General features: G+C 38.3%; 3 protein-coding genes and 1 long non-coding RNA gene across 7 annotated transcripts in view; 3 read left to right on the forward strand and 1 right to left on the reverse strand.

Annotated features, from left to right (window-relative positions):
* Positions 1–616: 616 nt before the first annotated feature.
* Positions 617–1,855, reverse strand: LOC104432296 (transcription repressor OFP1). Its single transcript, XM_010044768.3, has one exon. The coding sequence runs from the start codon at positions 1,756–1,758 to the stop codon at positions 685–687; it is 1,074 nt and encodes a 357-aa protein (XP_010043070.2). The 5' UTR covers positions 1,759–1,855; the 3' UTR covers positions 617–684.
* Positions 1,856–10,187: 8,332 nt separating this feature from the next.
* LOC104432284 lies at positions 10,188–14,782 on the forward strand. 4 transcript variants are annotated; one of them, XR_723159.3, is made up of 5 exons: positions 10,188–10,383; positions 10,483–10,619; positions 11,175–11,541; positions 11,632–11,842; positions 14,651–14,782. It is a non-coding gene; the product is annotated as an uncharacterized LOC104432284 (long non-coding RNA). The 4 variants fall into 4 exon arrangements; XR_005549736.1 differs by having other exon boundaries at positions 11,183–11,541; XR_005549734.1 differs by having other exon boundaries at positions 10,483–11,541.
* A 33,999-nt stretch (positions 14,783–48,781) lies between these two features.
* On the forward strand, positions 48,782–50,816 carry LOC104432277 (CBL-interacting serine/threonine-protein kinase 14). Its single transcript, XM_010044743.3, has one exon. It carries the CDS (start codon positions 49,194–49,196, stop codon positions 50,535–50,537), a length of 1,344 nt encoding a protein of 447 aa, XP_010043045.1. The 5' UTR covers positions 48,782–49,193; the 3' UTR covers positions 50,538–50,816.
* Positions 50,817–71,771: 20,955 nt separating this feature from the next.
* LOC120295721 overlaps positions 71,772–72,089 on the forward strand; it is a 1,328-nt gene continuing 1,010 nt past the window's right edge. The window contains exon 1 of the mRNA XM_039317175.1: positions 71,772–71,851. Coding sequence (XP_039173109.1) covers positions 71,772–71,851 — 80 coding nt within the window. The remainder of the gene's footprint in view (positions 71,852–72,089) is intronic.

A 72,089-nucleotide genomic window follows, 5' to 3' on the forward strand; every position in this document is an offset into this window, starting at 1 on the left:
AATTCTTGTCTGAGTAAATTAATAAATGATGGGAAATTATTTCTTGTACGGGGAGTTTTTTTTTTTTTTGCCAACTTGTACGGGGAGTTTAGAAAAAGTATACTCACACAATCGGCTGAAAAATTCCATATCCCTTAACCGTGGGCATTACAAGTCCGTCACAAGTTGAGAAGGACTTTTTGATATAATATTGGAGTGGAGTTCTGCCTTAATTTATTTTCCAATCGTATTTGCCCCATTAATTAAATTTCACACGCCGTTCTTAATTTAGCTTGTACATGAGGAGATATTAAAATATCCCATATCGCTCGACTATGAGTTCATATCTCTTTACGTACGTGCTTCGCTTAAATTGGACTTTCAAACGCCAAATAACCCGCGCTTTTTCTTCTGCTTGCATCTAGTATAGTCACATTTGAGTCATATTATGGTCTTACTAAAGCTGGTTTATGAAGTAATTAGTCGCTTCATAAAGTGAATTTCACAGAGATTGCCAGGCATTTGAACGAGTCTGCCACGTTTAGCATCCATCAGATGTACACCCAATTGAGCTCGTCGCGGTAGAAATCGATTGCGAGAATCGGTTTTCAGAATGCAAATTTGCTAGATTTGGTACTTAAAGAATCTAGTAATAATCTTGTAATAGGCCATATATCAAAAGTCAAATGTTTGATCCAACCAAATTTAATAATTTATCAGTTCCTTCGAACAGGATATATCACTCAGATCGAACCAAATTTGCTTGAACACATCGACAATGACCTGATGATACTCATCTGAATTCAGCGAGAGATAGCAAGTGAGAAGCTCTTCCAAGTCCTTGGAAGCCTTGATGTTGTTCTCCACAATCATCTCCACCATCGACTCTCTGAAATCTCTCGCCGGGTCCGATGACGACTTCACCACAGCAAAGCTGTTTCCGATCCGTGTTGGATTGAGTGATACTGCTGGCGAGCTCTTCCGTGCGTGGCCCTCGAGCTTTATCTTTGCTAGTAGTCTCGGGGACTTGGTCTTCAGCTTCACTCCCGGAGAACGAGAATAATTTGCGAAAGATCGTCTTCTTGAACCAATCTTGTGCTGTTCTTTCGCTGAGATGTTCCTCTCTTCTTGCTTCGTTGTACTGTTTCTGTGCTTGAACTTGAGTTTGGTCACGATGGTAGGAAGCCGCCGCTGAAAAAACGAGTCCTGCGTTGAGTGCGGCCCCTTGGTTTCCTTGTCGAAAGAATGTTGATCCACTAGGATTATGGGTTCACCGCCGGAGATAGAGTTGACTCCATAGCTGCAGGTGGAGGAAGAAGAGGAGGAACACGAAGTCGTCTTGTCAAGTGGTGGTGACTCGGCGACGAGAAGGCGGTCCCGACGGAATTCTTGGGTAGGGAGAGGCTTAGGCTGAACCGTCACCGTGGAGACATCAGGAACTGAGTTGGCATGAGCAATGGAACAATGGACTGGTTTTGGGTCTTGTTTGGATGGTATATTCCTTGGTGGGTCATGAGGAAAGTGAGAATGGGGCTGTGAGTGGTCTTGGAAGTTCTGATTTGCGTGGAGATCTCTTGTGAAGTGGTAAGACTTTCGTGGAAGAGAGTGGTGGTGGTGGTGGTGGTGGTGTTTGGTGGTGGTGGTGGGTGGTTGCTTCTTCTTGGGTTTGGAGGGAGTGTTCTTATGGTGGTGGTGGTTTCTTGCTCTCTCCATGTCTCTCAGCTTGTAAAACCAGGCATTGGGCATCATATCTGATAGCCTGAACTTGTAGTTGCCCATCTCTCTCTCTCTCTCTCTCTCTCGGGGAAGCAATTCTCTAGAGAGAGTTTGGGGACTAGAGGGGGTGGCCTAGCAGATATATTGACCATTGGGAGAGAAGTTGTATGTCTATGTAGAGTGCAGAGGAAGAATCCTTGCAAAGACTTTAAGGTACCAAATCACCCATCATTTTTTTGAAGAGTAATGCCAGAAATTTAAAGAGTGTTAAAATTGGTGTATTTTAGTGAATAAATAAATGGGTGTAAATTGGACGCACCATATGGAATTGTTTCCACACACAATAAAAGTTCAAGTCACCCACCAACATTGTACCATATTCGATTTATAAATTGGTGAGAATTTCATGTGTTGTGGACTAGTTTATTGCAAAATGATTCATGAGCGATATACACCTTCAAATGGTAACCATCTTGAATGTGGATTTAGCTCTTTTTAAAGATTTGATCCATGTAAAATGCACTTGACTCATATGTACCACTCTAGCTCATTATGATTGGAGCACGATGCTCTCTAGTAAACGCAGGACATGAAGGTGGATTATGCCCAAGTCAATTTGACGAGAGTGCGAAGTGATGTCAGGCAAAATGGTTTTTCATGAGGTGTGGCTTGGCCGGCTTTATGAATGAGAAGGGGCACGAATTATTGAATCAAACATCAAATTGGGGAGCATTGCGTGGGCGATATGAGGCCTAATATGATGAGGACATCAACGTTTTAAGTAGAGATTATGATACTCCAAGAACCATATAAAATGAGAGGGACTTTACAAAGTGATTCATAAGCAAAACCCTTCTCAAATGGTCACTATCTAAGTAGCTGCCAAAATATTCTTTTCAGAGGCTTGACATTTGAAATAGGCAGGGTTGTTATAATTTGCCTTTAAACGGCCGGCATAATTTGCCTTTGGTCAATTGATGCAACAGAAATAACACGAATATAGAAAAATATTAAATTGGCAAACACTAGTCGCAATTGGCAAACATGCAAACTTCCCAATACCAGATTAAATTCTCTAATTTCATTAAACCGTTCAGCCAAAAGGATGTAAGCTAAGTTACTGTGAAAACATAGCCAATCTATAGACTGCAAATCCTAACAAATCTAAGGAAAATTAAAATTCAACAAGGAAACTGAATTAAGAAAAATAACCTCTACTGTACTAAATTCACTTGCTACTTATATTAAGTAGGAGCACCTAATTTATCAAAATGAAATTCTGAGCTCTAAAAAAAAAAACCCTAAAGATGAGGGAAATAATCAAATTACAATCTAGAAAATTCACGTCCTGCGTTATTCCCTCCTAGTAGGAAAAACTCAACTCCAGCAAGTTGTGTCTACTTTATCCTCATTTTCCAGCTTGCAAGACTTGATTGATGTGGTGGGGCGAGAGAGAAAAAGGAGTTACGTTTGCGTCCGGGTTTTCCTTTTCTGGGTAAACTTCTTAAAATACAGGGGCAATTTGGTCTTTTCAAATAACTGCACTGGTGCCTGGGTGTAATTGGGCTTTCCTAGTCAACGACCTAACCTAACAAAAAATCTTTCGTGCTTCATACACTTCAGATTTTCTTTTTGGAGTTTGGTGTTACACCCACCATTATTACTTCCATCAAGAGGCCCAACTCCCAGCAGTTGGCCGCTGTTACCATTAGATAAACTCCAAATCGAATGATGGACATTGCAAAGATTCATCTTTCTAAACCAACCAAATCAATCGCATTGGGAAAGATTTCTGCTGCCATAGTTGTAAGGCAACTCTCTACCAAACACCATTTGTGAGAATGACAACTACTTTCTCAGGTAAGATAATTTCGCATTGATGGCATCCTGCATTTTGCCATCACCGAAGCAATCACTTTCCTTTTTTTTTTTTTTTGTCAACGTACCTGATTTCGAATTCTGAAATCCGAAGTAGACACGATTGATTCTCTGATAGTATGCAGTATGACACATGATATTATCGACACGAGTTTCGTATGCAAAACAGTATCTGGGTTCCTACATAAACAAGACAAAGTTCATCAAGGGGGACCAAGTGAGCAAAACGACATAAACCAGAAGGAGAATTTTACAAGCAAAAGCTATAGCCCTTTCAGGCACAGAATCTTATGAATCAACCGGCTGATATCGGCTCTCCATCTACTCTGCCAAATTGATCATACAAGTATATCTATACATGTTTTCATATAGTTTAAACATTTTAGAATATGCAAGTTGAGGACGCATTCATTCACATGAACGAAACAGAAACTGGTTGGCTTCATTATGTGTGCTAAGGCACATGTTGATTGGTCACGTAAGAACAAAATCTGAATTTCAGAGCTTCATTATGGGCATCGCAGCAGGACGACGCTGACGTTGTGGGCATCGAATAATTTCTCTAGGCATTTCATACGCGACTGCTGTGGCCCCCGTGTTCATTAATTCACTGTGAAAAGAACGACAGAACTGGTCCAACCAACGTAGGATAACCTATGACACACAGAAACTGGCGTCATTAAGCATTGCGACAGAATGCGATCTACCCACGAAGAGGTTTTGGATTTGCTCGACACTTCCCAACAAGTTTAATGTGAGAAATTCGAGCGCGTTTCCTCTCTCTCTCTCTCTCTCTCTAATTCGAGAGTTTCATCACCAAACAAGCTTAGAGACAGCGAAAGATTGCTCAAAGCACATCTGCAGCATTGATGCACGCCTCGAGTCTATCATCACCTTCGATCAAAATAGGTATCAACACCACATCAGCAACTTGTTCAGTATATTTCTCAACACCACACGTTGAATCTGAATGTAGTATGTATCATGAGTGCTACCGATTTGCAAAGAAATTCACTTAAGAACTCATTTGGAACTTATGGTGGTTTACGATATTATTAAAAAGAACATGTAACTCAGATGTGTATACGGAGGAAGTTGGACCTAATCCTTCAGATAAATTCAAGACTCCACGAAATCTCAACTGGGGTAGAGATCTAGAAATCCTTTGACAGTATATATATCTGATTCTTGTTTCAGCCTCCGATGCGAATCCTGCTACATTTCCAACTTACTTTTTTCGTTTTCGTTTTGTTATAAAGCAAGAAGAATGCCAATCGATCTGACTATGGACGCTTTGCGCAAGAGTGGATTCAATAGATGTTCCCGTGAACAGTTCAGATGGAACGGACAATTGGAACGATACTTCAGACACGTTACATTCACGAGTAAGGTGATTTCAAGAGCAGGTATAAGTTGAAGAACAGTCAACTACACTCGTCGCGCATTTTACCCCTATTCCGATAGTGAGGTAGCTTTCATGCCAATGGACACCACCCCCAGAAACGTAAAAAAACACTCGATTTTCGGGCATGCGGAAGCCGAAATCAAAATCAAAATGGTCCCGTCGAAAGAGCCATTGAGTCCTGACAATCTTCTTGTGGGTGTGCATCCACGTGAACGAAAGGCGGAGCAAGTACGAACGTGTCCAATCCCTGAGGAAGCTGCAGAGGACTGGGGACCAAATGAATTTTTTCTGTGTTGCCCGACCGGTCTTTGCGCTCTATCCTACGATGATGTAAAGACATGTCGATCCCTTCTCGTTCTAGGCATTTGGGGCGATGTCCTTTAAAACCGTGGAAGGGGACTCGTGTCCGATTTACCCTAGATTGAAATAGGCATGTGAATCCAAGACTTCACGGAAAAATTACCAAAAAAATGTTAAATCTATTACAATTATGCCGATTCAATTTTGAACTCATTTTTTTAGCCAATTAAATCCTAAATATTTTGTAATTATATCAGTTCAATCCATCCAGCCAAATTTGATTGACCAGTATTGACATAGCTGCTGGCTGGCGTCAACGACTATTTTTTTTAATAATATTTTATTTTTACGAATTATTTCATTACTTTTTATCTTTTCTTTCTTTTTTCTCTCTTTTTTCCCCTCCTCCCTCCTTCTTCCTTTGGCTCCGATGACCGACCAAATGGGAGGGTTGACTGGTGGTCGAATTGAGGCAGTTGGGCAAGCTTGCGTTGTAGTCGCTAGGCAAGGGCAAGCACACCCAATCATTGGCAAGGCAAGCCCTCGCTAGACCCAACAACAACGAAGCCCCCTCACCGGATCTGGCGAGTGCTGGCCTTATTAGTGGCTAGGCAAGCTCGCCCTCACCTAGTGACCGTGAGGCAAGCTCACTTACTAGTAAGGTGAGCCCTCGCTAGACCCAACAACGACGAGGTGAGCTCACTTGGTTGCCTTAGTCTGGTGATCGACTAGTCCTCTCCTCTAACGGTCATCAGAGCCAAAAAGAAGAAGGAGAAAAGAGGAGAAAGGAGGCAAAAAAAAAAAAAAAAAAAAAAGGAAAAAAGATAAAAATTAATAAAATAATTTGAAAAAAAATATTATTAAAAAAATTGTCACCAGCGGGCCATATCATTCTTGACTGGCTAAATTTGGTTGGATGTATTGAATTGACACAATTGCAAAAAGTTTATGACTCAATTTGCAAAAAAAATAAATTTATAACTAAATCAGTACAACTGCAATATGTTTAGAACTTTTTTGAAAATTTTCCCAAGACTTTACCAACCTAACACATGTGCAACCATATGTTTTTTGGATTTTACTAAATGTACCCAATTGGAGTGATGGGAGAACTTTTACCAACACATGTGCAATCATATGATTCTTGAACATGTGCAAGCTTGACAAACTGCCTTCAATGTTATGGGCACATAGTTGATTCTTGATTCGACATATTTCAATTTTCAAAACATAATGTGAGAACATGTCTGAATAGCTTGCAAGCAAGAAATTCAAGCCGAAACGCTAATGTGTTTGAAATTTCAGTCCAAGCTTTGACTTGCGTGTATCCCATCCGCTAGTTATCTAACTAGCATCTGAATATCCTTCTAGTACTATTGGCTGTCTTTATAGAATATACAATAATTTAGAGTTTTCTTTAAGTAAAGCACCTTCAAACGCACAGTATTAGGATTACTAGTAAATCTGGACAATTTACACTTTATAAAGGATATATTTAGTCTAGGGCAATGCATAACATACATCAAACTTCCCATTACACTAACATGTTTTAATTGTGCTAAAGGTTGTCCAATATTTTCATATAAATTTAATTGATACATCATATGGTACATTTGACTCTTTGATTAACAAATATTGATATATAATGATTTTCTCACTATAGTGATCTTGACATAAAGCATAACCCCCACTATATTTTATCACTTTGATACCTAAAATCATATCTCCCAAATCTTTTATTTTGAGCTAAGAAGACAGATACTTTTAGTTTCATTTATAACATAAATATTTGTACCAACAATTAGCATCTATCTACATATGAGCATATTTTAATACCACGCTCTTTGGTAAATTTTTAATCAAAGCACTTATCAACGTTGTTATGCTTAAATCTGTATAACAATACCACCAAATCAAATTTCTTATGCCATTGTTACAATGCTTAATTCAAACCATATAATGATTTGTTTACTTCTTATTTTCTTTGTTTCTGCTTATGCTGTCATTCTCAACAAATTGCACCTTATTTGCAATTTCTTTCATATAATTAGCCTCACCATCCTGTGATGCTTCCTCAGTTAGAACGTGTTTTTATCAAATTATCCATAATTAGGTTCTCAATTATGTGGAGAAATTTTTTTCAATAATCATTCCAAGTTGAAGGTATTTTTGAAATAATTGCAATAATTTGAAGGGGTTTAGAACTTCAAAAATAAGATCTTCAAGTTTGGTAACATATGTTTGAAGTTTGTCCACTTGTTTAGAGACAGATTTTCCATTAATTATAATAAATTCAAAATACTTCAAAGGAGTAGATCTATCCTTATCTTATTTGTCAGTAATATATCGGTCTCCAAGACATTTCAAATGTATTTGGGAATTGGTGTAAGATTGAACAAATTTCATAAAGACGATTTGATAGAGCATTGAGAATCCTTCCTCGGCACCTCCTTTCATCATCATTTTCTTATTAAGATTATCTGATGATATCATACCACTTTTATTCATAAATTTCAAAGTATTATAGCCAATATATGATAATCTATCACCATAAGGAAGACCACTCGAGCATATAAACAAAAAAAAAAGTTTCATTAGTACTCATCTGTCAATATTGCGAGTATCTTATGCAATTACTATCTCTATTTTTATGAAAAAAAATAATGATACTGTATGATTGCTAAGGAAATTTGATTGTTGATAAAGATAGAGCAGTAATTTATAGTCCTTTTAATGCTTTGATGCATGATGGTAATCATTGTCCTTGAGGTATTATTTACCCACACTATTGTTCCTTTTAAGTAACAATTGCATCAAACAGTGTATGATTTGGTTATATAAATAGATAACCAATCAATACATCTCCTAGGCATAGGTACTTTATCTCTATCATCATTCATTTTCATGATGAACCATCAACACTTTTCATGCCAATAATTACTTCTTTTCATATCCAAGAGGCACCTCTTTTTATAATCAAGAGTCATCTTTTTTCATAACCAAGAGTCACATCTTTTCATTCTAACAAACTATTTCAACACATAATTCATCTACTACATGTTATAAAAGACGTGGCCTATGCGCTATTTGTGTTTGGAGCAAGTGGCTAACGGTGCACACATGGCGGACTAACCAAGAAAATCTCATGAGATTAGCGGATCATTTCGCTTTCTTGAAATGCACTCTCTTAAAAACCATGGTTTAGCGTCAAAACGAATAAATACAAGAACTTATACAGAGGGACTCGGATTGGGCAGAAGATGAGATTGGCCCAGCCTGCAGAAGGGTACGAGAAACATGAGGTCCAGACGAAAATGGAACAGCTAAAATGGAGCTGGCCTTTACCAATACGAGAAGTTGACTTGTCGTGATAAATGGTTGAGGAGGACTCGACATTCCTAATGTTTGTACCGAGGGTCTATGATCGATGACTTTTCAGTCCGGCCAATGAAATGAAGTTGCTATAATTGGATCAGCTTCAAAAAAAAAAAAAAAAAAAAAAAAAAAAATTGGTCCACTTCGTCTTCACTTCCTAAAATGAGCACCATAATGTTCGATGCGCTCTCTTCTTCTTCCTTCTCCAAATTACTCTTTGAAAGGAAAATACATTTTTGCCATCCTCAAGGAGTCTTGTCACTTTTCAAGTTGCCATCTGCAATTAATTGAAGACCTGTTGATTTTGATAGGAGTTGGTATGTGGTCATGTGCAGCATCATCCGCAAAAATTGGTGACATCACAATCGAATGAGAAGTAAACATTTCGACTTCCAATTTTTCGGTGAGTGTTCACTTCTCTTTTCTTGTTGCGATTTTTTTTTTTCACTTATTTATCATAGTGCTAAAGCATACATATATAAAAAGAGAGGCACCCTAACCCTAACCCTTGTCGGAGAAAACGGTGAGGGTCGTCGACCCTCACCAACACCCACAAGGGGTTTGAAAATTGTCATGGCCTGAGCATCAGGTTTCAAAATCCTTATGGCAGCAAGAATTAGAGAGGGAAGAGAGGCAAGGAGGTGGAGCCACCTCCACTTAGCCACCAGAAGACCTCTTCGATCCTCAATGGGGCTAGAGATAGAGAGAGTCGTCGACCTCCCTTTAACATCGAAAAAGGCTTGGATACCTTGATATAGAGGAAGATGCGATGTCATGACTTCATTGACAATGCTCACCTTGGGCTTATTTGGATCAAATGAAAAGTATATGGACAAAATAAATTTGGAAATCTTGCTAAAAACATATGTAGTGAAATTCTATCCATGAAAGCCAAAATCCACATCTAAACCAATCCAATGATGAAAAGAGATATTTTTAAGAATTGTTTTGAACAAAAGGAAATTGGATGATTTTAAATTTCAAGTAAAAGAGAGAGTGTCATTTTCATGTCGAATAGAAAAAGCATATGAAATAGTGTGATAAGTATTTTTTATGAGGAGGAGATCACATTCCTAATATATGTAATAAGATGGTTCATCATGGATGATGTTTTTTTAATTCAGCTAAAAAAGGAAATGCGTATTCTAAAGAAAATTACATTTTTAATCTCTCGAGGGTCTTCATCACTTCCCAAGTTGCCATTTACAATCAACTCATTTACCCAAAAAAAAAAAAAAATCAATATAATGAAGGATCAGATTTTTTTTTTTTTTTTTTGGGTCAAATTAAAGCTGCATTTCATTCAACCAGGAAAACCAAAAGGGCCCATTAAATGAGCTCCAGTACACAAAAGGTCCAAAAGAATTTGAGGAGGTTGAGAATTACGTACGTGGGCTTTAAAGGCCTAGTCCGCAATGAAATTGGTCTCCCTTCTATGGTGCTAGATTCGAATACGTGGAAAGCACACTAACAGAACAACACATTCGGAGAAAAGAGCTCTGACCTCCGAAGGCGTCTGACTGGAACTGTGCAAGGCATTGACCTGACCCCAACACTAGATTCTCCTTTTCTTTCTACCGCTAAAGGAGAAATTTTACGATTAATAGCAGGGCATGCGTTTCTAGTTGCAGGGAGGATGCCACACGGACAGAATGGGAAAATCCATCAAGAAGCGTTCCTTGGTGATCTCGGCACACGCAAGCTACTGCTTCTTCTTCCCTTCCCAATGTGTAAGCTCCATCTATATTCATTTTAAGATACCCAAACATCAGTGGATACCAGATCTGAGAGGAGCTGGTTGGGTTTTGATGGATTATCGTGTTGTGCAGGCCCCAAGAGCTAGTGATTCTCGAGCTTACAAGAGCTATCCACAGTAGATGTCAAATTTGGGCGTTGATTTCTAAATATGAAATGGTTTTGTGCCTTCCATACTTGCCAAGAACTGAGGCTACGACGTCCAGATCAGGTGAGTTATCTCGACTTTCTGTCAGATCTGCTAACCAAGCTTCTATTCTTGATAATCCTTGTGATGGAATATTTATTTTGAGCTGTGGGTGTGCCCAGACTCTGTTTATCCATGGGCATAATAGGAAAATGTGTTTGATTGTTTATGAGACTTCTTCATTGCGCAGTGCGTAAAACAAAACAAGTACGATCTTTCTTGATAGACATTTTCCTTGGTGGGTATTTGGCATAGGGATCACATAAAAATTCTTACTTCAGGAACAGTTTTCAAGTTCCAAATTCTTCTCCATAGGCTGCGGGGCACTTGATAGGAAGATAATGCTAAATCTTGACTTATGTTGTGTTCAAGTGCTCTTATGCTATTGTATCCATTCTTTGCAAAATACTTGCCTCACTAAGTCCCTGTCCATATAAATTGGTCGATTGCTATGTGGGGTCTAACTGGGATTGAAAGAATTTCATTAACTATTTGAGCATGAAAGCGTTCCTTTTTTCTTTTTTTGGTCAAAAGGAAACATTATATTCATATAATCGGAATATTACATTTTGCCGCAAGGGCATCAGCATACACAAGATCCATCAAAAGGTAGGGTGGGAAGATATTCCAATTTTGGGCCAAAGTTTCTACTCGATGGGCCTTAGCGGCCCAGTCGGCTACTGTATTGGCTTCTCTTCGACACAACTGCATTGTCAAATTAGGGAAAAGGGACATCGAATCGACAGCTTCCGTGAGCAAGGAAAGGAGTTCCCATGGCGGCGATCTCCCACCTGTGACGGCGTCGACAACGGTGCTACAGTCGGATTCAATCACGAGTCGTGCCTGATGCAGACCTTGTCATAGCAAATGTTGGATTGTGAAAGAGAAGGCCTGGAACTCCGCAACCAGAGCTTATGCGGCTGGAAATCTGCTGGTATAGATATCGGTGAGTCTTCCTTGATGACCTCTAGATATTGAAGACATCGCTCCTTCTGTATTCCCTAGTTGATAGGATGCATCAATATTACATTTTAAGGTGCCCAGATTGGGTGGTCGCCAGAGGTGGGTAGGGATCTGGTTTGCAATAGCTTGTCTCGAAGAGGAAGGAGAAGAGATCTGGTAAAGTCGAGTCTCTATCACAGTAGCCTCTACTGCAAGGGATGGATCCAGCTGTTGATTGCGGAATATGAAACCATTCCGCATTTTCCAGATCTGCCAACAAATGTTCACTATTACTTCCAAAGAAGGTGAGTTGTTTGTCGATACAATTTTTGTTGCTAACCATGCGTCTATTCGATGGATTTGGTGAGGTTGTATGTCGATGTTGATTTGTGGATGAGCCCATATTGGTCGAGTCCATGAACAAAGTAGGAACAGATGCTCCAAAGATTCTGGGGTTTGCTGGTGACATAGCTAACAGTAGGGATCGGTTATGATTTGTCAACGAAACAAATTTTCTTTGGAAGCTACTTCATTTTGACAGATCGACCAGAGAAAAGTCCTTATTTTGGGAGCCGTTCGCATTGACCGGATTTTTCTCCATAGTATTCTAGGGTTCTGATAAGAGGATGATGCCATGTGATTGTTGTTGTTGTTGGAGATTGCTGTTAAAATATGATAATTGCTCTTCACTATGTGTTAACCATCCTTTGTTGCTGGCCAGATTAATTTATCTTATGTATAGCGAGGTCTAATTGGGATGGTTAGAATCTCTTGAATAGTCTGCTCATCCTAAAAACGATGGAGCAGAGATGTGTTCCAATTGTTGTGGATTGGATCTGTTAGATCAGCCACCAGTTGTGGTTCCTCTCTAGTCGTGAGTCCACCAAGAATTTTTCTTGGTAACCATGGATACTCTTAGATTCTGATTTTACTCCCATTGCCAACGGATCATCTAAGATGTGGGAAAATAGCATCTCTACTCGTAAGAATGCTCTGCCAAACCTAGGACGGTCGAGTTCCTTTGTTCGCTGACTTAAATTCTGTAGAATGATAATACAAACCCTTGAGTAGCTGACTCCATAAAGCTTGAGGATGTTGTAGTAAACGCCACGCTTGCTTTCTAAGCATGGCTCTATTAAATTCAATAAGATCCCGAAATCCGAGCCCGCCTTTATCCTTACTGCCTTTGATGATATCCCATTTCTTCCAATGTATTCCTGCTCTATTCAAATCATTTTTCCACCAAAATCTTGCGATACTCTTTTCTATAGTTTTACAAAGAAACAAAGGTAGCTTAAAGACCGACATAGCATAATGTGGAATCACCTAAATCATAGACTTGATAAATATTTCCTTACCTCCCTTTGAAATGAACTTTTCTTTCCATCCTTCTAGTTTGGAATGAACTCGTGCTAGAATCCAAGAAAACATGTCTTTTTTGAAGTAAGGTATTCGTAACTCTGTAGACATATTTTCCTGTAGTCTGATAGGGCAATGCCTACTGAAAATAAGTTTGAATTTGTTGCAATTCAAAGCCCACCCCGTGGCCACACAATACTAATTTAAAATGTTAGCAAGGTTTTGGCATTCCCGAATGCTGCTGTCTAGGAAAAAGATTGCATCATCAATGAAAAACAGATGGGGAAGGGTAGGACACCATCTATTCAATCTTATACCTTTTATATGTCCCATATTGACTACTTGGCTTATCAAAGTTGACAGAACATTCGCTAAAAGAATAAATATATATGGAGATAGAGGGCCACCTTGTCTTAGGCCACGAGTTGGGTAGATAAAAGGAAGTTGCTCTCTATTAAACCTGATGCTATAAAAAGTGGTGGTAATGCATTGCATTACCCATTGTATCCACAATGGATGAAAGCCCATTTTTAGAAGATAGTCCCTAAGGAAATCCCATTCAACTCTGTCATATGCCTTTTGCATGTCGGTCTTGAGAATTGCATTGAATTTCCTGGTCCGCTTTTGGGTTTTAAATTGATGAAGAACTTCTTGAAAGATTAAGATATTGTCTTGGATTTGTCGTCCACTGACAAAGGCAGTTTGTTCCATAGAAATCAGCTTAAGTAACCAAGGTTTTAAGCGATTAGCAATTACCTTCGAAATGACTTTATATGCAAAGTTACAGAGACTGATTGGTCTGTATTGCTCCATTCTCTCTGGATGAGGAGTCTTGGGAATCAAAGCTATAATAGTGCGGTTCAGATTGGCCGACATCCGTCCCGTCTGAAAAAAAAAATTGAACTAAAAGAACAAGATCGTCTTTTATAACCTCCCAATGTGTTTGATAAAATATTCCATTGAAACCATCAGGGCCTGGTGCCTTAGTAGATCCCAACTAAAAGGTAACCCAGCGAATCTCCTCTAAAGTAACCAGCAATTGGTTGTTCTGGTCGCATTGTTGAATTATGGGACTATAATCTCGATGACCCACCATTGTATATAAACCTGAAAAGAAATTGCGTGCCATAACCTATAAAGTATGAGGATCTCGAATCCATTTTTGGCGATCATCTTGAAGCATGCTAATTCTATTTCTTTGTCGTCTTTGAAGAGTGGTCGCATGAAAGAATTTCGTGTTCTTATCGCCCCACCTTAACCATTATATTCTTGACCGCATAGCCCAGTATAGCTCTTCTTGCTGCCAAGTACGCCTTATTTCCTCTCTGATGTTAGTTACTTCCTCTCTATTATAGTGAGCATTGTTGACACCTAAATTTTGGCGACCTACTTAGTCATTTATTGCATTAAAAAATTAGGGGTTAATTTTATTTATGAAAAAATAGTTAATTGCATAGCATATAGTTTTAGGTGCATTTATTTACATTTACATTGGGCCAGTGACAAATAGGTTCAAATTGATGGTTCGGAATATTAATTTGGTGAATTGGACTAAGCCCACAAAGGGAGTAAATTGGCCCAAGCTCATATCCTCGGAAAGATTTTACGGATTGATTTATGCGAGATTTTAAATTTTAGAAGAATCCTCTTGCAATCCTAAATCGTATCAAAAGCAAATATTACGTTTGGAAAAAGAAATTTCCGTGGATATGTATTTGGAAAAATTAAAACCCTAACTCGCGGCCTATAAATAGATTAAATGCGTAGGGTTTGGGGAAGAGGCCACACAATAGAGAATACACGGCCACACGAGGAGAGCGATATACGTGAGGGGTAGCAGGGGGAGAAAGATGGCGAGAGCCCGAAAGATGGGGAGCCCTTCATAAGCGAAGACGGTGATGCGGTGACATTGGTGGCCGCTCTCGTGAGTGTGGTTTGCCGATCTAGTCGACACCCACTCACTTTGTCAAGTTCAACTAATTGAAGCTTTTCCGGCCACAATACGAAGGAAAAGCCAAAAGGAGGCTACGGATTCAAGTCAAGAGAAAGAAAGGCAATCGAGCCTTTCTTCGTGCCGGACCCGCGATCAAGTCCAGGGAATCCTCATCGGCATTCCGAGAGCTCATCACCATGGCCGCAACTTGGCGAGCTTCCCCGGTTCCTGGCCCCACTCTAGATCCGCCAGTTGAATCATCACGGAGCGGTCCATCTAACGACGACCAGTCCTTGACGCCTTATGGGTCGCTGAGCCTTGCGTCTATAACACTTTTGCCCAACCTGGCGCCCAAAGAGTGAAACTTTCTCGGTTCCCTTGCAATATCAATTTTGCTCTTGACGATTACAAGTTATCTCGCAAGTTTGATGTTTTCTTTGCGGCCAGCCCAACGAGCTTTCACGATAGTCGGTCATGTTTATACAATGTTTTACCATCTGCGTGCAGATTTTTGGTGAAAATACAGCAACTTCTCGGTAGCTCGCTTAGTCATCGTGAGGTCCAGTAATGCAAACAACTTACTGCACTGTTGCTCTCGGTTCCTTGTGGTGGTCCAGTCCTCGCTCGACGACGGTGACGCAGCGGCTTGCCGTGCCTCAACGTGTTCCACCGGTCGACTCGCAATTTAGATTTGGCAAGTTTTGTTTCTTTGTTTCCCTTGCAGGTTACGTAACTCTCACAATCGTAGTCCGCACATCCCCGGCTATCTACAAAACTGCAATTGAGATATCGTCGGCAACGCACGTTTTGGATGGCCAAGGGAGGATATGATGAGGTCTTCAAGAGATTGAGTGGAGCTTGAGACTTGGTCAAACAAAAGACACCAAATTGCGAGTGAAAGAATAGTGGGCGCACGATGTGAACTTGCAAAAGGTGAAGCTTGATAGCAAAGTGAAAAGAAGCTGAAGTTCTCAAACAGAATTCCAAATACTCGTCTTGTGGAACACGCCCGACGATTGCGAGCAACCGTGCATGCTACCGATCGCCGGCCTTCCTCACGGTGATTTCCGTGACCCATCATCCATCCGAATTTGGAGGTCACCCGCGTGACATCGTGAATTAGGTAAGACTCTCGATCAATTTGATTTTCATATATCTCGTTGCCTAATTCGTAATATCGCAATCTTTCTTTGAATGTTTGATCGATATTGCCATATCCGAAATATCTCTTGATCCCACATGAATTAGGAAATTTTCCTAATTTCGCAACGTGTGTATGATTGACGGTCGATTTCACGCTCGAAATACGACTCGCAATCGTACGGAAAAATCGTCAATCCGATCTCACGCTCGAGATACGATTCGCGATTTTATTTGAAATTGGTCAATCCGATCTCATGCGCGAGATACGATTCGTCAATTTGTTTCCAAAATGGACATGGATGATATCTTGCCTGGTTTTTTTGCCGTGCTGTTCTTGATGTCTTATTTTAATTGCTCTTGTAAAAAATGTAGGTTAGAATTAGGTTTATTTCCTGTTTTAGGGTTTGCATATTTAGAATAGGGATTTTATTTCGAATTAAAAAAACAAAAATCAAAAATCAAATCGACCAATTTAGGTTGTTAGATTTTTAACTTGGATTGCATGTTTAATTATTTGGCAATTTTAAATTTCGAAATTAACTAAAAAAACACACACACAAAATCATCATGCATATGTCATGTAGAGTTAGGGTATTTTTTGCACGTCATTGCATATTATGATAGATTGCATGCTTATTAGGAAAATAAAAACCATGTGCACGTCATATAGAATTAGGTTCATACAATGCACGTCATTTAGTGATTGTTGCTAGGTGCATTTAATTAGAAATTGGCCATCACTAAGATTATGTCATTTTAGTTAATTTAGATCGCATGTTTGATTATTGCATGTTCATTAAGAAAACACAAAAATTATTTTACTCATTCATATAGTTTAGGCTATACTTTGTCATGTTATAATATTTCATGTTAGATTAGTAGCATGCATTGCATATTGCACGATTTTAATTAATTAAGTAAAAACAAAAAGAAATTGCGTGTTAATTAGAAATCATATCTAGGATTGTTGATGTGAATTTTGATCTAACAACGCAGATGCTTTCGTTGCTATGAGGTAAGTCCTGTAATTTATTTACTGCTTTACTTGGGTGTTGAATTGGTGGTTTGCGCACCCGCATGATCGCTTCACATGTTAGGGAATTAGATTTAAAATTAATCCAAGCTGCCTGCAAAACATTTTTTTCAAAATAAAAGAATGGTACCGAAAGGGCATTAGAGAAATCTAGTGTAATCAAGTCCCCGTACCCAAATCTCTGGTTCGTAGGAGTAAAGTAAATCTCTCATTACTTTACTTGAGTTTCTAATCGACCCACCAAAAATAGATTAGTGGCGACTCCTAATTAAAAAAAAAAATTACATATTAAGAACTTGAACTGAAAGTCGCGAATTGGTATGGGCTTGGGAGAGCCCGAGTTAAGTCTAGACTTAACAATCCATTAGCCAAAACCCTAGGTGGTTCACACCCGAAAAAATTGGTCGCGACAAGCATGCTGCTGGTTTATGATTTTGTCGAAGGTGTTGCTGTAGAGAAGTTACTTTAAGATCACCTATGGAGAATTTTAATCGGCTCCACTTAGTTAGGGCTTCAGAAACATGCTTTAACTTTGAAATTAGTCCAGATCCTTGAACCCTCACTGAGTTCCATGCTGCGGATATAATTTCTCAGCATTCTTCATATTCATTCTAGAAAACTTCAAAATTAAAAGATTTCCTTTGTGCTTTATAGGTTGCTGAAAAGTTAATAATTAATGGGCTGTGGTCAGACTCAATAGTGGGCAGCGCAAAGACCTCAGCTGCAGGGAATAATAATCGCCAGTCCATCGTACACATCGCCCGATCCAGACGTTCCTTCACCAGCTCATCTCCTTCGCGGTTGTGCATCCAAGTAAACTTACAGCCCTTGCTTGGTAATTCCATAAGGGAACAATCATTGAGAACAGCTTGAAAGGATAACATTCGATAGGGATCTGCTTGTCTCTTTCCTATCTTTTCCAAGGGGTAGAGTATTTCATTGAAATCTCCCACACATAGCTAAGGTAATGTGTTAGCATAGCTGATCTCTCTAAGTTCATCCCACAGAATTTGTCTATTGTGGTACACAAAAGAAGCATGAATCCAAGTTAGATGCATAGTCCGATCATCTTGAAAATCTGTGTAGAGCATATCAAAATAATCCTGCGTTGAGTGAATCACATTTAAGCTTACCTGATTGTCCCAAAATACCGCCATACCTCCTGCCAGACCTGTAGGGTTGATTATATGAGAGTTATTGAAGTGAAGGCGGCGTTGAATACTTCGAACCTTCACCTCAGTATTCTTTGTTTTCATAAAAAAAAACTATAGTGGGCTTTTCCTTGGCCGTCATGGCCTTAAGAGCTTGAACTAGCAGGGAGTTGTCCAATCCTTGACAGTTCCAACATATCATTTTCATGTTGAGGGCCAGCCACCGAAGTCCAATTTCCAGCTTCACCTACTACAAACACAGGTGTCTCCGTGAGATTGGAGTCGTCCAGATTCTCCAGTATTAAGCCTGTAGTGTCATACGGAGTGTGTCTTTTCTATTTTTTGGTGACACCCACTTTTGATGTCAATCTGGAACATCTGAGCTTCTTATTTAGTTGAATATCTATAGATGGAGTTTGAATACCCTTCATTTTAGCTGCTGCAGGAATGAGCACAGTGTGGAGGGATGTCTCTTGCATAATTGCCTCCTTAGCATGTCGCTGATCAAGGACCATTACCTAGAGAGCTGTCATAGTGACTAGAGTGGTAAAAGTGTCTGTTGCCGTGTGTCTTGGGGGGGCAGAAAGGGATATTCTGAATTTGTGATGGAGGCATTTTAGGTATGCTTTCTTAGTCTACTCTGTTTTTTCTTGTGGTGAGTTAAAGGTGCACCAGTAAGGACTGTATTCTTTTACTTCAACCCTAAGCCATTGTCCATAGGTCTTTTTGTCCCATCCTTCTAATTTAGCATCATCATATGGAATATCCTTATAATACATACCATAATGTCCTAATTTGTCACAAGAGAAACAGAAATGGGATAGATACTCACAGCGGAAATCAAGCCATAGAATTTTTCCATCTAGACAGATCAATTTCTCTATTCTTAAAGGTGCTTGCACATTTAGCTCAACTTTAGCTCGACTTGCCCGTAATGTAGCCCCTTCTTTAGTGTCAATTCTAACTTCTACTACCCATCCCATGTCCTGCACAGCTTTTGTAATCATTTTTTCTATAGTCCATTCTAATGGCAGACCAAAAATATGTACCCAGAAAGCACATGTTGAAAAATCATAACAGTGTAAGGGGGTATTGGGCTGCCACGACTTAAGAATGACGAGGTGGCCTGAAAAAAGCCAAGGACCTCCTTCGAGGACCATCTGTTTGTTGGTATGTGAGGTAAATTTAGCCACATATATGCCTGTTTCTCTCTAGGATATATCGACATGTTCAATCTACCAAGCCCTCTTCAAAGTACTTTGGAAAGCTTGGAAGTTTATTGACGGGTTGGAAAGGATTTTGCCTACTAATGTTAGTCGACATTCTTCCAATTTTTCAAGGGAAGGATCGTCGTCCCAGACTTCAATGTGTTGCTTAGTATTAAGGTGACCCAGTCTGAAACAAAGAGTAGCCGGACAAGTAGATTCATCTGACTCACTAAAATCCCTTCTAATGCAAAAAGTAGTAGCACACAACAGAAAACGAGGAAAAACCAGAATCTAAACAGGAATAGTCCAATTGCACCATAGAATTGTCTAAAGATATAAGAACCTCACAGATCAACAGATACACAAGGGCAAGGAAACATACAAAGAGCGAACCAGTTGGAGAAGGTGTTCCGCTTGATTTTTGGTCTTGCAACCGAAATTCAAAGATGATGAAGATGGCCAATCAGAAAGGCTAACGGGGGTGAAAGGTAATTGACGACGACCAGGGTTGAGAGGGGGAATCGAGGAATGGAAGGAGGGTGTTGGTGGAATTGGGGATAAGGTTTCGATGAAATTTCGCTACCCAGAGGTAGATAAAAACTCTACATTGTCGAGAGAGAGGGAGGAAGCATAACATCAAAGTGTTCCTTAAGACACGAGTATTCCGTGTATTCTCCTCTAAGTTGATGAAATCAACCACTAAGAAAGGTTCATCTCTCGGTGCTGGCCCTCTAATTACCCCCCTTCTCAACCATTTGTCTTCTCTAATTTTTATTTTCTTTCCATCCCCCACTGACCATTGCAAATGATGAGCAATTAAGTCTCTTCCCATTAGTAAACTTTGCTATCCCCACAAAGGTCTTGCGCCTTTTTCCGCACAGCAAAAGCCCCTATGTGGAACGTAGGTTCCTTTTAGTATCTGGCCCCAAAAAGATGATGTATTCTGAAAAAGTCTCCAAGCCTATTTACTCAACATTGCTTTGTTCAAGGCAATTAAGTCTCTAAAGCCTACCTCTCCCATGTCTTTCCTAGTTGTGAGAATTTTCCATTTTTTCCAATGCATACCTGGTTTAGCTACAGAGTTCTTCCACCAAAAGGATACAATTCTCTACTCAATTGACTTACAAATCGACATTGAGACTTTAAAAATAGACATTGCATATTGTGAAAGAGCCTTGACCACTGTTTTAATAAGAATTTCTCTTCCCGCTTTAGATATTAATTTTTCTTTCCATCCTTCCAGCTTAGTATTCACTCTCCCCAAAATCCATGTGAACATTTCTTTTTTAGAATATCCCAAATCCAACATAATTTCTTAATATTTGCATGTTTTATCAATTACAGTGACTCTCGGCTCTCTAGCCAAATTTACTTTTAGGCTTTGAGGACAATATGTACAGAAAAATACTCCAGACTTGTTCAGATTAATCGCACATACATTTGCAAGCTTCTTGTGTCATCCATGAACTGATTTGTAATTGAATCTGTAAAGAAGATTTGATGTGACTTCACTTACAACGCTAGCCTTGACCATTGTAGAACCAAACGGAAAGTATATGGACCATATAAAATTCTAAACCCACTAACAATATAGTAATGACGGCCCATCTACGTCGGCAAAATCTGACATAGAGAACAATCAAATCTTTCCTTTCTATGATCTTTTCTTATGATGAAATGTTTTTGAAAGGAATGAAACTACATGGATAATTTTGAATTTCAATTAAAAGCAAAGAATGCCATTTTTAGGGAGAGCCCTATCGTTAAATGACAAGAACTCTTCTTCTCTTACCCTAGAGAGAGAGAGAGAGAGAGAGAGAGAGAGAGAGAGAGAGAGAGAGAGAGAGATTCTGCGGTTACAAACATGAAATCCTAACAATGCTAGTCTTCGATGGAAATGGAAAATTTAGGCCTTTCAAAGGCTTCTGAATGGCCCAAGATCAATTTATTAGCCAAGGTTCATATGTTCTATTCTATTAGATTGATTAGTTGGATTGTGTCTTGCTATGTGAAGTACCGATGGCCCATTATCTGACGTTTCACTTTGAGTCCAATTAGGTCATTTGATGGTTTGTGTTCCTGCTAAGAAGTTGAGAATTCGAAAGGAGAAAGAAAGAAGTAACTGAGGGCGAGTTTAATCGAACTGAAAAATAAGTATGAAAGAGTTTGATAGAACTGAAAATAAAAGATTTTCTGACAACAGATAAGAAAAGTAATTAAATCTATGAGTCTCTAACGAAACATCGAATAGCAAGCATTATTGAAAGATTTATAAATTATAATTAGTAAGATTTTGATTTCAATAGAATATTCGTAATCATTAAAAAAGTGTGTGATTTGAGGTTCTCTAGCATACTTAATGTGGTTATTAAATACACCCTAAGTTTCTAACGCAAACATGAGAGTCATGATACTAGGGGTGTGCATTGGTCCCTATCCAACTCGGAAATTGGATCAAAACATATCGAACCAGCTGGTTCTAGGTGGTTTCTATGCAAATTTAATTGATTCTTAGCTCCTTAGAAACTGGACCAACTAGATCAAATCGGTGGTACTAGCTAAAGTATATCATTTTTTGAGATACAGATACTAGAAGTCTTAAAATGTGTTAAGAGAGGGCAATTATATACTAAAATTTTCAAAAAACACAATTAAGTCCTAGAAGTTGTCAAATTAATTCAATCAAGTCATTTTTTTAACTCAGTCCAAATTAGCTAATAGAAATGCTAATGTGATTCTTTTTTCTCTCCTATATGGTGCTAATGTTGATTAAAACAATGATGTATTGGTTTAAATCCAATTTTTTTAAGTACAAATTTTATTTAAATTATATTAAAAATAAGCTAACTTAAAAAACACAAAAAAATGATAAAAGAGAGAGAGAGAGAGAAAGTAAAACTAGGCAATGGCTTGTAGCACTCGTCACTGTTGGTGCCACCACCCCACCATTGTCAAGAAGGGTCGGCGATGGTGGGGCAATGAACAGTAGGCCAAGCCCTAGCAAGTGGTTGGCGACTCTCACCAACTATAGGTAAGGGCTTACACACCCTCACAAGTAGCAACCATCGACTAAATCTGGGCAATGGCTAGTGACCCTTGTTCAATTTGGGGGAAGGCCATGATTCTCCCTACAATTGATGAGGGTTGACAACCATTGGTCTAGGGTTGGTGACCCGGCCAACCGTTTTCAACAATGATGGGCATAGTGTCGGTGAGGACCAGGGCCTTGCCTAGTTTCCTTCATTCCTCTTTTTTTAGTAAATATTTTAATCTAATTTAAATAATATTTAGGTATAAAATTCAAATTTGGATCAAAATGACGTTCATTTAGCCTTATTTATAATGTTTTAGTTATGCCAATGTCATGTAAAAAGGATAAAATAATAACAAAAAAGAGGCACGTTAGTATCTTTTGTGGGCCAAGTTGAGCAGAATTTATAGAAGAACTTAATTTTATTTTTTTAAAAAGTTTTAAGACTCAATTGCATATTTATGACAAGTTTTAAAACTTCATGTACACTTATTCCTTATTTTATCATCCAACAAGTTCAAAAAGTATAGATTATTAATCTCTTTTCTATGAGTAATTTTCCCGTGATTAGTAATCACATCTTACACTTGAGTAATTTTAAATATATTTAGGAATTTTTAAGAAAGAAAAAAAATTAATGAATAAATAAATAACACCTCTATTCTAAGATAGCCCGGAAACTAAATTGGGATTGGTTTGGTCTCGTTACAATGTAGATCGGAATGAATCCCGATTCCAATCCTATTTATTCCAATCATTGATTTTAGATTTCAGGATGGAAATCGATTACTCTTACAGGATACCACTTTTACATGTCTGCTTCACATGTCATAGTTACTTCTCTAAATAGAGAAAGAATGTAGGAGGACGATATCGAATAGGATTGGAAGGAATGATTAAAGCAGACGTTTGAATTTGATCACTAAGTCAGAGATGCGATCATAGATAGCTAAACGACTCTGGCGGTTAGGCGATTCCGGCTACTATGTCAAGTGCACATCATCCCCTTGCATGGAATCCCGATCGTTCATTTGACTAACAGAGATCAACATATATGCGTGATCGGTTATCAATCCATCATCCACGTCCCTGGGCGCTTACTAATGTTTTCCATTTTCACTTTTTTGGTGTACAAACCATTGTGCAGAAAAAGTACATGAAATTCTTGTCCAGAATTGATTCGATTGCCAGGTTTAGCACCAAAGTTGGGATTGTGATCAACAAGAGAGACGCTACTATTCTGGTTAAGGAAATTATTATAGAGAAATTCGAATTCAAAGTCAAGTAGGATGATTTACATGCGATAGACATGATTAAACGTGTAGGCACAAGCTTGCGTTGTATAATGTGCTTATTAACAAAGTGTAGGTCATTGCAAAGGGCATCCAATGCACGACCGGTATGCATATCTTCTACGAGGGAAACCATTGATTCCTTAGCTAACATAAAATGCAACTAATTATTAGAGGTGTGCAAAAAATTCGAGAACTGCCTGAACCATCCAAAACTGGACAGACTGACCTAGAACCGATGGTTGCTAATTTCAATAAAGTGGAATTGGTGGGAACCGGTACTATTACCAGTTTCTGTTATAGAACTATCTACATGAACCAATAGTATATAATATTTATTTTTTGAAGAATAAAAACCTTGAATCCCTAAGCTTGCTTGTCAGTTGTCTTGTCTCATCTCGATCTCTCTCATCTCAACTCTCTCAAAGCAACTCCCTTGGTCTCTCCATTTCTTAACTCTCAACTCTCATTGATTGACGACTCTGCCTTCTCTCTCGCTCTAGGTCGCCTCTATTTGTTGTAAGTTTGAAACCGTAATTGTTGCCGCAGGGGTTGTGGCCCTATTTGTTGCTATAGGGGTTGTGAACCCTTACTGTAGGCGATGGCCACAACCTTTTGCTAAAGTTTTGGTCCAAATTTGATTTTTCAATCTAGTTTTTATAGTTAATTAATATTTATATTAAAAATCAAATTTGGGGGCAAACTGATATTGTTTTGGGATAAAGATTACTGAGTATTCTGACAAGTCATGTAGATAGGTTTTATTAATAGAATAACGCCATATCAGATTTCCTACAAACCTCACCATAGTTAGTACTCAAGTGTCATTTTAAAAAAAAAAAAGTGGCACTTAAGTATACATTTTGAAAGTTTTGGCACTTATGTGTCTATCCATGTTAAGTTGACACTTGAGGTATTCTTCCCCCTCATTCGAATTCCCAAGTGGGTCCATGAAATAGTGGGCGGTTCCCAAATCCAATTTTTTGAAAGCAGTCCTCAATGGGTGTTTCCATTTAGGGTGGGAATTGCCTACTCAAGAACCGATCACCCTACTAATAATGATGAAAAACTCTCTATCTTTCAATTCTAATGTTAAAACATGTTAATAATTTGTCAATGTAGTCCTTTTGAACTAAAATTGACTCTCCATCCATGCATTGACATTGAAACAACCTCTTATTAGCTATCAATGACATTTCATTTGCAACTGTGGGCTTAGATTAGACATCATTGGATTCGAGGTTGTTATTGGAAAGACAAATATATTCAAAGAAAGGCAGCTGTGATCTGCTTTTATTTAGACCTATTTAGGCCGTTTACTTAGGAAGTTTTGTGTGCATATCTTTTTATTTATTTATTGTGTTGTCATTGTATTTTTGGTAGTTTAGCCTAATTAGGAGACTATTTGATAGTTGTATCTTCTTGTATATATGTTGCGTTTCTGTGGCAATGAACGACAGAATTCTCATTCCAAAACTCCTCAGTTCTTTTACATGGTATCAGAGCCATGGCTGATGGGAAAAAAAAAATAAGGTGAGGAGAGTTTTAGAATGGACAAGAAAACCTCTAGCCCTTACACATTGAATTCGAATGACAACCCAGGTAACATGATTACTCAAGTTCAGTTAAAGGGCGAGAATTATGAAGAATGGGCGCGAGCTATGCGGACTGCATTATGAGCCAAGAAGAAATATGGTTTTATTGATGGATCTGTCAAGCAACCATCAAATGATTTGCTGGAACTTGAAGATTGGTGGACGGTTAATTCCATGTTGATTTCTTGGGTGTTTAATACCATTGAACCGACACTTCACTCGACTATCTCTCACATGGAGAACTTGAAAGATCCGTGGGAGGATATCAAACAAAAATTCTCAATTGGGAATGGTCCGCGGATGCAGCAACTGAGATCAGATTTGGCCAATTGTAGGCAGGATGGTCAACCCATCATGTCCTATTTCGGTAAACTCAAAATCTTGTGGGATGACATAAATAACTATGATTAGATACCAGTGTGTATTTGTATAGGTTGCAGATGCAATTTTACCATTGAATTGGAAAGAAAGCATGAAGAATAGAGAGTTCATCAGTTTTTCATGGGCTTAGATGAAGAATGATATGGAATGGTGCACGCTAATATTTTGAGCACTGAACCTTTGCCTAATCTAAATTGTGTCTATGCTATGATTGTTCAGTAAGAGCGAGTGCGAACTATGACACGAACCGAGGATGAAAGAAGCAATCCCATGAGTTTTGCAATCCGGGCAGGTGGTCAAAATTCAAGGGGGGATAAAAATAAAATCTCGTTTTGTTCTAATTGCAACCGAGAGGGACATGATGCAATTAGAATGGTGGGGGTAATAGACCGCGTGGAACCTCTACTGGACAAGGTAGTGGTCAAAAGGATAATAATAGAGGTGGACGTAACAAGGAAGGAGGTGCTCGTGCCAACGTCTCACAAGCAACTGAAGTTGATGGTTGGCGAAGAGTTGTGACGGATTCGGATCGAAAGGGTCTTAGTGGATTGAATGATGAGCAGTGGGCAACTTTATTAGAATGTTAAGTTATCATCAGAATTGTGCCCATGAGAGGCTAACAGGTAAACAGAGTATTTTTCCTTGGATTATTGACACAGGAGCTTCCCACCATATGACATGAACGTTGGCATTTTTGAGAGAATTGCGTGACATTGTGCCATGCTCAGTCGAGTTACCTGATGGAGAAAAGACCATGGCAATGAAAGTAGGAACTGTGTTGCTTGGAGGAGACTTGAAATTGCGACGAGTTCTTTTTGTACCCAATTTGAAATGCAATCTAATTTCCACATCACGACTTCTTAATGATTCAAATTTGGTTATTCAACTCACTAACAAAATATGTGCTATACATGACCTAAATTCGAGGAACTTGATTGGAGTGGGTGAGCAACGCGCAAGGCTTTACTTTCTCAAGGGAGTGACTTTAGTACATGCTTGCACAATGGCTAATATGAAATCCTTTGAGCTTTGGCATAAAAGAATGGGTCATCCCTCTTTTAAGGTGGTGGAGTTAATTCCAAAAGCTGGCAATATGGTTAGGAAAACCAATAAAACTTGTGAGGTTTGTTTTAGAGCAAAACAAACGAGATCTTCTTTTCTAGTGACAATAAAGCTAAAAATTGTTTTGAATTGATACACTATGATTTGTGGGGACCTTATAGAGTTCCAGCTTCATGTGGAGCAATTTATTTCTTGACAATTGTTGATGATTACTCTCATGCTGTGTGGATATATTTGCTGAATGGAAAAAATGAAGTGGCTTGTGTTCTTAGGAAGTTTATTGCAATGGTTAGATGCCAATTCGAGAAAAATGTGAAAATCGTTAGAAGTGATAACGGAAGCGAATTTTTGTGTTTGAAAAAATATTTTGATGAACATGGGAAATTGCATCAGACTTCTTGTGTTGGAACACCTCAACAAAATGGCAGAGTGGAAAGAAAGCATCACCATATCCTTAATGTTGCAAGAGTTTTGCGTTTCCAAGCAAATTGACCCATAGATTTTTTGGGAGAATGTGTACTCACAGCTGGGTATTTGATTAACAGGACTCCATCTATATTATTGAATGGTAAAACCCCATATGAGATTATTTTTGGCCAACCTCCTTCTTACAAACATATTCGGATTTTTGGTTATTTGTGCTATGCGCATAATCAGAATCGGGATAAAGATAAATTTGCTCGTAGAAGTCATCGGTGTGTTTTTGTTGGTTTTCCGTTGGGAAAGAAGGGGTGGAGATTATATGATTTAGAAGTTGGTGAATACTTTGTATCAAGAGATGTAGTGTTTGCTGAAACAGAATTTTCATATGCTGACGAGAAAACAGTAAGTGATGAACTCATTAAAAATAGAGTCATGGAGTTGGGTGATGAAGTTGATGACTTAGAAAGTGACTTGAGAGAGGAGAACGTCGAAAGTGTAAATAGAGAAAATGAGGTGAATCATGAAATGGAAAATGGAGGAATTGATCCACACAAACAATGAGGACATGGAAAGAATTGAAGTTGTCGAAGAGCAGCTAGGCAGGGGACAAAGGGTCAAGCAACCATCTGTTCATTTGAAAGATTTTGTGACAAACGCCATTAGAATAAGCCCCTCGACGTGCTCATCTGCCCAATCCGATTCCTCAGGTACACCTTATTCTATAGCATGTTATGTAAGCTATGAAAAATTTTCTACGCAACACCAATGTTTCTTGGCAGCAATTACTACAGGACATGAACCAAACTCTTATGCGGAAGCAATTAAAGAGGAATGGTGGAGAGAGGCCATGAGTAAAGAAATACAAGCTTTAGAAGATAATGGCACATGGATAGTCGAAAATTTGCCACTTGGAAAGAAAACAATTGGGAGCAAGTGGGTGTATTAAATTAAGTACAATTCTGATGGAAGCGTTGAATGATATAAGGTGCGGTTGGTGAAACCAGGAAATAAACAAGTTGAAGGCATAGATTATCATGAGACTTTTGCTCCTACAGCAAAAATGTGCACTGTACGCACCTTTCTTGTTGTTGCGGCTGCAAAGAATTGGGAACTTCATCAGATGGATGTTCAAAATGCTTTCTTACATGGCGATTTAGAGGAAGAGGTTCACATGAAGATGCCGCCTGGATTTGCCTCTCAATCATCAGGGAATGTATGTAGACTTCGAAAATCTCTATATGGTTTGCGGCAAGCACCTAGATATTTGTTTGCGAAATTGGGCTGCATCTTTGAAAGCTTATGGATTTCAGCGGTCGTATTCAAATTACTCCTTATTCACTTTTCAAGTTGGGACTACTCAATTGAATCTGCTTATTTATGTTGATGATCTCATTATCTTCGGTAATGATATTCCCACTGTGCAAAAGTTCAAGAACTATTTAAGTCACTGTTTTCATATGAAAGACTTGGGTAAGCTGAAATTTTTCTTAGTAATTGAAATGGCAAGAAACTCATATGGTATTTTCTTGTGTCAACATAAGTATGTGTTGGATATGATTTCTGAGGTCGGATTGCTGGGTTCCAAGCCGGCCAAAACTCCTCTTGAACAAAATCACAAGCTGGCCCTAACTGAGAGTGATAATGTAGACAAACCTACTCAGTATAGGCGCCTAGTGGGTCAGCTTATTTATCTAACAATAACTCGACCTGAATTGTCTTACTATGTGCATATTCTTGCATAGTTCATGCAGTGGCCAAAAAAAGCTCATTGGGAGGCAGCTGTGAGATTTCTGCATTATTTGAAACGAAATCCAGGTCAGGGTATTATGTTGCATGCCAATTGTGACCTCAAATTGTCTACTTACTGTGATTCTGACTAGGCTAGTTGTCCTTTGAATGGTTACTTTGTTCTTTTTGGAGAATCACCTATCTCATAGAAGACTAAAAAGCAACAGACAGTGTCTCGCTCATCCGTTGAAACTGAATGCAGGTCTATGAGTCCTACAGTTTGTGAACTTAAGTGGTTGAAAGTATTATTGGATTCTCTTGGTGTGGCACATTCTCAACTTATGCACCTGTATTGTGACGGTCGGGCAGCTTTACATATAGCCGCTAATTCTATTTATCATGACCGTACCAAGTATATTAAAGTGGATTGTCATTTTATTCGTAATGAGATGCTTAATGGTAACAGTCAAACAGGTTATGTACGTAGTTCAATGTAGCTAGCTGATTTCTTCATGAAGGCGTTGGGAAATGATCAATTTAACTTTCTTCTTCGCAAGCTGGGCATTCGAGATCTCCATGCTCCAACTTGAGGGGGTATTGGAAAGGCAAATATATTCGAAGAAAGGCAGCTGTGATCTGCTTTATTTAGGCCTTTTATTTAGGCCGTTTACTTAGGAAGTTTTGTATGCATATCTTTTATTTATTTATTGTGTTGTCATTGTATTTTTGGTAGTTTAGCCTAATTAGGAGATTGTTTAATAGCTGTATCTTCTTGTATATATGTTGCGTTTCTGTGGCAATGAACGGCAAAATTCTCATTCCAAAATTCATCAGTTCTTTTACAGTTGTCGCCTCATGATCGTGCATGAGAGAGAGAGAGATCTAAATAATACTTTATAGACTGAAACTTTCCATAGATCAAGACTAGCACGTTGAGAAGAGCCACATTGGAAATCTACCATCACATGAATCCTTACGTGCAGCTATCAAGTCGTTGACACTGATGTCGCTAGAGGCATCGTCGTCTCGATTTTCCCAGCTCCTCGTCTCTTGCGTGCATTCAGTGGACACTATGCCTTAGATACCGAACCGCGGCATCTATCATGCGTGCTGTTGCTGAAGTAATAAGAGGCGTTAGTCATGCGTGCAAATTGAGAAGTAGGAGCCCACGAAGGAAGAAAAAATCAAATATTATGTCTATGCATGCCTGTTCTCGTCTGTGTATTATGCATCATTATCATGAAACAATGTGATTCACGCTGCATACATCGCTCTTTATGACTAAATCCGAACCTTCGACCAAATTGATTCTCATATTCTCTTTATTTATTGCGAAAATCGTCATGCCGCCCAACTGATTGATGGTCCTCTGAGCTATGTCATGAATGACCTGACTATCAAGACCTTATCATACCTTCGATTGTCCTCTAGAGCTCTTTTTTATGTCTTTTTCCTTTTTTCGAGCTACCCCAACATTGTCCATTACCAGCAAGAGTTGGAGGAAAAGCTAATTTCACCGGTTAAAGCTAAACATGATCAAGATAGTACGCCTAAAACACTACCTGGTCCACTGGAGTATTTGATTTACATTTTACTAATTTTTTTGAAGAAATTAAAAAAAGAAAAAGAAAAAGTAGATGTAATTGGTTTGGTCTGGTTCCCCCTTCGAATTGGGAACCAAACCACCTGGACTCCGGTTCTATTATTAGGAACCGAAAACTAGACCAACACTCCCGAGAATCAGATTGAACTAGTTAGTTCAGTCTAGTTTGGGTGGTTCCGGTTCGAGTGATTCGTTTTGCATACTCCTAGTCAAAATATGTTAAATGGGTCTATTTATGTCAAATCATTTTCGACCCTCATTAACTTACTCATTTGACCGGTCTAATGGCGGCTAATTCAATTATGAACCTTTCAATTGTATTATTTTAATTCTAAATCTTTTGATGATCTATTAAATTAATCATTCTGACCAATTTTGGCCAAAAATTGCTAACCTTGGCACCTACTATCCTACATAACATGGTCGGCACTAATGTTTTTGTGAACTTTTTAAAAAAATTTAAACTTTTTATTGATTTTTTGTTCTCCTTTATTATTTTATTTTTTTTATCTTTTTACAAAGCAGGTGAACCTCACCAGCCATTGGGTGAGGGTCAAGACCCCCGCCAAGGCCGTGAAGCTATCATCAAGTATGACCGAGATAGTTGTGTCCCTTGCCTGTCCTCACTAGCCTAGGCTTAGGCTCACGATGCTTGCACCAGCCTTATGGAATATAATAAATTGATAATAAAGTAATAAAAAATTTCAGATGCTTTCTAAAATTATAAAAATTGACCACATTAGTGCCGATCATACCACGTATGATGTTTAGCATCAATGTTAGCAATTTTTGGTATTTATGCAAAGTAACGAAGGAATGGAAATAATAGGCCCTTATGCCCATTTTAACTTTTCTGATGGAGTTTGACCACTTTAGTACCCAAACCGTTTTTTGGCTATAGAGGCAACCTCCTCATGTGACCTCTCTTCTACTGTACTTTTTTACATTCAAGTTTACCAACATCTTTAAATTACTTTATCTTATTATTAGTTAAAGGTATATATACTTTTAAATATTTCGTAATTAACTTAGAGAAATATTAGCATCCCTTATAAATTTGACTTTTTATTTCAGCGCAATACTAAAATTGAACTTAGTTTTATATATTATCTAAGAATATAAAAATTTATACAACAAATTTAAAAGATTGTACTCACTAAATTTGAACATTTAATAATACTCTCTATTCTTTTGTTGTCACTTAATAATTTGAGTTGATTTGATATATTGCGACAATTGTCATTATATCCAATCAATCGATTGTCCTACAAGCTACTTCAAGATATCAACTCTCTAGAAAGACCATATCATACCGTCGGTTGTCCTTAGAGCTCTTCTTTATATATTTTTCTCTCTTTTAGACTATCCCAATGCTATATATTACTCAGCAAGAGTTGGAGGGACGACAAACTTCACCAGTTAGAGCTAAACATGACCCAGAATGTATTATAAAAGAAACCATACATGATCATAGATTGTACCTAGGTCCTAGTACATGTCCTTACCATCCAAAAGTTAAGACTAATCAATTCGTTCACCAAGTTGGCTCTAGATGTTATGTTTCGCCTCGCTTGACACATTTTCCCACACTTTTTGCTGGTCCACTACGGTACTATCAATGACATTTTGTTTGTAATTGTGGGCATAGATTAGAGCTGACATTCTGGATTTGAGGTCATCGCCTCTTGTTCACGTCCGCAAGAGAGATGTAAATAATGCTTTATAGACCCAAACATTCTATATATCAAGTTAGAGTGGTCGTTGAGAGGAGCTACTTTGGAAATCTATCATCACATGAAACGTCTCGTTCAATCATCAAGTCGTTGACAATGTTGTCTATAGAGGCTTTGCCGTCTCGACTTTCGCAGGTACCGAACCGCCGCATCAATCATGCGTGCTGTCTCAGGAGTAATAAGAGAGATTAGGCATGCGTGCAAATTGTAAAGTAGGAGCCCACGAAGGAAGCAAAATTAAATATTATCGTCTATGCATACCCATTCTCATATGTGATGCAAACTGTGTATTATGCTTCAATATCAAGAAACAGCGTGATTTGTACTACATTTATCGCTCTTTATAATTTAATCCAAACCTTCGACCAGTCTGATTTTCACATTCTCTTTAAATATTGCGACAATCATCATGTCACTTAATCAATCGATGGTACTAGAAGCTATGTCATAATATGACCTGATTACAAAGACCTAATCATACCTTCGATTGTCCTTTGAGCTCTTTTTTAATATCATTTTCCCTTTCTCGCGTTATCCCAGCACTGTCTATTGCCTAGCAGGAGCTCGAGGGAAAACTAACTTCATCAATTAAAGCTAAACATGATTGAGATAGTATGTCGAAAATAACCAAATGATAGATTGTACCTAAGTCGATATTTGTTCAAAAAATCCTAAACCTATTGTACGGCGGCCAACTCAATCTTAAACTTTTCAATTATGTTGATTTAGCATTAAATATTTTGATTATTTGCCAATTTAGTCATTTGAGCCAATTTTGGCCCAAGAAATTGCTGATATAGACGCTAACTGTATTACGTAATATGATTGGCATTAATATGAATAATTTTTATAATTTTTTTGAATTTTTTGAATTTTTTTTCTTTTCTTTATTTGTTCTTTTTCTCTCTTTTTCCCCCCACAAAGTGAGTGAACCTACCCCGCTGGCCCTTGTGCAAAGGTCGTGAAGCCCTAACCTAATTTGGGCGAGGGAAGTCAAAGGCCCTCGCCGGTGCTCACTATGGCTGGAAAGGGCTTGGGCTTGGGCTCAGGTTTGGGCTTGCGATGCCTACGCTGGCCTGTGAAAGATAAATATAGAAAAACAAAAAGTAATAAAATGTTTCATAAAATTTAAAAATATTATAAAAAATGTCTACATCAATACCGATGATTCTAGTAGGAAATTAGATGTTTACGTCAACAATGTCTGATAGGTCTTTGTGTGAAGTTGCAAATGAATGGAAATGGTAGGCCTTTATGCCCATTTTAACTTTTCCGGCGGAGTTTGACCATTTTATTACCCAAACCTTTTTTTTGGGCTATCGGAAGTCAGCTCGTCATGTGACCCCTCTTCTACTTTTCTTTTTCGCATTCAAGTTTACCAAAATCCTTAAATTAGTTTCTCTTATGATTAGTTAAAGATAAATATACTTTTAAAGTGTTCGTAACTAAGAGAAATATTAGCATCCCTAATGAATTTGACATTTTATGTCAGCGCAATGCTAAAATTGTACTTTGCTTTATATATATCTAAGAATATAGAACTTCATGCAACATTCATGCAACAACTTCAAAAGATTGTACTCACTAAATTCGGACATTTAATAATGCTCTATTCTTTTGTTCTCACTTAATAATCTAAGTTGATTTGGTTTCTTCATTAATATGAAAAAAGTCAGATGTGAATAAGTATTTCAATTTTCATGTTTCACTCCCAAATTAGATTCCCTTTGATGTATTATTAAGGATGCGAATGGGACGCAGGGAATTCGTGCCCGGTGGGACACAGCCACCGACTGAAGAGATTTTCCCCACAAAAAAATGCCTTGCGGGCCCAAGATGGAATTATTCGTACATAATTGTTTTGATAAATCAAACACCTATTGTATATTTATATACATGGAATTATTCGTACAATCGTCATTGCATCTGATCGGTCAATTATCTTACAAAATTTTTCATAATTTTACCTCACTAGAAAGACCTTATCATAGCTCGGATTGTCCCTCAGAGCTCTTCTCTATGTCTATTTTCCCTTTTAGACTATACCAACGCTATCTATTACCTAGCAAGAGTTGGAGGGACAACAAACTTCGCCAGTTACGACTAAACATGACCCAAATTGTACGACCAAAGAAACCATACATGATCATAGATTATGCATAGGTCCTAGTACGTGGCCTGGCCATCCAAAAGTTTTGACCATCTCAATTTGGTCCCCAAGTTGGCTCTACATGCTTTGTTCAGCCTCGCATGCCACATGTTCCCACACTTCGTGCTGGTGCGCTCCTATAGTACCTCAATAACCCCAATCTAAATTTATGTGGGGGCCAAACTCGAAAAAAAAAAAAGCACTCGAGCATAACTTCTTCAGTTTACCGTCAATATAAAGTGGGTCACATTTCAATGCCTACCGTGAGTCATCTCTCATTCGACATGAAATTTTTTATGATTACAAGAACGTCGTGATCTAACTTTCATATGATTACCATCGTGCCATAGGATGATCACGGTGGTCCAATCTTGTCTTTCCTCCCTATTTCCGTGAAGTGACAAATGATGGCAATCAGTACGCCTTGATCCCCTTTTCCGCCGACTTTTTCGACCAAGCTTGATCACTTTTGTCCCCCAAAATTTATGTGGGCTATCACAGGCCAGATCCTCATGGGACCCCTCTTCGACTTTTCTTTTCACTCTCCGGCAATTTAAGCTTCTTCTTTTTTTCATTATCGAGTTAACCAAGATCTTTTAAAATTACTTTTTTTTTCTCATGATTAGTCCTTAAATAAGGTACATATGGTTTTAAAGTAATATATTTGAGTTTTTAGGTCAATGCGATATTAAAGGAAAACTTAGTTTTATGCATATTTATGAATATAAAGCTTTATACGAGGAATTCAACATATTGTCATCACTAGCTTTAGACATTTAACGATACTGTCTATTTGTTTGTTTTCACTTAATAGTTTACAGTTGATTTTTTTCCTTCGAGAATATGAACAAATTGAAATATGAAGTTAATATATTCAAATTTTCATTAATGTAATATTGGTGATGGGCATGAGACATAAGGAATCCATGCCTTGTAGATCTTAACCCCTTCTCTCTGTCTCTCTCTATCGGATAAATTTTAACCCACCCCCCCCGCTCGCTCTCTCTCTCTCTCAATAGAGGTATTTGACTGTACTAATTTAATAAGTCACATAACCTTATTATATTTTTTAATATTTTAAGACTAATTGCATTTTTACAATAAATTTTAAAACTTCTTGTCACCTATGAGCTATGTCATGAATGACCTGACTATCAAGACCTTATCATACCTTCGATTGTCCTCTAGAGCTCTTTTTTTTCTTTTTTTCTTTTTTTTTCTTTTTTCTCTTTTTCCATTTTTTCGAGCTACCCCAACATTGTCCATTACCAGCAAGAGTTCGAGGAAAAGCTAACTTCACCGGTTAAAGCTAAACATGATCAAGTTAGTATGCCTAAAACACTACTGGTCCCTTTGGAGTATTTGATTTACATTTTACTAATTTTTTTAAAGAAATTAAAAAAAGAAAAAAGAGAGCAGATGTAATCGGTTTGGTCTGGTTCCCCCTTCAAATTGGGAACCAAACCACTTGGACTCCGGTTATATTATTAGGAACCAAAAACTGGACCGACACTCCCGAGAATCAAATCGAACCAATTAGTTCAGTCTAGTCTGGGAGGTTCCTAGTTCGAGTGATTCGTTTTGCACACCCCTAGTCAAAATAAGTTAAATGGGTCTATTTAGGTCAAATCATTTTCGACCCTCATTAACTTACTCATTTGACCGGTCTAATGGCGGCTAATTCAATTCTGAACATTTCAATTGTATTACTTAATTCTAAATCTTTTGATGATTTGTTAAATTAATCATTCTGGCCAATTTTAGTAAAAAATTGCTAACCTTGGCGCCTGCCATCCTACATAATATGGTCGGCGCTAATGTTTTTGTAAACTTTTTCAAAACTTTTTAACTTTTTATTGATTTTTTGTTTTCCTTTATTTTTATCTTTTTTATTTTTTTAACAAAGCAGGCGAACCTCACCAGCATTGGGTGAGGGCCAAGACCCCCACCAAGGCCGTGAAGCCATCACCAAGTATGGCCGAGATAGTTGTCCCTTGGCTGTCCTCACTAGCGTAGGCTTAGGCTCACGATGCTCGGCCAACCTTATGGAATATAGAAGAAAAAAAGAAATAAATAAAATTAAATTAATGGATAATAAAGTGATAAAAAATTTCAGATATTTTTTGTAAAATTATAAAAATTGCCCACATTAGTGCCGGTCATACCACGTAGGATGTTTAGCATCATTGTTAGTAATTTTTGGTATTTATGCAAAGTAATGAAGGAATGGAAATAATAGGCCTTTATTGCCCATTTTAACTTTTCTGATGGAATTTGACCACTTTAGTACCCAAACCCTTTTTTGGCCATCAGAGGCAACCTCCTCATGTGGCCTCTCTTCTACTGTACTTTTTTACATTCAAGTTTACCAACATCTTTAAATTACTTTATCTTATTATTAGTTAAAGGTGTATATACTTTTAAATTTTTCGTAATTAACTTAGAGAAATATTAGCATCCCTAATAAATGTGACTTTTTATTTCAGCGCAATACTAAAATTGAACTTAGTTTTATATATTATCTAAGAATATAAAAATTTATACAACAAATTTAAAAGATTGTACTCACTAAATTTGGACATTTAATAATACTCTCTATTCTTTTGTTCTCACTTAATAATTCGAGTTGATTTGATATATTGCGACAATTGTCATTATATCCAATCAATCGATTGTCCTACAAGCTATTTCAAGATATTAACCCTCTAGAAAGACCATATCATACCGTCGGTTGGAGCTCTTCTTTATATCTTTTTCTCTCTTTTAGACTATCCCAATGCTATCTATTGATCAGCAAGAGTTGGAGGGACGACAAACTTCACCAGTTAGAGCTAAACATGACCCAGAATGTATAACCAAAGAAACCAGACATGATCATAGATTGTACCTAGGTCCTAGTACATGTCCTTACCATCCAAAAGTTAAGACTAATCAATTCGTTCACCAAGTTAGCTTTAGATGTTATGTTTCGCCTCGCTCGACACATTTTCCCACACTTTTTGCTGGTCCACTACGGTACTATCAATGACATTTTGTTTGTAATTGTGGGCTTAGATTAGAGGTGACATCCTTGGATTTGAGGTCATCGCCTCTTATTCGCGTGCGCAAGAGAGATGTAAATAATGCTTTATAGACCCAAACATTCTATATATCAAGTTAACAGTGGTCGTTGAGAGGAGCTACTTTGGAAATCTATCATCACATGAAACGTCTCGTTCAATCATCAAGTCGTTGACAATGTTGTCCATAGAGGCTTTGCCGTCTCGACTTTCGCAGGTACCGAACCGCCGCATCAATCATGCGTGCTGTCGCAAGAGTAATAAGAGAGATTAGGCATGCGTGCAAATTGAAAAGTAGGAGCCCACGAAGGAAGCAAAATTAAATATTATCGTCTATGCAATACCCATTCTCATTTGTGATGCAAACTGTGTATTATGCTTCAATATCAAGAAACAGCGTGATTTGTACTACATATATATGGCTCTTTATAATTTAATCCAAACCTTCGACCAGACTGATTTTCACATTCTCTTTAAATATTGCGACAATCATCATGTCACTTAATCAATCGATGGTACTAGAAGCTATGTCATAATACGACTTGATTACAAAGACCTAATCATACCTTCGATTGTCCTTTGAGCTCTTTTTTATATCATTTTCCCTTCTTTTTTTGCGTTATCCCAGCACTGTCTATTGTCTAGCAAGAGCTCGAGGGAAAACTAACATCATCAATTAAAGCTAAACATGATAGAGATAGTATGTTGAAAATAACCAAATGATAGATTGTACCTAAGTCGATATTTGTTCAAAAAATCCTAAACCTATTGTACGGTGGCCAACTCAATCTTAAACTTTTCAATTGTGTCGGTTTAGTGTTATATATTTTGATTATTTGCCAATTTAGTCCTTTGAGCCAATTTTGGCTAAAGAAATTGTTGATATAGATGCCGACTGTATTATGTGATATGATTGGCGTTGACATGAACAATTTTTATAATTTTTTTGAATTTTTTTGAATTTTTTCTTTTTTCTTTTCTTTTTTTTTTTCGTTCTTTTTCTTCTTCTTTTTTTCCACAAAGTCAATGAACCTACCCCGCTGGCCCTTGTGCAAAGGTCGTGAAGCCCTGACCAAATTTGGGTGAGGGAGTCAAAGGCCCTCGCCAGTGCTCACTATGGCTGGAAAGGGCTTGGGCTTGGGCTCAGGTTTGGACTCGCGATGCCTATGCTGGCATGTGGAAAATAAATATAAAAAAACAAAAAGTAATAAAATGTTTCATAAAATTTAAAAATATTATAAAAAAATTTCTACATCAATACCGATAATTCTACGTAGGACATTCAATGTTTACGTCAACAATTTCTGATAGGTCTTTGTGTGAAGTTGCGAATGAATGAAAATGGTAGGCCTTTATGCCCATTTTAACTTTTCTGGTGGAGTTTGACCATTTTATTACCCAAACCTTTTTTTTGGGCTATCGGTAGTCAGCTCGTCATGTGACCCATCTTCTACTTTTCTTTTTCGCATTCAAGTTTACCAAAATCGTTAAATTAGTTTCTCTTATGATTAGTTAAAGATAAATATAATTTTAAAGTGTTCGTAACTAAGAGAAATATTAGCATCCCTAATGAATTTGACATTTTATGTCAGCGCAATGCTAAAATTGTACTTTGCTTTATATATATTATCTAAGAATATAGAACTTCATAAAAACATCTTCAAAAGATTGTACTCACTAAATTTGGACATTTAATAATGCTCTCTATTCTTTTGTTCTCACTTAATAATTTAAGTTGATTTGGTTTCTTCATTAATATGAAAAAAGTCAGATGTGAATAAATATCTAAATTTTCATTTTTCACTCCCAAACTAGTGTCCCTTTAATGTATTATTAAGGATGCGAATGGGATGCAGGGAATTCGTGCCCGGTGGGACACAGCCACCGACTGAAGAGATTTTTCCCACAAAAAAGTGCCTTGCGGGCCCAAGATGGAATTATTCGTACATAATTGTTAGATAAATCAAACACCTATCGTGTATATATATACATGGAATTATTCGTACTATCGTCATTACATTTGATCGGTCAATTATCTTACAAAAGTTTTCATAATATTACCTCACTAGAAAGATCTTATCATAGCTCGGATTGTCCCTTAGAGCTCTTCTCTATGTCTATTTTCCCTTTTAGACTATACCAACGCTATCTATTACCTAGCAAGAGTTGGAGGGACGACAAACTTCGCCAGTTACGACTAAACATGACCCAAATTGTACGGCCAAAGAAACCATACATGATCATAGATTATAAATAGATCCTAGTACATGGCCTTGCCATCCAAAAGTTTTGACCATAATCAATTTGGTCCCCAAGTTGGCTCTACATGCTTTGTTCAGCCTCGCATGCCACATTTTCCCACACTTCGTGCTGGTGCGCTGCTATAGTACCTTCAATAACCCCAATCTAAACGTACGTGGGGACCAAACTCGAAGAAAAAGCACTCAAGCATACGTTCTTTAGTTTACTGTCAATTTAAAGCGGGTCACATTTCAATGCCTACCATGAGTCATCTCTCATCCGACATGAAATTTTTTATGATTACAAGAACATCGTGATCTAACACTTTCATATGATTAACGTCACGCCACAGGATGATCACGGTGGTCCAATCTCGTCCTTCCTCCCTATTTCCGTGAAGTGACAAATGATGGCAATCAGTACGCCTCGATTCCCTTTTCCTCCAACTTTTTCAACAATCTTGATCACTTTTGTCCCCAGAATTTATGTGGGCTATCACAGGCTAGATCCTCATGGGACCCCTCTTCGACTTTTCTTTTCACTCTCCGGCACTTTTAAGCTTCTTCTTTTTTTTTCATTATCGAGTTAACCAAGATCTTTTAAAATTACTCCTTTTTTTTTTTCTCATGATTAGTCCTTAAATAAGGTACATATGGTTTTAAAGTAATATATTTGAGTTTTTAGGTCAACACGATATTAAAGGAAAACTTAGTTTTATGCATATTTATGAATATAAAGCTTTATACGAGGAATTCAACGTATTGTCATTATTAGCTTTGGACATTTAACAATACTGTATATTTTTTTGTTTTCACTTTATAGTTTACAGTTGATTTTATTCCTTCGAGAATATGAACAAATTGAAATATGAAGTTAATATATTCACTCCCAAATTGGTCATCCTCAATGTAATATTGGTGATGGGCATGAGACATAAGGAATCCATGCCTTGTAAATCTTAACCCCTTCTCTCTCTCTCTCTCTCTCTCTTAATAGAGGTATTTGACTGTACTATTTAATAAGTCATATAACCTTATTATATTTTTTAATATTTTAAGACTAATTACATTTTTACAATAAATTTTAAAACTTCTTGTCACCTATCCTAATAGCTGGAGTTCCAATGTTAACGTTGTCATCACGTCAAACTACACCTCTTGTGAGTTTATTTCACTTTCACATATGTAATTCAGAACACTCTCTCATGTTCAATGCACAAATCAATGCATTCCTGCTTCCTTCACCATATCAAGAGCTGCTTTTTGTCTAGACATTTTTGCTCCGGCGATCAATCCCCGCCTTCATTCGAGCAGGTTTTTAAAGGAACCATCTTCTGAGATGTTTATATTTGTTATTTTAAGTTACTAAATGCTTTGGAAAAATTATTAGTTACTACATACTCAACTTGTTTAACATAAAGAAACTACAACAATGGCGACAAAGTTAATAAACCACAGCAATGTTTTGAGTGATACTTAAAATTCACTATTTTCTTTATGAGAAGTAAGTAATCACTCGTTAAGTTTAGTGGTTTATAATTTATTTTTCCTCCCGCAGGCTGATTTTATTTCCTTAATTATGCCTACATATGATATGTTTTCCTTTAAAGTGTAGTTTGTTTGTCTCCCATAGGCATACGAAAATAGAAAATTTTGGAGAAATAAAACAAAAATTCGTTAATAAAACTTATAAATGCTATAAAATTGGAAAAATGATTAGTCAAATTGGAATCACTTCTCCATTGCAGCAAGCAAGGTCCAATTTTTTTATTTTTTTTAGCAAGGTCCAATTTAAAAGACCAGAAATTGATTGGTCCTTCGATCGTGCGCTTGATGACGTACAAAGCTATGATCTTCTTTGTTTAATGTAGAGAATAGCGCGCTTAAAAATCTTATGTGGTAGATCTTAAGTAGTAGAGCACATCTAAGATCATAGGTGGTTCAAGTCAACTCAACTGATTTTTCATGTAAATTAATGGTTTGTACTAACATCTAAGCTCGAGTTATGTTCCCACTTAATTATAAAAAGAAAAAGAAAAAAAAAACAACTATTCAAATAGGTTGGTCAGTTATTCGAGTCCAATCGCACATCGCCACCGGTAAAGACAACGACGCCGTTCTTCATGTCCTCTTTGGAAAGGGAGACGCTGGTGGTCCGTGCAATGGCGAAACGTTCCGGAGTCGACACCAACCACGTAACCGCAAAACAAACAAGCCGTGCTTCATGTGATGACATTGTCACTGTCCAAAATCCGTAAGCGGACAATTACAGCTCACTAAGGATGGTAATCGCTTTTCCTCTTGTGCCCTTGCAATGTGAAAGTTGCCCCGCCATTTCCTTTGGGAATCGACAGAGGAAATGGCGTCTAGCGTAAAGGGAATAATCGCCACAAAACTTGGAGGAGAGTACCATCAATGATGATGGCAAAGCTAAAGTAAGTTGGTTTAGCAGTCAGTCGCATGTTTCAATTCAATGTCGACAACACTAGGCAATCTTTTTTTTTCAAAATGAAGAAGACAACTCCATAATCTTTATCCAAATGAATTTATGTTGCGATGATCAAATTCTAAATCGCACGTTCATTTGATCTTTTAAAACAATTAGTAATGGGTTTATAAACTTTTACAAGATACTATTCAAAAAACACGTGCGTTGCACGTGATCTCACATCCTTATTTATTTCTTTTTTCATTGTTATTTGAAAAAGAGGAGAATAGTATGATTAAAGCAATAGAATGATGAGGATGAAATCAGTTGCATGGTACTTCAAATTATGTGTCATTACTTTTTATGTTATTCGATCACTTCTTCTGTTGTTATCCTTCCCAATGTGCTCTCTTGGGTTAGTTAACCTTAGTATTTAAGACGCAACACTATCTCTTACATTGGGGGATCTGCTAATTGATTCCCTTTTTGTTCTGATCCAAATAATGAAAAAAAAAATATTGACTCCAATTTTAAACAAAACAAATCATTGTCGTAATTAATTGTAGAGAAGGAAGACATCTAATACCAATCTTTGTAATTGGATTAATTCTTTGTCTGGGAATCGAATAACTTTTTAAGCTATCTTAAACTATAATGACCTGATTTGACAGGGGCGAAAAGTGGTCGCTGAGACCAAAAGGTTCGGACAAAGAGCAGCTCCTTGCAAGCTTTTAGGATGGTAAAGAGGATAAAAATGAACCGAATTGCACACTAAAGAGAGAGAGAGTGTGCATGTATATATACATGTGTGAATATTGACATTAACTTTCAAAGGAGCCTTTTGATATAACAGCAAGTTTTGTAACTCAAAAGTCAAGCATGCTCAAACTAGAGCATTCAAAGATGGGTGACATCCTAAAAAAAAGGGTTTGCCCATATGTCAAAAGACAAAATCATAAGGCCCAAAATAGGACATCAAGGTAGACAATATCTCCAGTGAGTAAATCTAAGGACGTTACACAAATAATATTTCATGCATTTATCTAGTTTCATCATCAACCATGAGTTTGAACATGTATCCATTGATCTATCTTTTAGAATATAAAATATATTGTTTGTCATTTTTTTTAAAGGAAAATAAAGGATATCACAAGTAGAATTGCAAAATGTGACAAGTTACAAAGAGTTGCGAACATCTCATCTTACTTTTGCCAAATAATACACATTTTGTTTGGAATATTCCGCCATTCCCCCTTATGGATGACCATTTTCTCACATTTGTTTCACACTTTCAATGGCGAATGTTATGATTACGTTTGGTCGCTTAAATTTTTAGTTAGGATAAGCTGAATAGAATAGGATATGAAATTTAGAGTTTTGTTGTATCTGAATCATTGTTTAATGAATTGTGGTGACAAAGCATTATATTTTTCTATCCTCTACTAAAATGAGCATGGGTTCTTGGTAGAACCAAAAATCAGACCAAACCAACCTTAGAAACCAATCTGATTTGAAGTTCCTGCGATTCCAGGTTCAGTTCCTGATTCCTAAAAGAGTGGAACCGATACTATATGGTTTGGATCTTGGTTACTGGTTAAGAACTAAACTAGGAAGGAACCAAAGAATCGAACCTAGAATTAATGAATTGGATTTGATGTCACGCGATTGGTTTTGCCAAGAAAGTGAAACTCTCAAGCAAAAGTGAGACTAAAATTCTCCATAGATAGACCATCAAATATGATGGATAATGTTTCCGTTATGGGTTATTTTTGCAGGATCGATTTTTAGAGTAAAAATGGTGCTTCTCAAAGAAATCGTGTTTGCTCGTTCTTTGACAGGCTCTGGAGTTAAGCATCCACCACGTGTTGACATCTCGGACAAGAGCGCAAGCGCAAGTAAAAGAAAGTTTCTTGCAGAGTCTATCTACGAAGGAATTAAGAAAATTCGAGTCTGCCATTTGAAGTTCTGTGTTGGTGATTTTGTGTGCTTTCCAAGTGATGCACTAATCAGCTTTAGTTTGTTGTTATTGACAAATAGGGATTTTTGTTTGTTGCGCTCACTTGAATTTTACTTAAGTAAAAATGAGCAAAAAATGGAAGAAAAAAAAATGAAAGAAGAACAAAAATAAGGAATTGGCCAGTTTTCGAGTAGATCCTAAAACCTATTGACATGATAGATTTCAAATTTCAAGATATCTCGATAAATTAAGTAGTATCAACATGGACACAGACACACGACACGTGACACAACACATCATTTCTCAAAAAAAAAAAAAATTGACACGTTGAGATACGTTGTATATTAAATAAATATTTTTATATATACTATTTAAATTCATAAATAAATAAATAATAAAAAAGAGCCTATAATGAATCTACACTAATAACATTAATAAATTTATTTATAAAAAATTAGAAAGACATTTTCTGACTTTAACAAAAGTTATTGATAAAACAAATGACTAACGAGAGATTAGAATCAAAATAAATTTATAATTTTTTATGATGATCAAAATTTATCATTATTTAACATCCAATGTTTTTATTTTTCAAAATAAAATTTTAACCCATCTATTTATTTATTTTTAAGCCTTACCTATTCATTAATAAATTTATTTAGCATTAAGTATTTTTTTCAGTGGGGCTAAATGGGACTCACCCATTTATTTCATCCTCAGCTTTCTTCCCCCACCCCACCCCACCGCCTGGTGCTGTCACTTCTTAAAATCGTAATCACTTTGCACGATTCTCCATCCTCCTCTCCCTCTAAAAAAAAAAAAAAGAAAATCACAAATTCTTTTCACCCCTCCTCCCCTTACTCTTCTTCCTAAAACTAAAAAATAAACCTCAATAAAGTAACAGTTTGGACCTGAGCAGATCCTTAAACTGCTCATGTTAATCGGAGTAAATCCCAACAGTAAAATGGGGTAATGATAACCGCGGGGTTCGGATCACTCTTAAATTCGGGTCCCCCGACCTTGATTTCCATGAAACCCTTCTCCTAACATACTAGGCTGGGTTCAGGAAAATGATAGGCAGCAGTTGGTCTGGTCTGGTCCACCCCACCCCACCCCCACCCCACCGCCTGGTTCTGTCACTTCCTAAAATTGTAATCACTTTGCACAAGTCTCCATCCTCCTCTCCCTCTAAAAAAGAAAATAAAAAGAAAATCACAAATTCTTTTCACCCCTCCTCCCCTTACGCTTCTTCCTAAAACTAAAAAATAAACCTCAATAAAGTAACAGCCCAAAAACCCTAGCAATCACCTCCTCCTCTCCCTTGCTTGGTCTCTACCTCTTGATCTTTGCTCCCTCTCGGTCCCCTCATCATAATCGCTTGCCACCTTACCTCCGGCCCTCTCTCCTTTGTTGTCATAGCCGTGAAGCCCTTCTCCTAACATACTGGGTTCGGGAAAATGATAGGCAGGGCCGTGCAGTCAGTCCACCCCACCCCACCCCCACCCCACCGCCTGGTTCTGTCACTTCCTAAAATTGTAATCACTTTGCACAAGTCTCCATCCTCCTCTCCCTCTAAAAAGAAAATAAAAAGAAAATCACAAATTCTTTTCACCCCTCCTCCCCTTACGCTTCTTCCTAAAACTAAAAATAAACCTCAATAAAGTAACAGCCCAAAAACCCTAGCAATCACCTCCTCCTCTCCCTTGCTTGGTCTCTACCTCTTGATCTTTGCTCCCTCTCGGTCCCCTCATCATAATCGCTTGCCACCTTACCTCCGGCCCTCTCTCCTTTGTTGTCATAGCCGTGAAGCCCTTCTCCTAACATACTAGGCTGGGTTCAGGAAAATGATAGGCAGCCGGTCTGGTCCAGTCCATCCCACCCCACCCCACCCCACCGCCTAGTGCTGTCACTTCCTAAAATTGTAATCACTTTGCACAAGTCTCCATCCTCCTCTCCCTCTAAAAAAGAAAATAAAAAGAAAATCACAAATTCTTTTCACCCCTCCTCCCCTCACGCTTCTTCCTAAAACTAAAAAATAAACCTCAATAAAGTAACAGCCCAAAAACCCTAGCAATCACCTCCTCCTCTCCCTTGCTTGGTCTCTACCTCTTGATCTTTGCTCCCTCTTGGTCCCCTCATCATAATCGCTTGCCACCTTACCTCCGGCCCTCTCTCCTTTGTTGTCATAGCCTTGCGTCCAACCCTCCATCGCAGCATCACAGTTCTCCATCTTGACATCACAATCGGCAGTTGCAGCCCTCTTGATCATCTCGGTCTCTACTCTTCCTCTGGCCCTTCCTCACTGTCGCTCCCGGCCTCGCCTCCACTCCCTCACCCTTGTCTCTGGCCTCCATCACCATCTTCCCTTCGCACCTACAAACCCGCCCCAGAAACCTCCGGACATGCGTATTGGAGCATGTCGGAAAGAGTTGACCACGTTTGTCCGCGTGTCCACGTGTGTACGACACGTGTCAGGGTGTTCGACACGAAATGGAGGCCCTCTAAACGTGTCTATGATTCATAGCCGATCGATTCAAGATTCCAAATCCCAATAGGTTAAGTTCTAGGTTTCAATTGAAACTTGGATTAACCCCAAAATTGCTCACCCCTATTATCTTCCTTGTCTATTGTTCGGTAGAAATTGCATATTAATATAAATGATAAATATGCCCTAATGTACTGTCCGTGAGAAAATACCTTGTTTGTCATCATTGACTCCCAAATCCAATATTCGTCCCAAAAAAAAAAGGAAAAAGAAAGAAACTCCCAAATCCGACTTAGAATATTCGCATATTAATTCTTTAAGAGAATAGTGCATATCCTGGACATATAGAAGGACAATTATTGTTCGTAGAGACAGCTAATTTCCATAAATATTACACAAAAAATGTAAAGGACGTGCCTTAAATTCATAGATTAACTATTGTATGACGTCTTTAATGTGCGCATGCTCATTATTGGCGAGAGATCTCGGTTTCGTGGAAACTTAAAAGGAGCCTTCGCTTTTTCTCTTTTGCCAGGCAACGTCCTCCAGTGAAAATTGAAGTCAATATAATGTAAGTCCTATCAATACAATCTAGGATAAGATGTTTTTGTCATTATGTAGAACACGTGCTTTTTAGCACTGAAACCCTAATTTGTAGTTTTGTGAAACGTACGGTCAAAGTCGAACTGGAAGAGTCCATGTTCAATGTATCTTCATTGTAAAAGCATATACATACACAAACCAGCATTGCTGCCATATCTGTTTAGGAGTTGATCCTACGGTTCCTTACTTTGCGGAAGGGCAATTATCACACCTAAGTAATAGAAAAAATTTGGGCAAATTAGAGAGGCATGACTAGAGGGACGGTAGTTATGATAAGCGAATTTAAGGAACTCGGAATGCCCGGCAACAGGCAAAGAGTAGCGCTGTATTGACTAGAGTTTGCTAGCGAGATAAAGATGAGGGCAGCCAATGGCAAATTGCCAGATGAAAAGTCGTTTGGAAGGGCAAGCCTTTTGAGATCTTAAGAGAGGGAGAAAGATTATAGGGGTTGAAAGATAGGGTACAACTAATGTTGGGTAGCTACAAAACATAAGGGATAAGAGTGGATATCAAACCCCCACAATAATAGAAGAATAGGTGAACCACTTTGTGTTCACATGATCAAACTCCACAACATTTTGATAAGGTACGGATAACTTAAGTTTGATAAGGTACGGATAACTTAAGATCTTTTTTTTTTTGGTAAAGCGGATAACTTAAGATCTTCTACTTCGTTTCTTCCACACAAAAAATAGATGACTTAGAAAATACTTTTTGAATTGTAATTACTTACAAAGATAAATAAATGAATTTTTTTGTCATTTATAAATATGCTTAAATATAAATCGTTATCGATAACAGAAATATTTTCTACCGATTAATTATCTGAAGCAATGTAAGTGATCAGTTTTAAGAGAATTTTTCAAAATTAATCATTCTTTCGTAAATGAAACGGGGCCTAATCATTACTAATTCCATTTGAATCAATGCACCATGGCATTCACCATTGCGATTGAGCAAATCATTTTGGTCATGACCCAATATGAATGCAAACGCTTCCATTGAGCATAAGAATTCATTGACGACAAATCATATTTAGTATCAACGAATTCCCAAAACAAATCAAATTTTCTTGAGAGGCCATGACATCACGTAGGATGGAACCCGGAAGACTAGGAAAGTCGAATCCGGCTATCCTACCACCACGCAACGAAAGACAGGCAAATCCGTCGCAAAATTCGAAAATTCCCAATCCCAATCGACAGTCAGCAACGGCTACAATCCATCGACTCGAGGCACAAGACATTATCGGACCCCGTCCGAACGCGACCAGGTATATCCTCACAATCGAAGATGCCAGTCTTTTCTCTCCACAAGACTAAACGTATGGCGAAGTGCCTCTCATTGATTAATTCCGATATGGGCAGCGGATAGGGATGGCCCCTGCCACCGCGTTCCCTTCTCCACCCCGGCACGAGGACGGAGGACCGCGGACGCGTGGACGGCCAAGGCCCGGTCCAGGCCGACGTCACGCAATCGAGCGGGGCCGCCCGTAGATCCAACGCAGCCTCACCTCCCTCTCCACGCGTCCTTCCCCACGAATAAACGTATAAATAAATAAACAAAAAAAAATATTATTAATTTATACGAGTAGTGACCTACCTTCTCTCCTACCTTGATTTTTCAAAATTGCCCCCATTTTCTTCCCGTCCTTTTTCCGCTGTCTCGTTGTCCTGGGGCTTTAAATTCGTGCCTCTGGAGTCTGGACTCCCCCCAACCGTCAACGGGAATTTCCACATCTTCGGGCGCGTTTCGTTTTGCGGCTTCCTTTCTTTCTCTGTGTTTTCCCCGTCGCCAACCACCGTTTTTCTTTTCCCATTTCTTCGCGGTTTCCGCTTGGGAAAAAAAGGGTTGAATCTTCAAAGATAAGCATCGCGCGGGGAGAGGTTCAATCTTCGAAGCATCATCATCGGGTTCCGCACGGCTCTTTCGGAGCTCCGGAGCTTCCCCCTCCCCTTCCTCCATTTCATGGAGCGGGGGCCGCAGGGAGGCCGCCGCCACCGCCGTCACCACCACCGCCGCTTCCTGGGACACCCTCGCTACCCCGCCCCGATCGCCTGATGTCGTCGGAGATCCAGGAGCGCCCCGGGGAGGCGTCGTCCTCCGCGTCGGCTTCGGCGGCGGAGGAGGTCGGGCTGCCGGAGGTGAGCCTGATGGGGAGGTACGAGATCGGGCGGCTGCTGGGGCGCGGGGCGTTCGCGAAGGTGTACTACGCGCGGAGCGTGAGCACGGGGCAGGGGGTGGCGATCAAGGCGGTGAGCAAGCAGAAGGTGGTGAAGGGAGGGTTCGTGGCGCAGGTGAAGCGGGAGATCGCCATCATGCGGCGGCTGCGCCACCCGAACATCGTCCGCCTCTTCGAGGTGCTGGCGACGCGGACGAAGATCTACTTCGTCATGGAGTTCGCGAAGGGCGGGGAGCTGTTCGCGAAGGTCGCCAAGGGGCGGTTCAGCGAGGACCTCTGCCGCCGCTACTTCCAGCAGCTCATCTCCGCCGTCGGGTACTGCCACTCCCGCGGCGTCTTCCACCGCGACCTCAAGCCGGAGAACCTCCTGCTCGACGAGAACTGGGGCCTGCGGGTGTCCGATTTCGGGCTCAGCGCCGTCGACGACCAGGTCCGCGCCGACGGGCTCCTCCACACCCTCTGCGGTACGCCGGCCTACGTCGCGCCGGAGATCCTCGCCAAGCGAGGCTACGACGGCGCCAAGGTCGACGTCTGGTCCTGCGGCATCATCCTCTTCGTCCTCAACGCCGGCTACCTCCCCTTCAACGACCCCAACCTCATGGTCATGTACCGGAAGATCTACAAGGGCGAGTTCCGGTGCCCCAAGTGGACGTCCCCGGATCTCCGGCGGTTCCTGTTGCGCCTCCTGGACACGAACCCGGAGACCCGGATCACCGTCGACGAGATCGTGAGCGACCCGTGGTTCCGAAAGGGGTACGAGGAGATCAAGTTGGCCGATGAAGACGATTTCGACGCTAAGGACTTTTCCGAAGACGGCGACGGCGACAGCGGCGAGAACAAGTGCTTGAACGCGTTTGACATCATCTCCTTCTCCTCCGGCTTTGACCTCTCCGGCCTGATCCGCGACTCCGGCGAGCCGGTCCGGTCGGAGCGGTTCGTGTCCGCGGAGGCGCCGGAGAGGGTCCTCGAGAGGGTGGAGGAGGTCGCCGCCGGCGAGGAGGGCGTGAGCGCGGCGCGGACGAAGGGGGACGCGGTGCGGGTCGAGGGGCCGAGCGGCGAGCTCGTCGCGGCGGTGAGGGCCCGCCGGCTGACTGCGGAGCTGCTGGTGGTGGAGGTCCAGTGGAGGGATGAACCTGGCCGGGGAATCTGGACGGAGAAGCTGCGGCCCCAGCTGGAGGGCCTGATTTACCGACCGGACGAGCCGGTCTCCGGTGACCCGTGATGCGACGTGACGTGCCACCAATCACTGCGGCCGGGACCACCGTGCTCTTTTGAATTCTTGAAAGTGATAATTATTCTGTAATGGGGGAAAAAAAAGAATTGAAAAACCGCCCGGGTTTTTTTTGTATATTTCTATTTTCTCCCGGAAATGTCTATGTCGGCTGGAAAATTTCCCCGAAATAAATGGTCCCCTATCTCTGTCTATGCAAATGAATTAAAAAAAAAAAAGGAAAAAAAAATTGGGTACTAAATGATCATAATTAGCGTAGTTTTGGTGTTACAGACATTTTCAGTACTCGTTCTTACTCCAAGTTTTGCTATTTACATCTTTTATTTAATTTGCATACAATTAAACTTTGTTAGAATAGCTGGCTCCATGTAAGGGCGTTTGAATCGAATCAAATCTAATCAAATTTTTGTACATTTTCGATTTGCTTCAAGTTAGGAAAAAAAAATAACTGTTTTTTAATTCTTACTTGGTTATTTTCATCCGAAGTGAAAATTGTCATTTTCTTAATATAATGATTTACACAATCCCTCTCTTAAAAAAAATTCAAAAAATAGAGCTGAGTATTCAGTTTGGGCTGTGATTCAATTCAAAATTAATGCACACCGAAATAATTCGGTTGATCATTGAGTTTGCTAAGTTATATTCAATTTGGTTGATCATTGACAGCTCTAGCTTTATGCTCATTCTCAGGTAGGTCATGAGTTTGATAAGGTATGTTTTTGATAAGGTATGTTATTGATAAGGCATGTTTGCTTTCACGAAAAAGTTAAGATTTCTATTTCCATTTTTAGTACGGAAAGAAAAGCAACAAAATGAAAAGAGTCTGTCAACTTTGTTTTCAAATTTTTTGAACTTGTCAAGGAAATGATTTACACCTTTTATCTCTTGTAAATATGGAGAAAAAAAATCTTTTTAAACTGTTTCGAATTTCTTGGATTGCATAACCTTTTTGAAAATAATATCCATATTTCAAAAAAATTACAATTTTTTCTAAAATAAACTTATGTGCGCAATATTTATACTTGTAAAAATTTCAGGCGTGTAAGATTAACCTAAAATTTAAAATATGCGTGCTGCAAAATTTAGATCACGTTTAAAATGACAAATCGTGTATAGTCCGTCACAAGATGTGTTTCGAGCCGTCTTTTGAATCGGGCAGAAAAGTAGTTCCCTTTTCAATTTCTACACAAAAGCGGAAAAATAGTCTCTTCATCAAACCTTAAGGACTAAGATAAGTTTTTATTTTTTGGGTGAAAAGCTAAGTTGAAGAGACGCATTGCCCTCATTTTTTAATAATATTATCGTGGCCCGATATTGCATAAATTCCTATTTCGTGAAAGCGAGTGGTAGAGTCTCTGGCGTTGAAAAAGAGGCTCGCAGTCATCACTCGCATGCTACCTTTTTATTCATTGGAAGCATTCTACCGACGCTAGATTTTGTAAAAGAAAGTACCTTTGGAAAAATAAAAGGTGGAGATTACGTAAGGTCCCTTGGGAACTTTAGGGGTCGGGCTCGCTAGTTCAAGAACTCGTCAGTGCTGTACAATGTCCCCTGAGCATTAATTTTGTTACGACCATTGACTCTCTTTTGTTGTTTACGTCGGTATATGCAATGCACATTACTTTTAAGAGGTAAATGTATATTTTCATGTCATTTACTGTCAATTGCCGTAAAACAGGGGAAAGAAAGGCAAAGGCAATGCTAATAATATAAAAATGAATATTGATAACGATATTGAACAATAATAATTTGTTAAAAATTGGTAAATAATCCACATTAGTAGAGCTAAGTAATGTACTTTAAGAAAACGAAGCACCAGTGTGAAATGCAAATAGAAAATGCCTAAATAATTAAAAGGTCAGATAACGAAAATTGGTTTACTTATGATGTGTATGTAAAGGGCTGATTATGGAAAAGTCAATCGGTTATATAAATACCTAAGAAAATTATGAAAGAAACGATTAACCGATATTCATAGGAAATTAAATAATTGTCTTTTCTTTTCAAAAAGATTAAACAATCACATTCTTAGATACATGACGTGCGGTATCCTTTTAAATTTCAACTGTTATGTCCTGCGTTGCAAATAATTAATTAATTTATTTTCCAAAGAGATCTGTCCTTCTGAGTGCAAAATGTAGCATCTTTAGTCCTAACATGAAGTGGCATCACGATCGATAGTGCCTCATAGTCATGTTCAACATTAGAGGACCCTTTTTGCAAAAAAAATTCATATTAAATTAATGTGGTCCAATGCCCCAAACTTTTCAACTTCCCTTCTTGAATTATTTTCTTTTTTGTGGTCCCTTTTCCAACTGTACCGATTTTCTCAATCCGAAGTACCAATTAGCCCACCCAAAAAAAAAAAAAAAAATTGGAAAAATAAATAATTGAATAAATAGACTCGGAAGAAACTTCCTATTCATATAAAAGATAAAGTGGTCCAATGGTCCTTGTGGAGGAGGAGAGACATTTATTGGAGCGGGGCCCGTCAAAAAATTTGATTTTGGGTGATGGTCGTGCTTCGATTTTTGCTTGGTCATGGTAAAACTAGCAAGATTCAAAGGTGGAAAGTGGTCACCCACCAGGGCCACCACCACTCATCAGTATCTATCTTACTTTCAAACAATGACAATTTCAGTCATCCGCCTTTTTTTTTTCCATATATTATAAATCTGATTTTTTTTTTCCATTTTTTAATTTTTTGGGAAAAATCAAAATGCATGGAAGGGTACTTAATACTAGAAGTAAGTATGGATTTAGGGTAGAACTAGAAACTAGATTAAACCAGCGGTAGGAACTGATCCGGCTCAGGTTTTTGCGGTTATTGATTCCTTTCAAAAAGTGGAATTAGTATTGTGCAGTTTAATTCTCGGTTCCTAGTTAAGAATTGAACGAAGAGTCGAGAACCAAAGAACTGTCTAGAGAACTGATGATCCAGACCCAACGTCGACATCTTTTTTGGCCATGAACGTGAAACTCAAAAGCAAGATTGATGTCCCCGACGACTGAAATTCTCCATAAATAGACCACCAAAAGGTATTGCTTTGAAGTTGCCAAATGCTTGTTTTGATTATTCACCCCCGAAAGGAAAAGTCCCTGAGCTTCACGAAATGTCTACTATCATGCTCTGTCACTCTCTCTAAACCTTTCTTTGCTAATAATAAGTTGTATTTGGAGGGCTCATCGTTCAGCTCAAATATGGAAACAAAGACGGTACAAAGATGATGGATAATGTTCCTGTTCTGGGTTAATTTTCTAGGATTGATTTGTGGAGAAAAAATGGTACTTTTCAAAGAAATCGTGTTTGCTGCTTCTTTCATGGGCTTTGGAGTTAAGCATCCTACGTGTCAATAACTCAGAAGAGCACAAGCAATCGGAGCATGAGAAGGTTTCTAGCACAATCTATCTACAGAAGAGTAAAGGAATTTTCGAGTCTGTCATTTGAAGTTTTGTGTTAGTGATTTTGTGTGCTTCCACGTGATGCACTTATCAGCTTTAGTTTGGTGTCATTGACAAATGGTACAAAAAAGCGAGGAAAAAAACAATAAAAAAAAAAAATTGGCCAATTTTGGGATGGACCTCATAATCAACTCCGACTTACTAACGATGTGGATTTTGGATTCCAAAGAATATATGATGGTTTTGGGTTTAAAAAAATTGAGAAATCAGTTATAATAAGATATGTTTCAGATTTCGAATAGGTTTCGAATGAAATTTGATTGATTACGGAACCGTTTACCTTTACTTAATACAAGTGTAAATAAACAAAATGAGTAAGTGATTACGGAAGGTCACGTGGAGTCTATTTGGAATTGCTCTTTGATAGTCATATTTGGCAACGATCATTTTGAAAAAAAGTTACCAATTTGTGTATAAGGGAAAAAAAAATGATATGTTGGATATAACAAAATCCTATGCTTCGCGAACAGCAATAAAAAAACTTGCAATATGTATCTTCAAACGTCAGATAATTGACTATCTGATCACCACTTTTTCGTCTGAGAATTGCTGCGGAAAATTCAACAGTTGTAAAAATGGACTGAGAATGTTCTTGGTCCCTATACTTGACAAGATACACGCATAATAAGCTCAGCCTTAGAAATCATGGGGCGAAGCTCCTTAGGAAGATTCCTTGCGCCCGCCAAAGAATACGAAATGTTATCCTAATCGCGTCACATGTCATTTGGAGGGTGTGGCTGTTGCATTATTGATTTAAACTTTAAATACTCCATAATGATATAAGCGCAACTCATTATTTATTTGATACCTTACTCTACATTTCAAGATCCAAAAAGTACACAAAATATTATATTGATTTAATGTCATGTTGGTGAGAGTAGCTGTTGCATTATTGACGTATTTAAGATTAAAAAAAGATCAATTATGGTGTTATCATTGATACTTAACTGTACATATCAAGATCTAAACCCTAAGGCTGCGTTTGGCAGTCGGGATAAAATTCGGGATAGGATATAATTTATCATATCCTACGTTTGGTGCTCACTCGGGATAAGATAAAGTCGGATATAAGGGGGATATAGACAGGATAAAATTATCCCATGGGGGAGGTGGGATAAATGTGGATATGATTTCTAACGTCCATAATAGGAAAGTTATTTTTCTTGAATAACAAATTTATTAAATTAACAAAATTGAAATTATATTTCAATATAAATAATATTTGAATTCTAATTTAAGAAAATAAAAATAAAAAATAAAAATTTATTTTTAATTAATCTTATTTTAATTCTATTTTATAATAAACATTCAATCTATAAATTAAATATTTATATTTATTATATATTTTAGGTATTTTTGTATTTTAAATATGTTAGTACAGTTTACTATTTGATAAATTTTTATTAAAGAATGATGAAAGGAAAAAAGAAATAATAATGAAAATAATATTAAAAAAATAGGAAAAATAAAATAAATAATAAATAATAAATAAATTAAGGAATAGTGTTACGAGATATTTTCACCATCGTCATTTATGAACATTTAGGTTCATTTATAATGATATGCCGTTTATATAAAAAAAAATAAAAATGTACATGATGTGAACATATCCGACTTTAATCTTGTGATTCACCAAACACTGTTTGGATGGGATATAAAAAATCCCAGGACTTCATATCCTATCCTATCCAATCCTATCCCGATTAGAAATTCGGACGACCAAACGTAGCCTAAAAGGATTCCTCCTGAATAAAAGAATTGCTCCATGTTCACTGAAAACATCTATTTACAATCAGCGAATCCCATGGATTGTCTCGATCTCGCCTACCATTTAATTGATCATTATTCGGCATTATTAGATGATTAATTTGATGAAGAGAATATAAGCAGATGCATGGTTCCCTCCTCCTCCTCCTCCTCCTCCTTCTAAGGAAACCACGTTGGACTTGTTATATGTCCTCGACTTATATTTCGTCGATAATAGCATTTTTTCCTAGTGTTTTACAAAGATAATCGTAGGTTTAATACAAACCTGGGTGAAATTATTACAATAATACCGTTTTGTTTTTAAGCATATTGGTATCTCAAGAAGCATCAATATTAATGTTCGAAAACTTTCACTTTCATGACCTGCCACAATAACCATGACGAAGATAAAGATAAAGATTGAAGCCGAAAAAAGCGAAGAATAAAAGTAGCTTGCGATAGTAACGTCGTTGGTTCGAAAGAATGATTTTAATTTTTTAGTTTTTATTAATATTATTGCAGAAGTACTTTAATTATTATTTTCTCGCCTTTGAAAAAAAAAAAAAAATGATCCGTACATTGTTTGCAAACTTGAAAATCTCAGTTTCCACTAGGAATAATGAAAAAGAAAAACGCAACTTGGTATTTTGCATTTCATCAAGACCCAAAAATATTCATTGCTGAACTGATTGCGTGACAGCCGAGGTCACATGGCCATTTGGTTGGATTTGAATTTTAAAAACGGGCCGAAAGAGATATAAGTCAAAATGACCCGAACGTAAGTTGGTATTTGTCAATTGTCTGGTTGCCCTGGGTTAGACCGTAAATAAATCGATAAAAAAAGTTGGGTACGGATGGTCAATGCTAGTGTCCACCTTGAATATTATTATATTGAGCTCGTACTAGTATGCATCTGGTTCAATTTTGACGTAATGACTTTGCATTTCCTACATCCTCCTAAGCATCTTTGAATGTGCATTTCCTACATCTTCCTAAGCATCTTTGAATGAAGGGGTATTTTGCGAAAGTAATAGTGTTTGGAACTCATTTCGATGTATATTTTGTAAAGCAACTTTGGAAGTGAAAACAAAAGGAATAATATAAAAAGAAAAACAGATCTTGGCAAGCATTGGCAAAGGTAGGGACTAGGGGAGCTTCACTTGCGTTGACCATAGGCAAGATGGCAACCAAAGGTATCGTCGGCCAGGTCACATGAACCCAACCAAGGCTACCCTTGGGGTCACACAACCTTGACAAGGTAAAGACGCTTCATCGGCGATTTGCAACATCGATTCTAGGCTTTACTAATTTGGGGATTCGCTACATTGGAGCTGCACCCACTGGGGCCTTCAACCGTTAGCAACCCAAACAACAATCGCTAAGGATGCATGATGCTGAGGTCGCACGACCACAATCGAAAGGCCAGATCTAGGTTGCTCAACCCTCAACCTTGACCTAGACCCACAACAGCTTAGGCAATGATAGTAGCTTCGGTGAAGGTAGTGGCTTGATAGCATGTGCAACCCTCAATCTCATCCTCAAACTCGACTTCCTCAATGATGAATCAGAGAGCACATGGAAGAAGATGAACAATATTTTTTTAGGGTAAAAGAGGAACACATAATTATCAATGAGGGCAATATTAGAAAGAAAAAAAATCATTAAACCTGCACAATAGCATTTCGAAAATGCCAAAACTTAAGGTAAGTTATCTACCTTGGGATTTCAGCTTTCCCAATACTAACATTTGGCCAATGAAGTCCTAAAGGCACTTGCCAAACATCTTAGATTTTTCTTTAAGAGGTTTTGGGGAATCAAAGTCCCTTGGGAAAGTTGAACTAAATTAAGCTTAATTACGGTAATATTTCTTTCAATATTAAATGTTCACTTTGAGTCCCAACTATTTCACACCACCTACAATCCGAAAATTCAAGGTGGACAAGTTTGTCACTACAACTTCATTAAAATGTTAGCCACTAATACGTCAATTCACATTAAGTATGCTGCAGCTAGGTAAAGCAATGCTACCCTTTTAAAGGTTTGCTTTCAACTTGAATTGAACTCATGCAAGAAAGGTAACCCATCGACCAATGGGTTAGTTACCTTGGTGACCACTTGGTTACCCTGTTATAGATGTGGAAATCACGTGAATCCTTTACTCAATGGTACTAGATTGGATGCTATAATGCACGCACAACGAATAGAGAAAGTCTTGTGACCTTATTTTGAGAAGACTCTTAAATGCTCGTGTTAAGTTGAATGATTGTCTATACAAAGAAAATGGGTAGATTTATGCCTATGGAAGTGGATGTAACGGAAAGTTAAAGAGATACACTTACTAGAGAAGTTTGAAACAGGTGAACATATTTAAAATTGTAATCATGTATTGAACAGGTTGGTAAAAAAAATATCCTATATCAATTATGGTACCCAAAGATTAGTAGTGTCAGGACATAGTGCCAATGTTGCAATTTTTCTTGGTGCAATAGGACGTAACGTGGGTTAGTAAAACTTTTAATGCAATGTAATAGTGCAATCTATTATGTCTCTCCCTCTCCAAATTTCAGCCTTTCTTTGCTTCTTTAAATTCTAGAGGGGAGGGATTTGACTTAGATCTCTCCCTCCCCTCCCTCTTTGGTTGTTTTTCCCTTTATTTTCTCTTAGTTCTTGCTCTACTCTCCCGATCTAATATGATCTAGGAATTTTAATAAATAAGTATTTTGTCTCTAGTTTCAATAGTGCTCACAGCAGCTCCAATATCAGATCCGTGTTTATTTAACTTGTTTTTGTTTAACATTCAATGTCTTGCACTTGCAAAATAGCTCTATCTCATAGGTGTTAGATCTGAACTTGTTCAACATATTTTTGTTGTCTCTATATGGTGATGGTGTTGACTGTTGAGGGTGCCCAATCTAAGCATATACCACTAAAATGCAAAGCCATAGCTGCGTGTGCTCATCACTAATGATAATGTGTGCTTTTGTGATTAGATGCCGATTATTTGGATGCAATCATAGATCTGTTATTGCAGGACGAACTTGTGCTTACCTCCACCTACCGTGCTCGAATAATATACCTTGATTTTTGGATTTAGTTTGTTTGAAAACTCTATGGGCTTGCTTTGTTGTGGTGATTTCTGGGATTTCTTATGGATCTTTTCATGTATCATTTAAATAATAAATGAAAATTTTCTTTGATTAATTTTTTTTTATATGTAGAATAGAGATGGATAATGTTTTTGGCAGATTGCATCCATAGCGTTGCGAACTTTAGATCTATGTGCAACTACTTGAAAACTATTAAACTCATTTATTATTTCATATGTTAACAGGAAAAGGTAGAAAAAAGGTTAGGAGCGAGTAATCACATGATTAGATCAAGGAAAAATTACTTAATCAATCATAAATCTATTGTATGAATGTCAATTTAACCTTAAACTTTTCGATTTTGTCAATTTTTGTCTTAAACCTTCGTATGAGATTCAATATAATTATTCCAATTAATTTTCATCAAAAATCACTAAATTGACGGTTTTGTCATTGTTGACTGGCCGTCCCACATGGTGCATTGCCATGTTAGCAACTTTGGCATAAATTGTTTGGAATAACTATATTAGAATTTAGTGCAAATATTTAAAAGTAAATTAACAAAATTGAAAAATTGAAAAATTTAGGAATGAATTGACATTCATATAATAGATAAAGGATTAATTGGACAATTCCCCCATGTTGATGTCCAAATAAACTGGTTGTGGGTTTTTCTCCAAAGGATTTGTGGAAAGTCAATTGTGATTGAGAGAGTTAAAAATTGATAACTACAAACCATTAATGGTAAAAATGTACTAAGAATGTTCTTGGTCCTTGTAATTGAGCTATATACTTGACTAGATACAAGCATAAGCTCAGCCCGAAAAATCATGTACAAGGACCCACAAAATAATATTGTTTCCTTATTGATTTAGATTTAAAATTCTGAAAAACTCAATAATGATGTAGGTGCAAGTTATTTTTTAATTGACACATTACTCCAAGAAATCAAGATCCAAACCCTAATAAATATCATAAACTAATACTCTGATTACGAGACATATTGGAGGGAGTAGCTGTTGCATGCTCGATACATTTGGAATATTAAAAACCCAATCATGATATCATCAATTGATACTTAACTGTACATATCAGCATCCGTGAATAAGAAATTTGCTCCGTTATCACTAAGTAACATTTGTTTTTGACCTGTGAATCCCGTGGTCGCTACGCGATCTCTCCTATATTTAAATTGATTATCATCCAACGTTATTATTTATTTGATTAATAGATCATACTCTTTCTAAGAAAACTTACATGTGGACTCATGTCTAATCTGTCGGTTACACTGTGTCCAGAATCTATCCACGTGAAGGTGAAGTAAACAATGTCTTTTGTGGTATTTTACACTGCTGATCGGTTCGTACGAAAATCCGTACGAGATATAGAAGATAAAGTTTGAAGTAATAAAGAATATAATTAACATCGAAAAACCCAAAACCGATACACATGTAATAAATTTACCTCAAATTATTTTTTTGACCATAAAAAACCATAAACTGATACACATGTGATAAATTTACCCTGATTGATCATAAAAAAATCATAAACTGATACATTTATGACAAATTTATCCAAAACTAATTTATTCGACCGCAAAAAACCTCAAATTGATAAATTTATAACAAATATATCATCCATTCAATTGGATTAATACCACAAAAAAATCACAAAAATTGTAAACTGTGACAAACAGAGCGTAAAATCCCAAATTGGTATATCGGTCAACTGTTACGTGTCATTTAACTTAATTATTTGACAGTAAAATTTAACGAAAACTAACATATGGTAAATTTGTCATAAGTATACCGGTTTTGGGTAAATTTGTTAAAGGTATACCAATTTGGGGTTTTTGATGATTAAAAAAATAGTTTAAGATAAATTTGTCAAAAGTGTATGCAGAGTTTTGATTTTTCAGGGCATTAACCCTAAAAATAAAAGTAACATTCGATGGTCTCCAAGAATGCTTTCTAAGTAATGATTCTTACTAACATTATCGTAAAAGTACTTTAATTTTCGATTTTATGCATTTAAAAAAAAATGTATTGGTACGTTATTTTGCTAACAAATTATGTCTAAATATTTTTTGTGAACATTGAGAATATTTTTCATTTATTTATTTTTATAAGCAATAAAAGTGATTTTTTTTTCAAAAGATTTTCCAAATATTTCATTTTCTGTAAAACAAAGCGTGTAAACATTTTACCAATAAACGTCTTAACCTAATTAATAAATGGACAATTTATAAGTTGGTTGCAAATAGTTCTCACCGAAAATAACAATCGATTGAAAGACTATTTTGTTTAATTAAATCCATTAGAATCAACCAAAAAAAAAAACTTCATTAAAAAAGGGGTTAACACCAAGAAAAATCATAAATAGGTATATCTATGAAAAATATATCTAAAATTAATTTTTAATCACAGAAAACCCTAAAGTTATACACTTGTGATAAATTTTATCTTGGATTAATTTTTAACTAAAAAAATCAAACCGATACAATTATGACAAATTTACCCAATTTTTTTTTTTACTACCAAAAACTTTAAACCGGTACATTTGTGACAAATATACCCTCCGTTTGTTTTTGTTAAATTGGATTAATATCATCAAATATCATAAAATAGTACACTTGTGACAAATGGAGTTATAACTTTAAATTGATACACTCGTCAACTGTCATGTGTCATTTAACTTAGCAATTTAATCGTAAAATTTAATTGAAATTAATTAATGATAAATTTGTTTTAAGTGTACCGGTTTTGGGTTTTTTGTGAATCGATGCTGTGCCTTAATCCTCTCTGTTCTTTCTGAAACCGACAGGTGAAAATGTTTACTTTTGTAAACCATATATTAATTCTCGGTTAATATATTATGTGCTAATTATGGTGCCAAATGATTGTGCAATGAAAGACAAAACCTGGGTCAACTTTTAATGTAGAACAGGCGATGGATGATGCCAACTTTGGCGGATTTTGCACATGGTGGGGTGTGAACTTTATGGAGCGAGACATTGGCAGAGTCATTATTGAATCACTGCGTGAAAGCTCTCCCCAAATTGGGAATGTATAGGGAGGTATGGCTTGGCTCAAATGTTGCAAAATTCTCGTCTTCTGCCTGGCCATGTACGTTTTACCCATTGGAAAACGACTATAAGTGGTTGGCATGGGGATGAAAGCGTCAGGTGTTGGATATGTCTCTGATTTGATTCGCCTATTTGTGGTTTGTTGTGCTGACAGATAAATCTTGCGTGACCTCAAATTAGCACGATGCGTTTCAAAACCGTGCAAGGGTGTGCAAAGAGTGACCAAATCGAACCATATGGCGTTGACAACTGACCAGAATGAGACATCAGCTTTCTGACCAAGGCTAGCCAAGCTGGGCATGTTGGCTACTAATTCTACGTTTGTCAAGGCCATAGCTGCCATAGTGCGTACTGGGTTGTCCCATTGGACCACCGGTAATAGTTTTGGTGCAGGTAGGGGTGGTTGGAGGTGGCGGGTCGCTGGTCTTAGGTGAAGTGGCCAGTTTTGTGGGATGATGTGATATTAGAGCTAACACGGTTTCCTTGGCTCTTTTTGTGAACAATGCTATTTCCTCTTTTTATTCAGGATTTTAGGTGTGAGGTGCTAGTTGTAGGTTCTAAAAGTGAAGGATGCAAATTTGTATGAGAGTTGAACTTAAAGATGGTTTTTGCAATTATCCCAAGTTAAAGCACCAATTACCCCAAGCATATGCTCACAAATTACAATTGGAACAGATGGTCCGGCGAATTCTTCTCCCCGTGAATAGTAGGCCTAATTTTATTTTATGGACCTATTTTACATGTTGGGAAGTTCATCTTCTTACATGCACTTTGGAACACTTTCTTTCAACAAGACGATTCTAGTGTTCCGTTTCCTAGAAGAAGGAATTTTATTCATACTAGTAAATTTCGAAGAATTTAGGGATAAGTACACTAATGGTGCCATAAGTTGTGTACGGCGCTCACTTTGGTGCCAAAAGTTTCCGTCGGATCACTTAAGTGCTTAAAAAAATTTGAAAAACGCTCACTTTGGTGCCAACTCCACGAAATTGGCCGGAAATCCGACGTGGCCTTTTTTATTAATTTTTTACGCCGACGTGGCTCGTCGGAGAGCTGAGTCAGCATCCAAACACCAAAATGACGCCGTTTGGTGTCTCCCCAATTCAAAACCCTAATCTCCGGCCGTCGCCGTCCTCGACGGTCCTTGCGCTCGGTGGCCACGGCTTCGACCCCGTCCTCGACCCCAACCCCGATGATGGCCACTCAACGGTAGCGGCTCCGACCTCGACCCTAACCCCGACCCCGACGATGGCCACTCGGCGGCCGTAGCTCCGACCTCGACCTCGACCCCAACCGCGACGATGGCGCGGCTCAAACCCGACCCCGACCTTGACGATGGCCACTCGACGGCCGTAGCCCGACCCCGACCCCGACCCCGACCCCGACCCCGACCTCGATGATGGCCACTCGGCGGCCGCAGCTTTGACCACGACTCCGACCCCAACCTCGACGACGGCCACGGCTTCAACCTCGCCGAAACCCTAATTTCTTCCCCATGTGAGCTAAACGACGTCGTTTCCATGAAGCCATCCACGTAGGACGGCAAAATGACGTCGTTTTCTTAAGGAGGACCGAAAACGACGTCATTTAAAGGCTTATCAATTTTTTTGTTTAAAAAAAAAATCATTTTGGCCGGAATCTTTCGCCGGAGGCCGGAATCTTTCGCCGGTGGCACCAAAGTGAGTGTTTTTCCTCCGCTTTGGCACTTAAGTGATCCGATAGAAACTTTTGGCACCAAAGTGAGTGCCGTACACAACTTATGGCACCATTAGTGTACTTATCCCAAGAATTTAGTAAGTGTCAACAAGATATTAATAATAAAATAATTGCTTACCTAATTTGCTGTAACTTGTTGGTAACTTAACATCATTTTCATAAAATCATGAACTGTTTATGGTAGTTTACAATTTTATTTTTTTTGTCGGTCCTATTCTATACCTATTCTAACTCTCACTCTCAAACTTTTGCCATATTTCTTTAAAGAGCGTGAGAGTCGAAATTCACACTTGAAACTAAATCGTTCCCACCCCAATTCCCCTAAGAATGAGGATTTGAGAGGTGCGGACCCCTCAAGTGCCTTAACTTTGCCCAAAGGACCTTAAGTGCCATAACTTACGAAAGGTACACTTAAGTGCCAAAATCGGAGTAAAGAGATCACTTGAGTGCCAATCCGGCCAAAATCCGGCCAAAACGCCAACGTAGCGTTTTTCGAAGCGCAGCCAAAATGGCGCCGTTTTGCACGTTGACGTGGCCAAACGGCGTCGTTTCGCCGACGTGGAACAAAATAAATAAATAAATAATTAAATAAAATTTAAAATTAAATTTAGTTAAAATATTTTAAAAAATGATATTTAAAAATTTAAAAAACTTTAAAAAATTAAAAAAATTAAAAAAAAAAAAAAAAAAGGAACGGGGAGGCGGGCGAGGATCGGCCCTCGGCCGCCGGAAGAGCGGCGACGGCGGGGAGGGTCGGCCGGGGTCGCCGGGCTCGGCTAGGGGCCGGCGACCCGGCCGACCGGCGGCGAGGGCTCGGGAGCCCTCGCCGCTGGATCGGGCGAGGCCGTGAGCCCTCGCCGCTGGATGCGGGGCGGGCTCGCGGCCCTCGCCGGCCGGCCGCGCGGCGGGCTCGCGAGCCCTCGCCGCTAGATCTGGGGGGCGCGCGGCCCTCGCCCGGATCCGGCGAGGGTCGGCGGCCCTCGCCGGCCGGGCCAAGGCCGCCGCCCGGCGGGGCGAGCCCTCGCCGCCGGTCGGGCGGGGTCGCGTGGGGCCCCCGGCCGAGGCTGGCGACCGCCGACCCTCCCCCGTCGCCGCCCCCTTCCGGCGGCGGCGGCGGGCGATCCCTCACCGCCTCCCCCATTCCTTTTTTTTTTTTTTTTTTTAAAATATTTTTAAAGGTTTTTAAAGTTTTTTAAATTATTATTTTTTAAAATATTTTAAATAAATTTAATTTTAAAATTATTATTTTTAAATATTTTAACTAAATTTAATTTTAAAATTAATTTAATTAATTTTTAAATTTTCTTTTTGCCACGTCGGCTCAAAACGACGCCGTTTTGGCCACGTCAACGTGCAAAACGGCGTCGTTTTGGGCGCTTCGCAGAAAAACGCCACGTTGGCGTTTTGGCCGGTTTTGGCCGGAGTGGCACTCAAGTGATCCGTTTTTTTCGAATTTGGCACTTAAGTGTACCTTTCGTAAGTTATGGCACAAGTGTCCCTTTGGCCAAAGTTATGGCACTTGAAGCGTTCTTTTGCCGAGGATTTGAACTCCCCATCTCGTCCTTCCATATTGAAATGATGGCCACTAGGGCAAACCCTAGTGATTATGGTAGTTTACAAATGGCTCACCCTATTTCCATTCCTTTATTGGCTCTTAACACCCCATATTACATTGAATTGACTACATTAATTTTTGTGGATCCCACCTTAATTTAAGATTATTTTATCTTTTTTACCCCTTATTATTGACTCTTGACATGAAACATCACATTGAACTAACTACAATATCCATTACGATTCCTCGACCTCAAATTTTGGTACAAATTTTCTCAAAGATTATCCTCTTGCTTGCAGTTAAATTAATTTTTGAATAATTGTTTCCTTATATAAAAAAATAAATATAAAAATCATTAACAAAATAATTATCTTTTTTTGCCAGAATAATAGTAATTAGGTAGCTACCATCACATAAATATTTTTTGAAAGAGTTAATACCCTAAAAAACTCTCAACTAGTAAGTTAGTGATAAATTTATCTCCAAATAATCTTTTTACTATAAAAAACCTCAAACTGATATATGTGTAACAAATTTACCGCAATCTAATTTTTTTACTATCAAAAATCTCAAACTAGTACACTTATGACAAATTTATCCCCCATTAGCTTTTATCAAATTTAAACGTTAGACATAATGGTGATGTAATCATTTGGAAATACATAGGGTAAATATCTCGAAAGACTCCAAACCGATACACTTGTGATAATTTTAACTGTACACTTACGACAATTTTGGAATTTTCTGTGGCATAAACCCTATGGATTTTCACTTGAACTTGCAATGACATAACATGTCACCAAGTGTAATCCACGTCAACAAATTTAACGGAGAAATTTGACAAAATTTAATAGAAAGTAAATTTGTTACAAGTGTATTAATATTTTATGGTTAAAAATTAGTTCGGAACAAATTTGTCATAGGTGTATCAGTTTTGAGTTTTTTAAAGTATAAAAAAATTATGATTGAATAATTTTATTATAGATTTATCAGTTTGGGGTTTTTGGTAATCAAAAACTAAATTTATGGCAAATTTGTCACAATTGTATTAGTTTGGAATTTTTTATGGTCAAAAAATCAGTTTGACGTAAATTTATTATAAGTGTACTAGTTTGGGATTTTTAAGGACATTAACCCTTTTAAAAAGAGGTACACCAATTTTGTTCCAAATGAAAAAACCAAAAGAGAAGACTACAAGCAAGCGGCGTCTTTAATCAAGAGGTGGGCCCACGTTTAATATTAAAAAAATATTATTTGAGAAGGGCATGAGTAGTTTGTCTCTAGTTAAATTGAAACAAATGAAAAAGAGAAAAAAAAAAAGGTAAGAAATAATCTTAAATCTGAAGTGGAGCCCATAATGGTTAGTATAATCAATTTAATATAAAAAGGGGTGTCAAGAGCCAAAAAAGAGAGGTGGCAGTAGTCCTAGCCTTACAAATTTGCAACTTTTCTTCCTTCCTTTTCTTTTACCAATGATTTACATTTACAAAAACACTTTTGAGCCTACCAATTCAAAATTCGAATTGTTACTAACATTTTTTATATTATTACTTACCACTATTTACTTGGCTTCTTTTTATTTATCAACTTTTGTTATGATTCATTGACTTGTATTTGCTTTTTCTTACAAAATCGTTCAATTCATCGATCTTATTTGAACTTGCAACCTTTATATGTTGGACATACCGGCATTTCTTTTATTAGTATACCAAGTAACTTTGGTTTACCAGCTGTTAGTTGAGTTTCTTCCTAACCTTTTTCTAAAATCTTTACCGATTTTTTTCCTGTCAATTCATAAATTCATATTTGTGTTATGTATCAATGTTTATTTGTGCTTTTTTTAAAATAAAAAATTACCAACTTCCCTTATCTTAGAGGAGAAAAAAAACTTCACTTCATTTCTTACCAAAGAATTTTATTTATCGGGAGCGATTCATAGACCTTGCTTACCAAGATTTTCTACAATTAAGTTACTGGCTAATTTATATTACTAATTCTTCAATTAGTCACCAACGTTTATTTGGTGATTTTACTAATGAACTTCTCTAATCTTTTACAAAGAAATTTATTATGCATTACCAATTTTTATTTACATTTTTTCCCAATGCTTGAAATTTACCAACTATCAAATCAAATTACTAACCTAAAATGTGTTTCTCTCTCTACCGAAATGGTAGTTTCTCTCTCTACGCTCTGTAGAGTGTTTCTACCGATATGGTAGTTCCTTCTTTTTCTTCACCATCTTCTACCTCCTTGCTTTTTCCTGTGAGTTTCGAATATGCTTATCTCAAATTCTCCGTCTAACCCTCTTCATCCTTTCTTTTTTCGGTTCTATCGGCTCTTACACTCACCCGGTTTCCTTTGCATGTCACCATCGGCCCCACCTTTTTGCTAAATTCTCTCGACTTTCATGTGTATTGCTTCTCTGGCTGTTTCCTCTCTTCGTGTCTTCGCATGGTTGGTATTCTCTGTCATTGGGTCTCCTGTTGAGCCCTTCTAGTACGGTTAGCTTTCGTCCTCTTGCAATGGACCATCCAATTGATGCAGATGATGCTCGTCTGGCAGCTTTATGTAGTTGCATGGGTCGCCTTTGGTCTGAAGAGTCAATTGAGATATGTGATGAGGAGGTACCTCCTGAAAAAATTGAGGAATGTCAGCTCACTCTCGTGGGTAAGCTTCTCAACAATCCCACAGTCAATTTTCCGGCTTTTCAGACGACTATGAAAAAGGCTTGGCATACTGACCTGGTGGAATTCTCACAAAGTGATACAGGATTGTTTATTATCAAATTTAAATCTTCTGATGTCAAGCAACGAGTTATAGATAACGGACCTTGGTTGTTTGGAAATCATCTACTTATCTTGAAACCTTGGATAGCCAACACGCCTCTGTCTTGTTATGATTTTAGTACCTGTGCATTCTGGGTCCAAATAGTTGGCTTGCCTCTGGAGCGTTGCACTGAAAATATTATTCGTCGGGCAGCTGGACATATAGGACAGGTCATTGCAGTTAGCATTACTAACAAAGAAGGACTACCGCTTAAAGCAATGAGGGCAAGGGTACAATTGGACCTTCAACGCCAAGCCGACAACGGGGATTCTCCTCAAAGTTGCAGGGAAAATTTTTTGGTTGGACTTCAAATATGAACGCTTATCATATTACCGTTATTCTGTGGTATACTCGGACACCATACTACGGCCTGTCAAACTTTTCCCTGTGATGAAACTAAATTAGATGACATCAGGTTCTTATTTGGATCTTGGTTGAGAGTTGAGGCACGGGAATATAGTCCTTTCAGGCGTACCTTTTATGATTCAGAGATTATTAGGAGACCCCTCAAAGCTCTTCCCCGCAATCATCCCCTGTGTTGGACCCGGTTCTGCTATACTGCTACTTCAGTGAAACCATCTATCCATGCTGTACCTGATATTTCTGCACACAAAAATAAAGGTAAACAAACTATGGAAACATCAGTTAGAGATCCTATTGTCATAGAAACAATTCCAGCTACTCAGGATGGTGGGTCTAGGGATCAGCAACATAATTTGGTACCCCAACCTGTTGCTAGTTCTACTCAGGTGAAGAAGAAGACTAAACATTCACTTCTTAATGCCCGATCTGGACCTCTTAAAAAGATTAAACGCTCCCTGCATCAAGAGGTTCGGCATCAATTACAGGAGCAGTTCGATGAATCTGCTTTACAGGATACTCCTATCTCTGAGGTTGACACATCTTCATGTTGGGCTTTGGTGGCTGGCCCTAAAAAGCCACCAAGGGCACCATGAGACTTATAAGTTGGAACTGTCAGGGGTTGGGCAATCCCCTGACAGTTCAAGCGCTTAGGGTCTTAGTGACCCAAGAGAAGCCCGATATTGTTTTTTTGATGGAAACAAAGAACCAGACTCAGCAGATTTTGTCTATTCAACGTAAACTTAATTTCTCAACTGGGTTTATTCAAGAGCCAGTAGGTTTGGCAGGAGGTTTAGCCCTTTTTTGGTCTAACAAGGTCTCTTTGGATATTACTTACCAGTCTTTTGATATGCTAGACTCCATCTGCACTGATCTTGATTCTGGCTTTACTATGCGTCTGACTTGCTTACATGCTCCTGCTCGATATTCTCTTCGACAACACCTGTGGACAGTTTTGAGACGCATTAGTAATTTCAACTCGCTTCCCTGGTTATGTACAGGGGACTATAATGAAGTTTTATTTTCTTGGGAGAAAGTCAGCAAATGTCCTGCCGAGCCTTATAGAATGGTTTCTTTTCGTGATGTTATAAATGACTGTAATTTTCTGGACCTTGGCAGCAAAGGATGTGCCTTTACATGGTCAAATAACAGACAAGGTGACGCTTTAGTAAAGGCAAGATTAGACAGAATGTTTTGTACAAACAATTGGAGATTGGCTTACCCACTTGCCGAAGTACTTGCCCTCCCAGCCCTCGGCTCTGATCACAGCCCTCTCCTCTTGTCTACGGAAGCTCTTCCTAATTGTAAACGGCGAAAATCCTTCTACTTTGAAGCTTTTTGGCTCCAGGATACCGACTGTTGTTCCATTATTGTTGAATCATGGACTTCTTCTCAGCCTGGAGAGGTGTCACTTCCTCAAAAGTTGCTCTCTGTTTCCGTTGCATTATCTAAATGGAGTCGCTCTAAATTTACGAATGCGAAAACTCAGCTTTCTCACCTTAAGAACCAGCTTCAGTCTCTCACCAATCAGCCTCATCTTCACTCAAATGCGATGAGATCTCAAATCTGAAAGTTAAAATTCAGGAGTTATGGCGGCGGGGAAGAAAAATTTTGGGCCATGCGATCTCGGGTTAATTGGCTTAAATGGGGTGACAGGAACACTAAATTTTTCCATGCCACGACGGTTAATCGACGTCAACAAAACCAGATCAGAATGCTTCAGGATGACCAGCTAAACTGGATTCGTGACCCTATTGCTCTTAAAGATATGACTCTTAGTTATTTTCAGCAGCTATACTCATCTTCAGGAAACAGAGATTATGGCCCAACTCTAAATCTTTGCAATCCGATTGTGACAGAGGAGATTAATGAACATTTAACAGCTACAATTACCCGTGAGGAGGTCCATTTGCAAAGTATTCCAACTAGGGGACACAAAAGCTCCGGTCCGGATGGATTGAATGGTCTGTTTTATCGTGCTCATTGGGATATCCTGCAAGAAGACATCACATTAGCTGTGAAACAATTCTTTCATACAGGGGTTTTATTACCGGAGTATAATCGCACTGCTATTTCCCTAATTCCTAAGATCCCTCACCCCGAACGTTTAGATCAGTTTCGCCCTATTAGCCTCTGCAACTTTATTTATAAGATTATATCCAAGATTCTTGCCAACCGACTCAAAATTTGGCTGCCACAGTTGATAGCACTAGAACAAACGGCTTTTGTTGGAGGTCGCCAAATACAAGATAATGTCATGCTGGTTCATGAAGTTTTACATCAGCTTAGAATCAGAAAACGTAGAAAGAACTTTTATGCAGTGCTGAAACTAGATATGCAGAAGGCATATGACAGGGTTGAATGGGATTTTCTCCGTGATTATCTCCTAAAACTTGGCTTTCATACTAAATGGGTTGGCTGGATATTCCAATGCATCTCTGATGTCTTACGACGTCAAATTAAATGGAGAGTTTCTACCGTTCTTCCATCCTACCAAAGGCCTTCGACAGGGTGATCCGTTATCGCCGTACCTGTTTATCTTGATGACTAATGCTCTAACATCTCTTATCAAGAATGCAATGGAGATTGGAAATCTTAAAGGTATAACTTTTAATCAAAGGTGCCCCACTCTTTCCCACTTATTTTTCGCTGATGATGCCATCTTTTTCCTTGATGCCAAACTTATGGAATGTCAGAACTTAGCTGCTGTTCTAAATGAATACTGTATAGCTACAGGTCAGGCTATAAACCGGAATAAATCAGGGTTGTTTTGTAGCTCAGATTGTCCTATTGCTTTGAAAGCAAGCCTAGCTGGAGCCCTTAGAGTTCCTATCTTACATAAAACAGGCAAATATCTAGGAATTCCTTCAGATTGGGGCAAATCTAAAAAGGAACTGTTTTCTTGGCTTATGGGTAGAGTGCATTCCAAACTCGAAGGCTGGAAGGAAAAGCTTATTTCAAAAGGGGGCAAAGAGATCCTTATAAAATCTGTTGTGCAACCTATACCCCATTACGCCATGTCGATTTTCAAAATCCCTACAGCTATTTGTAAAGCAATAGATAAAAAAGTAGCTAAATTCGGTGGCGGTCAGATTATAGCAAGAAAGGCATACATTGGAAGAGCTGGAGTGCATTAAGAGAAGGAAAGATGAAGGGGGATTAGGTTTTCGTGACCTTATGATTTTCAATAGAGCTCTCTGGGTAAACAAGCTTGGCGTTTAGTCCGAGAATCCAAATTCATTATCTAGTAGGCTTCTCAAAGGTCTATATTTTCAAGATAAGGATTTACGGCATCTTGCTACGGAGTTCTAGACCATCTTGGAGTTGGAAGAGCATCTTACTAGGTCGGGAATCTATTGCTGATAAAGTTTTATGGTCTGTGGGAAATGGCACTCAAATTAAAGTTCGCGAGGATCCCTGGTTACCTAGTGGTGTTATTGGAGGTCCTGCTCCTAGGGATGAACCTGTATGGGTTTCTGGTTTTATATTAGCCGCTTCAAACTCATGGGATATTTCTCTTTTAACTCAGCACTTTGATCATCGAAGAGTGGAGGAGATATTATCCATTCCTATTCGCCCTAACTGTACCCAGGATAAACTAATATGGATTGGAAGGCAGGATGGTCTTTTCTCAGTCAAAAATTGCTACAATAAGCTCAGACGCCAGCAAATCAACTCAAATTCTAACCAGGCCTCTTCCTCTT

This window comes from Eucalyptus grandis, chromosome 1, assembly GCF_016545825.1.
Source record: "Eucalyptus grandis isolate ANBG69807.140 chromosome 1, ASM1654582v1, whole genome shotgun sequence".
NCBI lineage: Eukaryota > Viridiplantae > Streptophyta > Magnoliopsida > Myrtales > Myrtaceae > Eucalyptus > Eucalyptus grandis.

Coding starts and splice junctions, on each gene's coding strand:
- LOC104432296 (XM_010044768.3), bottom strand. CDS start 1,758: ATGGGCAACTACAAGTTCAGGCTATCAGATATGATGCCCAATGCCTGG.
- LOC104432277 (XM_010044743.3), top strand. CDS start 49,194: ATGTCGTCGGAGATCCAGGAGCGCCCCGGGGAGGCGTCGTCCTCCGCG.